This window comes from Zingiber officinale, chromosome 3B (assembly GCF_018446385.1).
Source record: "Zingiber officinale cultivar Zhangliang chromosome 3B, Zo_v1.1, whole genome shotgun sequence".
Classification (NCBI taxonomy): domain Eukaryota; kingdom Viridiplantae; phylum Streptophyta; class Magnoliopsida; order Zingiberales; family Zingiberaceae; genus Zingiber; species Zingiber officinale.
This window is the reverse complement of record NC_055991.1, coordinates 92,360,563-92,432,651: the sequence shown is the minus strand read 5'-3', so window position 1 is coordinate 92,432,651 and position 72,089 is coordinate 92,360,563. Positions and strand designations below refer to the sequence as shown.

General features: G+C 38.7%; 3 protein-coding genes across 8 annotated transcripts; all 3 read left to right on the top strand.

Annotated features, from left to right (window-relative positions):
- The first annotated feature begins 36,315 nt into the window (after positions 1 to 36,315).
- On the top strand, positions 36,316 to 38,977 carry LOC122055031. The gene is made up of 4 exons (XM_042616430.1): positions 36,316 to 36,408; positions 36,485 to 37,036; positions 37,124 to 38,350; positions 38,465 to 38,977. Exons 1-4 carry the CDS (start codon positions 36,316 to 36,318, stop codon positions 38,828 to 38,830), a joined length of 2,238 nt encoding a protein of 745 aa, XP_042472364.1. The 3' UTR covers positions 38,831 to 38,977.
- A 5,625-nt stretch (positions 38,978 to 44,602) lies between these two features.
- LOC121967095 (F-box/kelch-repeat protein At1g57790-like) lies at positions 44,603 to 46,080 on the top strand. The gene is made up of 2 exons (XM_042517117.1): positions 44,603 to 45,586; positions 45,704 to 46,080. The coding sequence occupies exons 1-2, from the start codon at positions 44,706 to 44,708 to the stop codon at positions 45,846 to 45,848; spliced, it is 1,026 nt and encodes a 341-aa protein (XP_042373051.1). The 5' UTR covers positions 44,603 to 44,705; the 3' UTR covers positions 45,849 to 46,080.
- Positions 46,081 to 58,942: 12,862 nt separating this feature from the next.
- On the top strand, positions 58,943 to 69,484 carry LOC121967094 (helicase sen1-like). 6 transcript variants are annotated; one of them, XR_006107647.1, is made up of 13 exons: positions 58,945 to 59,341; positions 59,420 to 59,971; positions 60,059 to 61,282; positions 61,396 to 61,723; positions 62,043 to 62,298; positions 62,369 to 62,582; positions 62,734 to 62,852; positions 63,963 to 64,085; positions 64,655 to 64,768; positions 65,120 to 65,146; positions 65,225 to 65,349; positions 65,470 to 65,530; positions 68,275 to 69,484. XR_006107647.1 is itself a non-coding variant. In XM_042517115.1 (12 exons), the coding sequence occupies exons 1-11, from the start codon at positions 59,249 to 59,251 to the stop codon at positions 65,346 to 65,348; spliced, it is 3,132 nt and encodes a 1,043-aa protein (XP_042373049.1). In that variant the 5' UTR covers positions 58,943 to 59,248; the 3' UTR covers position 65,349; positions 65,470 to 65,698. The 6 variants fall into 6 exon arrangements, 4 of the variants coding, with proteins under 4 accessions (XP_042373049.1, XP_042373046.1, XP_042373050.1 ...); XR_006107646.1 differs by lacking the exon at positions 68,275 to 69,484 and adding an exon at positions 67,649 to 68,251; XM_042517115.1 differs by lacking the exon at positions 68,275 to 69,484 and having other exon boundaries at positions 58,943 to 59,341; positions 62,411 to 62,582; positions 65,470 to 65,698.
- Positions 69,485 to 72,089: the final 2,605 nt, after the last annotated feature.

Here is a 72,089-nt window from a genome sequence, read left to right as displayed (position 1 = left end):
TCTATATAAGAGCCCTCATACTTCGACGAAGGTACGCGATCACGCATTCTCGCATCTTCGGAGCCACTTCATAATTTCCTCTTGCCTGACTTGAGCGTCGGAGGGTCGTCGCCGGGAACCCCTTCCCGGCCCGACTTCCTTGTAGGTTTGCCGGAGATCCCTACGACAGGTCGGAGATCCATGTCATTAGTTCGGAGAGCGCCACGTACCCAGCGTCCGTTGATTCAGCGTTCGGACAGGATCAAATTGGCGCCGTCTGTGGGAACGCACCTGCATCCGAGCGGAAGCAATGGACGAAGCTGGACGACCGCATACGGTGATGCTCTCCACGGAAGAGCTCGACGCTCTGATCGAGGCAAGAGCAACTAAGCTTGTGGAACAACAAAACAGAAGGCACAAGCCGAGAGGATCGAGCAACAAGCGACGTCCGCATCGGGAGGCCGAGCAGAAGCACCCCCGGCCACGGTTCCATTTCATCGGGCCCTATTTCGAACGCCTCTTGAAGCCGCAACAGTTAATCGTGATCGAAGATCTTCATCCGACGAGGCGCCTATGCGAGACAACAGAAAAGACAAGGCCCCCCGAACGGACGCCCCCCCCGAGCGGATCAACCGACAATTTTCAGAGGTCATCCTGCGGGACCCTTTACCAAAGCACTATGTGCCCCCGACGATTGGTGAATACAATGGAACCACCGATCCGGACGACCATCTTGGTAAGTTCGACAACACAGCTACCCTGCATCAATACACAGATGGAGTAAAGTGCCGGGTGTTCCTTACCACCCTCTCGGGGTCGGCGCAACGGTGGTTTCGGAGGCTTTCGGACGGGTCCATTACAAGTTTCAAGGAGTTCCGCACGGCCTTCCTCCACCATTTCGCAAGCAGTCGGCGCTACCAGAAGACCAGTGTTAGCCTATTTGCCATCAAGCAAGAGCCCAGGGAGCCGCTCAGAGCATACATCCAACGATTCAACCGAGTGACCATGGATATTCCAACGGCCACCTCAGAAACGAAGATGAATGCGTTCACGCAAGGCCTCGTGGACGGTGATTTCTTCCGGTCACTCATTCGGAAGCCGCCCAGAGACTACGATCATGTGTTACACCGGGCCAACGAGTACATTAATGTGGAGGAAGCACAGGCGGCCCGAAGAAAAGAAGTTCCAACTGAGCGGCTAGCCCCTGCCGAGCGGAAGCCTGTCAATCGCCAGGAGCCGCCTAGAGGACCGAGGGCCGAAGTAGTCCGCCCTCACCACGCGAGGTCCCAAGCAGTCCAAGAGGTAACTGCCGAGCGGCCCAAACCAAAGAAGAAGGTATGGACCCCCATGTTTTGCTTGTTCCACTGGACCGACACGCATAACACTCGAGATTGCCGAAGTCTTCCCCTGATCGCCCATCCCTCTCCTCGGAATAGCCGTCGTCGATCGCCATCATCCGACAGGCGACAGCAACACCATGAAGCCGATCGGCGTATATCCGACAGGTGACAGCGACAGTCTCCCGAGCGGCATCATCCTCAGAGGCACGAGGACTATCCCCGGGTGTCTAGGGAGCGGCCTAGGTCATCCGCTCGGGAAGAAGAAAATAGAAGCAACACGTCCCGCGGCGAAATCAACATCATCGTTGGCGGGCCGACCGGAGGTGACTCCAATAGAGCACGGAAGGCAAGTGTCAGGCAGCTCCAGATCCATACGGTCGGCTGCAGTCAAGAGCGGGCGAGTGGGCCCGGAATCAGCTTTGGGCCCAGGGACTTGGAAGGAGTTGAAGTGCCACATGACGACGCTCTCCTCATCAAAGCGGTAATAGCTAACTATACTATTCACCACGTTTTCATCGATACAGGAAGCTCGGTTAATATTATATTCAAAAAGGCCTTCGATCAACTACAAATTGATCGAGCCGAGCTGCTGCCCATGACAATCCCCCTCTACGGGTTTACGGGTAATGAAGTTCTGCCGGTCGGACATGTCCGACTGGCTATTTCGCTGGGAGAGGAGCCGCTCAGAAGGACGCGGACTGCCAACCTCGTCGTGGTCGACTCTCCCTCTGCATACAATGTCATCTTGGGGCGACCGGCGCTCAGCGAGTTCCGAGCGGCCGTCTCCACCTTCCACCAGAAAATCAAGTTCCCGGTGGAAGATAAAGTGGGAGAAGTACGAGGAGACCAGCTGGCGGCTCGGCGATGCTACGTCGAGATGGTCCGAGCCGAAGCTAATGCCGCTCGGAAGACACCATGGATCGAGGTGAACGCCATTACTGAAAAACCACCCTCTTTGGTTTATGAAGAAAAAGAGGAAGTGCAAATTCACCCGACCCGATCGGAGGCCACCACATTTATTGCGGCCGATCTGGAGGCAAACCAGAAAGAGGAGGTGATTAAATGTCTCCAGAAAAACTGTGATGTCTTCGTTTGGTCGACGCACGAGCTGCCAGGAATCTCGCCAAGTATCGTGTAGCACGAGCTCCACGTCCGACCGAACGCTCGGCCGGTGAAGCAAAGGAAGAGGGACTTCAGCGCCGAACAAAATGCCATCATCCGAGCGGAGGTCGAGAAGCTCCTGGAGGCCGGCCACATACGCGAGGTCCAGTTCCCGAGATGGCTGGCGAACGTGGTACTAGTCTCCAAGCCGGGCAACAAGTGGAGGGTTTGCATCGATTTCCGGGATCTCAACAAAGCATGCCCAAAGGATTTTTATCCTCTACCCCGGATCGATCAACTGGTGGACTCTACAGCCAGCTGCGAGCTAATATGCATGCTTGACGCCTATTAGGGCTACCATCAAGTGCCGCTCGCCCGAGAAGATCAAGAGAAGGTCAGCTTCATTACAGCCGACGGCACTTACTGCTACAATGTGATGCCGTTCGGACTGAAGAACGCGGGAGCAACTTACCAGCGCTTGATGAACAAAGTATTCAAAGAGCAGATCGGACGCAATCTAGAAGTGTACGTGGATGATATTCTCATCAAGTCCGTCCGAGCGGCTGATCTTTTTAAAGACATGGAGGAGACCTTCCGAATGCTGAGGAAGTATGGAGTTAAGCTGAACCCTCAGAAGTGTTTGTTCGGAGCAAAAGGCGGGCGTTTCTTGGGCTATATAGTGACCGAGCGGGGCATCGAGGAAAATCCCAGCAAGGTGAAAGCATTGCAAGATATGTCACCCCCAAGAAATCTAAGGGAAGTATAGCGCCTGACCGGTCGGATAACTGCGTTGTCAAGATTCATCTCGAAGACCGTTGATCGAAGTCTCCCTTTTTTCAAGTTTCTACGCAAAGCTACTTAATTCCATTGGGACGAGGAGTGCGATCGGGCGTTCGAAGAACTGAAGACATACCTAAACTCTCTGCCCGTGCTAGCCAAGCCAGCTGTGGGTGAGCCGCTCTGTATTTACTTATCTTCAACCGAGCAGGCAGTAGGCTCGGCATTAGTGAGGACGAGCGGAGAAGAACAACCCGTGTACTTCTTGAGCCATATTTTAAAAGACGTTGAATCTCGCTACACTGGGCTCGAGAAGCTGGCTTTCGCTTTGGTCCTCGCCGCTCGGAGACTTCGCCCTTATTTCCTAGCACATACCATCATAGTCCGGACGAATAGCCCATTGGGAAGAGTGCTGCTGAACCCAGAAGCGTCTGACCGACTCATCAAATGGACAACGGAGTTGAGTGAATTTGACATCCAGTTTCAACCCCGTTCAGCAATAAAGGCGCAGTCCTTGGCAGATTTTGTTACTGAAGTGCACAATCTCGAGCCCGAAGCTATGTGGAAAATATTTGTGGATGGATCGTCCACTCGGCTCGGGAGTGGGATTGGTGTATTATTACTCTCTCCCCAAGAAGAAAGGATGCACCTATCCGTCTGATTGGTTTACAAGGCCACAAATAATGAAGTGGAGTATGAGGCTCTCATAGCCGATTTGCAGGCAGCTCGGCATGTAGGCACCGGTCGGGTGACACTCCATTCAGACTCCCAGTTGGCCGCTCAGCAGCTCTCGGGCACTTTTGAGATTAACAATGCTCGGCTCAAGCTTTACGCTGAGGCCTTTGAAAAGCTCAAGGCCCACTTCAGAGAGGTCATTATCCAGAAGATACCCCGAGCGAAAAACTAGGCAGCAGACGAGTTAGCCAAGCTTGCAAGTTCAATATCACCGGTCGTCATGCAGTAGCCAATTGAACAAGTATTTTTGGTGGCGCACGTCGACCGGATGCAGGGCATCGCGTTGCCGAGCGATTGGAGGACAACCATCATGGAGTTTCTGAGATCAGGGGCAACACCGTCGGATCGGGAGGAAGAACAGCTATTGAGGAGGAGAGCCGGCCGGTTCACACTCGTTGGAGACCAACTCTACAAGAAGGCTTTCTCCCGCCCACTGTTGAAATGTGTGAGCTCGGAAGACGCGGCGTACATCCTCTAAGAAGTGCACCAAGGATCGTGCGGGGGACATCCGGGCAGGCGATCGCTAGCTAGGAACATCTTGCTGGCTGGGTACTTCTGGCCAACACTGCAAAAAGACGCCGCTCGGACCGTCGCGACGTGCCTCTCCTGCCAGAAGTACCACAACTTCTCCCACCGACCGACAGAGGAGATGAAAGCGTCTACGATATCCTGTCCATTCGATCAGTGGGGAATGGATATCGTGGGTCCATTCCCTATGGCGACCGGTCAGTGGAAGTTTCTACTGGTGGCGGTCGACTACTTCTCCAAATGGGTGGAGGCCGAGCCACTGGCCAAAATCACCGAGCAGATGGTCAAAAAGTTTATCTGGCAGCATATAATCTGTCGGTTCGGCATTCCGCGCCGACTCATATCTGATAACGGACGGCAGTTCGTCGGGAAGCAGCTCGAAGAATGGTGCAAAAGTTATGACATTGAACAACACTTCACTTCCGTGGCGTATCCCCAGAGTAACGGCCAAGCGGAAGTAACCAACAGAGAAATACTCAGAATTCTTCGAGCTCGACTTGACCACATAGGAGGAAGTTGGGTGGACGAGCTGCCAGGCGTCCTATGGGCCATCCGCATGACCCCAAAGGAGGGAACGGGCGTCACGCCGTTCCATTTAGTGTACGACGGCGAAGCGGTTATCCCGGTTGAAGTCGGCGTCGAGTCCGTCTGGATCTAGAATTATGATGATGATAACGCCGAGCAGAGGAACATGGAGTTGGACTTGATCGATGAAGAGCGAGCCAAAGCGTCCGTCCGGCTGATGGCGTACCGGCAGAGGATGAAGCAGAATTACAACCGGCGCGTGATCCCCAGAGAGTTCCAGGTCGGCGACCTAGTGTGGAAGAAAGTGAAGTCGGTCGGGGATGTTGGCAAGCTGGAGGCTCCTTAGGTGGGTCCCTTCAAAGTCATCGAAAAGCTCCGCTCGGGTGCTTATTATTTGGAAGATGAAGACGGACGGCGGCTGGATCGACCATGGAACGTAAATCATCTCCAACCGTACCGAGCTGGGTGAGAGGTGCGCTGATGTAATTCATTTTGTGTATCTCTTGGTCGCCTGTGTTCTTTTAATGCAGGAAGCAAAATGATAAGAAACGCATTTGGTAATCTTCGCCGAACAGCAGTGTAGAAATTAGCCTTAAAGGCCGTCGAGCTCCGACGTTAAATATCGAGAGTCGGACCGGCGACTATAAACCCCCCGGATGGAAGATCGTCGAGCTCCGACGTTAAATATCGAGAGTCGAACCGGCGACTATAAACCCCCCGGACGGAAGACCGTCGAGCTCTGACGTTAAATATCGACAGTCGGACCGGCGACTATAAACCCCCTGGACGGAAGACCGTCGAGCTCCGACGTTAAATATCGAGAGTTGGACCGGCGACTATAAACCCTCCGGCCGGAAGATCGTCGAGCTCCGACGTTAAATATCGAGAGTCGGACCGGCGACTATAAACCCCCCGGATTGAAGACCGTCGAGCTCCGACGTTAAATATCGAGAGTCGCGTCGGCGACTATAAACCCTCCGGCCGGAAGACCGTCGAGCTCCGACGTTAAATATCGAGAGTCACACCGGCGACTATAAACCCTCCGGCCGGAAGACCGTCAAGCTCCGACGTTAAATATCGAGAGTCGCGCCGGTGACTATAAACCCTTCGGCCGGAAGACCGTCGAGCTCCGACGTTAAATATCGAGAGTCGGACCGTAGACTATAAACCCTCCGCCGGAAGACCGTCGAGCTCCGACGTTAAATATCGAGAGTCGCGCCGGTGACTATAAACCCTTCGGCCGGAAGACCGTCGAGCTCCGACGTTATATATCGAGAGTCGCACTAGCAACCAAGTGAGATAACGGCACGGCCAAATATCGTCGGTCGACGATATAAGCCGACGGTCGACGACATGAGAGGTCGACAAATATCAAGAGGTCGGGCGACTATAAACCCTCCGGCCGGAAGACCGTCGAGCTCCGACGTTAAATATCGAGAGTCGGACCGACGACTATAAACCCTTCGGCCGGAAGACCGTCGAGCTCCGACGTTAAATATCGAGAGTCGAACCGGCGACTATAAACTCTCCGGCCAGAAGACCGTCGAGCTCCGACGTTAAATATCGAGAGTCGGACCGGCGACTATAAACCCTCCAGCCGGAAGACCGTCGAGCTCCGACGTTAAATATCGAGAGTCGGACCGGCGACTATAAACCCTCCGGCCGGAAGACCGTCGAGCTCCGACGTTAAATATAGAGAGTCGCACCGGTGACAATAAACCCTCCGGCCGAAAGACCGTCGAGCTCCGACATTAAATATCGAGAGTCGCGCCGGCGACTATAAACCCTTCGGCCGGAAGACCGTCGAGCTCCGACGTTAAATATCAAGAGTCGCACCGGCGACTATAAACGCTCCGGCTGGAGGAAGACAATAAAGAGGTCGACTCTTAAGTCGTTTGGCCGATCGTCCAATTAACCAAAAGTACTTCATGAACATCTGGAGAAAAGCCTGTTTGCGAAACAGGATATATTACGCCGAGCGGACTAGTTACGCAAAATACTTCGTAAAAACCCCTTTCGAGCACAAGAAAGGTGGGATGAGAGGCGAATAACGAGGATAAGCAAAGGAACATGAACTGTAGTTGGCGAGCCGAGCAGACAACACTCATATTAATTGGCAATAGAAAAAGAAAAAGCAAATAAAAGGATAACATTTAAGAAATTAAGGCCGAGCGGCAGAATTACAAAAATAGATAAGTGTTTGTCCGAGCGTCCGAGTTACATAAAAACTTCCTATTCAAGGAAATCATAAATGTCCTGGGGGATGCTGCCGAGAAGCGCCGCTTGGTCTTGGGCCGGGATGAGGACGGAGTCGGCAAGATGACCCTTGGACTTCAAATAAGTTGTGGTGGCAGTCATAGCGAGCTCGAAGGCAGTGTACATCCGTTCGCAGACTTTCTCTGAGAACACTTCTGAACGGATGTAATTCAGCCTCAGGGCTGCGATTCTGCCAGGCTCAGCTTCTTGATACTCCTTGAAGGCCGCTTGGGAGGCTGCGAGGGACTCTTGCAAAGTTTTCAGCTCCTCCTTATGCTTATTTACCTCCGCCGAGCGGGCCACCTTCTCGCCGGCCAGCTGGTCCATCAGCTCTTTAACCTTTAGCTCCAGACCCCGAGCCTCGACATTCTTCTTCTCCAGATCGGAGATTGCCATTTTTTTCTGCTCGGTGGCAAGGTTTTTCTTCTGCTCTAGCGTCTTCACCTGCCTTTCAAGTTCTCCCAGAGCGTAGGCCTGATCGACCGTCTTCTTCTGTTCGAGCTCCAACAGATTTTGGGTCTTTTTGAGCTCTTTCTGAAGCTCGGCATATGATGGGCCTTAGGAAGGAGCGCCGCCTGAACTCTGTAACCTCTTGAGCTCCTCGTCTACCATTGCCAGACGATTGGAGACAGCAATCTCCTCCACCCATCTCTGATAAAAGCAAGAGTGTTAGTAGCCGATCGGAAAGAATGCGTAAAGGCCTTGAGAAAATTGGCTTACCCCAGTAGCCTGCTGCATGTGGCTGTTGGCCAGACTGCGGAGTGGAATCATAGCGACGCGTGCCCGAGCGTCAGCCCACATTTAGGCTAAAGGCCCCTTTAGGGTGATCGTGTGCTCGGGCACGGTCGGCCGATCGGACTCGGGCAACAATTCTTCAATGGGGAGGTGAAGCGAGACCCGGATGGTGCGATGCCGATCGGGAGTCGTCCGAGCGGAGGCCGGGGAAGGATCGGAGGCCGGCGCAGACATCTGGGACAAAATTGCTGAACGTTGAACTCGGCGGGCAGCGGGCGGAAGGACGCTGACTGGAACGGCCTCGAGGGGGTCCGCGGACGCGTCCAATTGTAACGGGGTCCGATCGGACGAGAGGGCCTCCACCGCTGGGGCTTTGCCGCGTGAATCAGCGGTGGTCGGCTCGGAAGGCTGGACCGCGGAAGTCGCCAATCGAAGGGGTGTATCCACTCGGCGCCTCTTTTGTCGAAGAGGGCGCTCGTGTTGGTTGCTACTCGGAAAACCTATAGGTTCCACTGTACAAAAATTTTGTACAAAGGTCTGAACCTTTTCCTAGCTACCATGTGTTCTTTTAAATTAAATTTTGGATCGCCTGCGGAACTTAACACGTTTGATCCAAAACTTAATCTATTTGTTCTTTTAGGTTTTGACTTGGATCTCCTGTGGAACTTAACACGTTCGACCCAAGTCTCCTTAAGTTATTAATTCCATTAAATATTAATTTCCATAAAAGGTTCCCAGTACTGACGTGGCGAGGCACATGGCCTTCTTGGATATGGGAGCAACCACCACCGACTAGACAAAACCTTTAATAGAAAGATAATATTTAATTTCCTAAAATAACTTTAGGTTAACCAAAAAGAACAATCAAATCACAAGGAAAAGAAAGAAACAAAAGAACACAACTTCGAAAAAACATATTCGAAATTCTAGAACGTAAGCCTCTTGTATTTGGTATTATTTCCATAAATAACTAGCATGATGCGGAAATAGAAATTACTAGTTATACCTTGTAGAAAAACCTCTTGATCTTCTACCGTATTCCTCTTCTAACCTCGGACGTTGTGTGGGCAATGATCTTCCAAGATGAGAAACCACCAACCACCTTCTTCTTCTCCAAGCAAGGTTCGGCCACAAAGGAAGAACTTTACCAAAGAAGAAAATCAAAATACTAACCAAGCTCCAAGAGATGCTAGCTTTCTCTCCTTCTTCTTCTTCTTCTCCAAGTAGTATCCGGCCACCACAAGAACTCCAAGAGAGATGAAGTATTCGGCCACCACAAGAGGAAGAGAGGGAGAGGGTAATGGCCGGCCACAACACCAAGGAAAAAGGGAGAGAAAAACAATAGAGGTTGTGTCTTGTGAAGGCACCCTCACCCCTTCTTTTATATTCCTTGGCCTAAGCAAATTAGGAAATAAATTTTCCTTAATTTCCTTGACATGATTTAATTGAGAGAAATAAAATAAAATTTCCCCAATTAATTTGTGATGGCCGGCCACATCATTGGAAGGCAAATAGGACAAGTTTCAATCAACAATTAAAACTTCCTAATTTGTTTCCGGAAATTTTAAAAAATAAAATTTCTCTTTAAAATCTCTTCATGGTTAATAAAAGGAAATATCTATAATTTTAATTTTATTAACATGTGAATAATTTTAAAAAGAAAATAAAACATCTCTTCCAATCTACAAATAAGGAAAGAGATCTAATCTCTTTCTTTAATCTTTTGTAAATCTTTTACAAGAGAAATATTTTAATTTTAATTCTCTTTAAAATATATCTTCCACATAATAATAAAAATTAAAATTAAATTTCTTTTTAATTTAATTTTGGTCGGCCCTACTAGCTTGGGTTCAAGCTAGGGCCGGCCACCTTAAACCCAAGCTTAGGCCGGCCCTAGCTTGGTTCCCAAGCTAGCTTGGCCGGCCCCCTTTAGGTGGGTATAGAAGGTGGGTATATGTGGGTATAGTACTCTATAAATAAGAGGCTACGATAGGGACCGAGAGGAGGAATTGGTTTTGGTCTCCCGATAAAATTAAGCATCCCATGTTCGCCCCGAACACACAACTTAACTTTATCAATGATAATTCATTCCACTAGAGAACTATCATTGAACTACCGCACCAATCCCAAATTACATTTTTGGGCTCCTTCTTATTATGAGTGTGTTAGTCTCCCTGTGTTTAAGATATCGAATGTCCACTAATTAAGTGAGTTACTGACAACTCATTTAATTAATATCTAAGTCCAAGAGTAGTACCACTCAACCTTATTATCATGTCGGACTAAGTCCACCTGCAGGGTTTAACATGACAATCTTTATGAGCTCCTCTTGAGGACATTATCAACCTAGCATCACTAGGACACAGTTTCCTTCTATAATCAACAACACACACTATGAGTGATACCATTTCCCAACTTATCGGGTTTATTGATTCATCGAACTAAATCTCACCCATTGATAAATTAAAGAAATAAATATCAAACATATGTGCTTGTTATTATATTAGGATTAAGAGCACACTTCCATAATAACCGAGGTCTTTGTTCCTTTATAAAGTCAGTAAAAGAAACGACCTCAAATGGTCCTACTCAATACACTCTGAGTGTACTAGTGTAATTATATAGTCAAGATAAACTAATACCTAATTACACTACGACCTTCTAATGGTTTGTTCCTTTCCATTTTAGTCGTGAGCTACTGTTTATAATTTATAAGGTACTGATAACATCATCTTCTGTATGTGACACCACATACTATGTTATCTACAATATAAATTAAATGAACAACTACAAATAAATGTAGACAATTTGACCAAATGTGATTCTTTATTCATAATGAATGTTTACAAAGCTTAGGCTTTCAGTATACACTCCAACAATCTCCCACTTATACTAATGACTAAGCTGCCATATCTTCTACCATACATCTGATTCCCATTCCCTCCACATGCCGATCGAAAGCTTTCGCCGGAAGGGCCTTAGTGAAAGGATATGCCAGGTTATCCGCTGATGCAATCTTGGCGATGACAACTTCTCCTCGCTTCACGATATCTCGTATCAGTTGGTACTTGCGCTCTATATGTTTACTTGCCTTATGGGCTCGTGGTTCCTTCGAGTTTGCAACTGCACCGCTATTATCACAATAAATTGTGATGATTTTGGGCAAACCAGGAATCACATCTAAGTCCATTAGAAAATTCCTGAGCCATACTGCTTCTTTAGCTGCCTCAGAGGCTGCTACATACTCAGCTTCCATGGTTGAGTCCGAAACGCTCCTTAACACTCCTCCATGAAATGGCTCCACCTCCTAAAGTAAACACATGGCTGATGTAGACTTCTTATCCCTATCGATTGGAAATCTGAATCCGTGTAACCCAGGGGAGCGGATCGTCTTGGTAAACTAGCATATAATCTCTAGTCCTTCTCGTGTACTTTAATATATGCTTTACCATGATCCAATGTCCTTGTCGAGTTACTCGATATCTGCGACCATTCCACCAAGCAGATATCGGTCTCGTATAACATTGCATACATTAGGCTTCCTACACGAAGCATAAGGAACTGCTTTCATGTCCTCTATCTCTTTTGACGTCTTTGGAGACATCTCTTTAGATAGAGCTACTCCATGTCTAAAAGGCAAGAAACCTTTCTTGGAATCCTGCATGCTAAAACGAGCAAGGATTGTATCTATATATGAAGCTTGGGAATGACACAACATTCTTTTCTTACGATCCTTATAACTTTGATCCCAAGAATGTGTGCACAATCTCCTAAGTCCTTCATATCAAATTGTTTGGACAACCATACCCTTACGTCGACAATACCTTGACATTGTTGCCAATTAACAAAATATCATCTACGTATAGTACAAGAAATACCACCACGTTTCCGTTACACTTCTTATATACACAAGACTCATCCGGACTTTGAATAAATCCATATGACTGGATTACTTCTTTAAACCGGATGTTCCAAGACTTTGAAGCTTGCTTCAATCCATAAATGGACCGATTGAGCTTGCACACTAGATGCTCTTTGCCTTTTTCAATGAACCCTTCAGTTGCTTCATATGGATGTTCTCTTCAAGACTTCCATTAAGGAAAGCTGTCTTGATATCCATTTGCCAAATCTCATAATCCATATGAGCGCAATGGATAAGAGTATCTGATAGACTTAAGCATGACTACTGGTGAAAAGGTTTCCTCATAATCGATTCCCTCTTTACGAGTGTACCCTTTCGCAACAAGCCTAGCTTTGAAGGTTTCTACCTTCCGTCATCCCTCTTTTCCTTTTGTAGATCCACTTGCATCCAACGGCTTTTACACCATCGGTGGTTCTACAAGCTCCGGACCTTATTAGAGTACATAGACTCTATTTGAATTCATTGCCTTTTGCCAAGATCTGCATCTATATCTTGGAGTGCTTCATCATATGTTCGGGGATCAGGTTCATGTTTACCGAGATCAAGTCGAAGACTCTCCCAAAACATGAATCTCTCGGTGCCTTACAACCCTCCCACTCCGTGGCACTGTCCGTGGTTGTGTATCATGTGTGACACGTGTTGCGGTCTCTTGTGGTACTTCATCTTGTCTTGTTGGTACTAAAGTAGACGTGTCCTCTCTAAGTTCTTCTAAAACAACTTTACTCTTGGGCTTGTGATCCATTATATAGTCTTCTTCTAAAAGCGGGCATTGGTGCTAACAATGACCTTCGATCTTAGGACTATAAAATAAACCACCTTTTGTTCCTTTGGGATATCCTACAAACACGCGAACTTCTGTACGAGACTCAACATCTGGTTTCAGACATGTCTTGGACTACCCCAAATCCGAATATGTCTTAGACTGGGTTTTCGCCCATTCCACAATTCTATGGGAGTAGAAGAAACTGATTTAGAAGGTACTAAGTTCAGAACGTATACTGCTGTTTCCAGAGCATATCCCCAAAATGAATTTGGTAATTCTGAATAACTCATCATCGATCTAACCATTTCCATAAGAGTCCTATTCCTTCGTTCTGCTACACCATTCTGTTGGGGTGTTCCCGGTGCAGACAATTGGGATTGAATCTCAGCCTTTGATAAGTAATTCCTAAACTCTCCTAAGAGGTATTCGCCACCACGATTAGATCGTAGTGTCTTGATGCTTTTACCTAATCGTTTCTCCACATCAGCCTTGTATTCTTTGAACTTATCAAAGCACTCGGACTTGCGGCGCATTAGGTAAATGTATCCGTATCTTGAATAATCGTCTATGAAAGAGACAAAATATTCAAAACCTCCTCTTGCTTGGACAGACATAGGACCACACAAATCAGAGTGAACCAATTCTAACACTTCTTTGGCTCTATACCCCTTGGCCTTGAACAGCCTCTTGGTCATTTTTCCTTCTAAGCAGGATTCACAAGTTGGAAAATTTTCCAACTCTAATGAACTCAAAAGTCCATCGGCTATAAGCCTCTGAATCCTACTTAAGTTAATATGGCCAAGCCTTAGATGCCAAAGATATGCTTGGTTCATTTCCGAAGGTTCTTTTCTCTTATTAGAATTAGAAGATGAGTTATAAATTTTCATGTTTTGCTTTGTGGAAGAAATTGGATTTAAAGTATAAAAATTGCCAACTAATGCACCAGAACAGATAATCACTTTATTTCTTTTAATAACTACATCGTTACTGAAAGAAACTGAATATCCATCTAAAAACAGTTTAGAAACTGAAATTAAATTCTTTCTAAAACTAGGTACATAAAGACAATTTCTTAAAACCAAATTTCTATTTCTACTAAAAGATAAGTAGACGTCTCCCACTGCAACAGCTGCCACCTTAGTAGCATTGCCCATGTAGACGGTAATCTCCCCTTCAGATAGTCATCGGGTTTCCTGGAACCCCTGCAAGGAATTGCAGACATGATCAGTGGCTCCCGTATCTACACACCAGGTGCTGGTAGATAACACCGCTAAACATGTTTCAACAACTAGAGCATAAGATATACCTTTGTTTTGGTTCCTACGAGGACAGTCCGCCTTCCAATATCCTGCCTGCTTGCAAATGAAGCACTTGCCCTTCGGCTTCTTCACTCCAGCTTTAAATCCCGTACTCTGAGATTTATTCACTTTCTTTGCTGAGCCAGCTTGTTTCTTCTTCTTCTTTCCTCTCGGTTTAGAAGTAGAACCATTTTCAGCAAAGTAAATTTGAGAATTGTGACGAAATAATCCTTCTGCTGCTTGAAGTTCTGTCAGTAGTTCCCCTAATGAATAAATCCTTTTATTCATATTATAGTTCAGTGACCGCTCAAAACTTCTAGGTAGCGTCTGGAGGATCATATCGATCTGGGTTTCCCCATCAATTTCTCCTCCAAGGATCTGTATCTCGTTCAGATAAGCCATCATCTTTAGGATATGTTCCCTTACAGGAGTACCCTCTTGCATGGTGGCTGTCATTATCTTTCTCATAGCTTCTTGTCTAGAAGCCCTATCCTGATGACCAAAGAGCTCCTTGAGATTGTTCATAATATCATAAGCTGTTGGTAAATCTTGATGCTGATGTTGCAATACATTTGACATTGAAGCCAAAATGTAACACCGCGCCATCTCATCTGCCTTTACCCATCTCTTATGATATTCAATCTCCTCTTGGGTAGATTCACCAGTGGGTGCATCAGGACAAGGTTCAGTCAGTACAAATTTATAGCTTTCAGCAATGTCCAGGTTCCTTTTCCAATCTATGTAATTAGGTCCAGTAAGTCTATTTTGTTGAAGTATGATGGACAGTGGGTTGAAAGACATCCTAAGAATCACAAATAACTTTTGGTCAGAACTCTAAATTTAGAATAATATTGATTCCTTAAACAATACTATTTTAAATTAACAAACACCTTAAAACACCGTGAATTTTGTATGCCACGTTAGTGTGGACGTATACAAATTCAACATTTGTAAAAGGAGGGTTTTAACCCATTAATTTTATTATCTTGTCAACCTAACTTTTTGACAAATAAAATTAATAGTTGGTATTATTTGGTCACACAAATAATAGCAGTGACTCCGTTGGGGAGGATACTATTAGATATGTCTAAGTGTACACCATTACTTGACACTAAGTCCATTAATAAGATTATGCCCCTTCCGTTGGGGAAGATCACACGCTCTTAATTAACTTCCTATAGTCATCCAAAAATGGAAGTCTGTTTTAGTGATCCGCAAACAAGCTCATCCGTTATGGAGGAAGGCACTCAGAGCCAACGCGCAAGCTTGTTTGCATCACTTACAAACCAGTAATGGAGACCATGGGATTTACTTAAAAATCCCTCTCCCACTTAGTTATTTATAAATGAGGAATTTTAACTATGCTAGCCTACTAAACTTGTAAACTAACATGCACACACAGCAATATAAAAGCAATAAATAGAAAATCTAATTTTCAACTATTATGGCTTTTATCTTTAATTATCCTCCGTGTGTTGTCATCCGAAGCTGCTGCCATATTTGGCCACCGCCACATCCATCTTGCTCCGAGTTCCACTGCGCCTCTGGTCCTTAGAAGGTTCCACGCTTTGCAAGATTCGATCCATGACATAAATAGAATTTTACAATTTTGATCCTATATTCCATAAAAGGAATGTACATGTATCTAGATCAAAATAAAATCCTAATAAAACTAAATACAGCTCCTGCTGTATTTTAATACAATCATGCACACACATATAAATTGCCCTTGACATGTCCAAGGGTCCAATCACACACATAATTAACTAAAAGTCATAATAGTTGGATCCTGCATCCATAGAGTTAGCACATCCTACTATTAACTCGCCTAAATTATGTATGACATGTGCATAATTAAACTAAATACCAAATACACAGAGGCAAAACCCTAGCTCGATACCAATTGTTGGTTGCTACTCGGAAAACCTATAGGTTCCACTGTACAAAAATTTTGTACAAAGGTCGAACCTTTTCCTAGCTACCATGTGTTCTTTTAAATTAAATTTTGGATCGCTGAACTTAACACGTTTGATCCAAAACTTAATCTATTTGTTCTTTTAGGTTTTGACTTGGATCTCTGCGGAACTTAACACGTTCGACCCAAGTCTCCTTAAGTTATTAATTCCATTAAATATTAATTTCCATAAAAGGTTCCCGATCTGGCGTGGCGAGGCACATGGCCTTCTTGGATATGGGAGCAACCACCACCGACTAGACAAAACCTTTAATAGAAAGATAATATTTAATTTCCTAAAATAACTTTAGGTTAACCAAAAGAACAATCAAATCACAAGGAAAAGAAAGAAACAAAAGAACACAACTTCGAAAAACATATTCGAAATTCTAGAGCGTAAGCCTCTTGTATTTGGTATTATTTCCATAAATAACTAGCATGATGCGGAAATAGAAATTACTAGTTATACCTTGTAGAAAAACCTCTTGATCTTCTACCGTATTCCTCTTCTAACCTCGGACGTTGTGTGGGCAACGATCTTCCAAGATGAGAAACCACCAACCACCTTCTTCTTCTCCAAGCAAGGTTCGGCCACAAAGGAAGAACTTTACCAAAGAAGAAAATCAAAATACTAACCAAGCTCCAAGAGATGCTAGCTTTCTCTCCTTCTTCTTCTTCTTCTCCAAGTAGTATCCGGCCACCACAAGAACTCCAAGAGAGATGAAGTATTCGGCCACCACAAGAGGAAGAGAGGGAGAGGGTAATGGCCGGCCACAACACCAAGGAAAAAGGGAGAGAAAAACAATAGAGGTTGTGTCTTGTGAAGGCACCCTCACCCCTTCTTTTATATTCCTTGGCCTAGGTAAATTAGGAAATAAATTTTCCTTAATTTCCTTGACATGATTTAATTGAGAGAAATAAAATAAAATTTCCCCAATTAATTTGTGATGGCCGGCCACATCATTGGAAGGCAAATAGGACAAGTTTCAATCAACAATTAAAACTTCCTAATTTGTTTCCGGAAATTTTAAAAAATAAAATTTCTCTTTAAAATCTCTTCATGGTTAATAAAAGGAAATATCTATAATTTTAATTTTATTAACATGTGAATAATTTTAAAAAGAAAATAAAACATCTCTTCCAATCTACAAATAAGGAAAGAGATCTAATCTCTTTCTTTAATCTTTTGTAAATCTTTTACAAGAGAGATATTTTAATTTTAATTCTCTTTAAAATATATCTTCCACATAATAATAAAAATTAAAATTAAATTTATTTTTAATTTAATTTTGGCCGGCCCCCTCTAGCTTGGGTTCAAGCTAGGGCCGGCCACCCTAAACCATGCTTAGGCCGGCCCTAGCTTGGTTCCCAAGCTAGCTTGGCCGACCCCCTTTAGGTGTGTATAGAAGGTGGGTATAGGTGGGTATAGTACTATATAAATAAGAGGCTACGATAGGGACCGAGAGGAGGAATTGGTTTTGGTCTCCCGATAAAATTAAGCATCCCATGTTCGTCCCGAACACACAACTTAATTTTATCAATAATAATTCATTCCACTAGAGAACTATTATTGAACTACCGCACCAATCCCAAATTACATTTTTGGGCTCCTTCTTATTATGAGTGTGTTAGTCTCCCTGTGTTTAAGATATCGAATGTCCACTAATTAAGTGAGTTACTGACAACTCATTTAATTAATATCTAAGTCCAAGCGTAGTACCACTCAACCTTATTATCATGTCGGACTAAGTCCACTGCAGGGTTTAACATGACAATCTTTATGAGCTCCTCTTGAGGACATTATCAACCTAGTATCTCTAGGACACAGTTTCCTTCTATAATCAACAACACACACTATAAGTGATACCATTTCCCAACTTATCGGGTTTATTGATTCATCGAACTAAATCTCACCCATTGATAAATTAAAGAAATAAATATCAAACATATGTGCTTGTTATTATATTAGGATTAAGAGCACACACTTCCATAATAACTGAGGTCTTTGTTCCTTTATAAAGTCAGTATAAAAGAAACGACCTCAAATGGTCCTACTCAATACACTCTGAGTGTACTAGTGTAATTATATAGTCAAGATAAACTAATACCTAATTACACTACGACCTTCTAATGGTTTGTTCCTTTCCATTTTAGTCGTGAGCTACTGTTTATAATTTATAAGGTACTGATAACATCATCTTCTGTATGTGACACCACATACTATGTTATCTACAATATAAATTAAATGAACAACTACAAATAAATGTAGACAATTTGACCAAATGTGATTCTTTATTCATAATGAATGTTTACAAAGCTTAGGCTTTCAGTATACACTCCAACAGCTCGTCCTCCTGAGCCGAGCCCTCCTCCCGGACGGAAGTCTCTCGACTAGCGGTTGTGCCAGCCGCTTGTTCCGGGAGGGAAGCCTGAGCGGTCGATTCCCCCGCGTTCGTGTCGCTCTCCCCTTCATTAGAGTCGACCGGCTGAATGCCAAGCGTCTCCATCTCTTTGGCCGTCGCGGCCTCGAGCGCCGCCGCCTTCCTCTTCAAAATTCCAACCATCACCGACTCCATGACAATGTTCGCTGCAAAGGAAAAAGGAGAAAATAAGTTAGCAATCAAGGCAAATGTACAAGCAAGATTCTTACCGAAGCTGCTCGGGAGGGGGATCTTGATCGGACTTAGGCCGAATATGTACATCACCCCTTCTGGCAGGAACTTATTGATGTCAAACCTCAGACCGGCTAGCATGTTGGCGGCGTGAAGATAGTCCGGTCGGGTCTTGAATCTTCTTAGTTCAGGGGAGGATGGTGGTCCGATCTGCCACCGCGTTCGGAAGGGGGCCCGCTCGGACATCCGAAGGTAGAAGTAGAATTCTTTCCAATGCTTATTGGAAGAGGGCAGTTTATTGAAGAAAACTAAACTGGGCCGAGCCTGGAACATATATGTGCCCAGCTCGGACTGTTTAGGGTAATAAAAAAAGTAGAAAATCTCCGGTCGGAGGGGGATATTGTGGATTTTAAACAGGACGACAACGCCGCATAAAAGGCGGAAAGTGTTGGGGACTAGGCTTCCGAGCGGAATGCCGAAAAAGTTGCAAACTTCAACGATGAAGGGATGAATGGGAAATCGCAAACCGGCTGTGAACTGGTCGCGGAAAACACAAAAAGCTCCGCGCAGCGGTTTGTGTGGCCGAGCGGAGGGAGAGGGTAAGATAATTTCGAAGTCGGATGGGATATCAAAATTTTCCATCAGAATATCGGCGTCGCGCCGATCGAAGCGTGACTCCATGGTAGTATACCATGGGCCGAGGGCTTGGTCCTGAGGCTGAGAGGAACTAGCCATTGTCCGAGCGGACGAAACCAAAAAAGGCGAAGAGAAGCAAAGGACAGAAGAAAGAAGGTGGCAAACGAAATAGCGCCCCGAGGACCAAAACTCGGGAAAAGAAAGGCAAAGAAAACACCAGAACCAAAGATAGAACAGAAAAAGAGCCTTACAGAGAAGGAGGATCGACGAAGAACGAGGGATCGCCGGAAAAAGAGAACCAAAGCTGCAAGAGCAATGAAACACCGAAGGAAGCTTCTGGGCATGCGAGAGCAGAAATGCGGCGAAGGCAGAGAAGGCGAAGGATTTATAGGGTTGAACCTGAGCGGCCTCCACAGTCGGATTCAGGTAACGAGAACCGGAGCACGCATCGCGCCGTCCATTTCAAACTAAGTCGGTCCCATCGAAGGTAACTCCGCCGCCGTACGCTGACGGCATCAGGGGTGCCACGTGGCATTCCATCACGGGAGAGCATTTAGTAAGCGCCTTATCGAGACACAGAGCGCGTGCTTGGCCTTAATTTCGAAGATTGGCACAAATGCCGAAGAGATCCGAGGAATGTTGCTGTTGACTGAACGTCGTAGCTACCCACGTGAGGGTTGAGCGGAAGATAGTTTCACGGAGACGCCGCTCGGTGCAACTAACAGTCCAGTCAGTCGGACTAATCGCCTCCTTCGACTAGACTTGAAGGGGAGGCATGTGATCCGGCGGTAAGACCAGGGGACCCCCTTTGAGGGAAGTCAACGCCACGTGGAGGTCAAAGGTCAAATGGCCGATCGGAAAAGGGGGACCGATCGGCCGAACGGGGTCTAAGTTGAAGGCAACCCGACGGGGGAGTCGGGTCTCCGACTCTCATGGTGAATAGAGTCGTCTGGCCGAGCGGGTAGCTCGCTCGGCCGAGGCTTAAGCATTGATACTATAAAGCAACCGTTTGAGCCAAGCACCCGGTCGGACCGATACCTACGTCCGATCAGATCGATACTTGCCGAGCGAATGGATACTCAGCACGGGGAAAAAGAAGACAAAGGTAGAGGGAACATTGGGGAACATCTTTTTCTGATAACAGGCATGTTTGACGACTAGGCCATACGCAGAATTGTACAGTGGAACGTTCTGCTGTCCCATCGGAGAGGTGATCAGACTGTAGCAGTATGGTGTCAGGCATGTTCCTCTGACAAGTCCATACTACAGTATGGGAAACGACACGTGTATACCTCGGTAAGTGTGCATAAGCCTCCCCACAGCTCTATATAAGAGCCCTCATACTTCGACGAAGGTACACGATCACGCATTCTCGCATCTTTGGAGCCACTTCATAATTTCCTCTTGCCTGACTTGAGCGTTGGAGGGTCGTCGCCGGGAACCCCTTCCCGGCCCGACTTCCTTGCAGGTTCGCCGGAGATCCCTACGACCGGCCAGAGATCCACGTCATCAGTTCGGAGAGCGCCACGTGCCCAGCGTCCGTTGATTCAGCGTTCGGACAGGATCAGTACCCTATTAAATATGGTACGGTCTATGATGAGTCACACAGATCTTCCTATATCTCTTTGGGGTTATGCTCTGGACACATCAACCTTCATACTCAACCATGTTCCATCCAAGGCTGTGATAAAGACACCATATAGGATATGGACTGGGAGAGATGCCCAGGTGTCTTTTATGAGGATTTGGGGTTATGAGGCTTACGTTCGGCATCAAGTCTCAGACAAACTGGGATCCAAATCTGATAAGTGCTATTTTATAGGATATCCCAAGAAAATGAAGGGATATTACTTCTACATTCCCAGTCAGTACAAAGTAGTTGTGGCTAAGACTGAGGTATTTCTAGAAAGAGACTTTGTTTCTAGAAAAATTAGTGGGAGTATGTTCAATCTTGAAGAAGTTCAAGATATGGACCATAGCACTGAAGCCTTGATGGAAGTTAAACTGGAACCACAAAGTGTTGTGGATAATGAGATTGTTCCACAAGGAGTTGAGGAACAACAACCAGTTCAAGTAGACATACCTCTTCGCAGGTCTGATAGGGTACGTCGTCAGCCTGAGAGATACTCATTTCTCTTGTCTGACCATGATGACGCTATGCTCATTGAGAATGAGCCTACCTCCTATCAGGAAGCTGTGATGAGACCAGATTCTGAGAAATGGCTAGAGGCCATGAGATCCGAAATGGAATCCATGTACACCAACCAAGTATGGACTTTGGTTGATCCACCTGAAGGGATAAAATCCATTGAGTGTAAGTGGGTCTTTAAGAGAAAGACTGACATGGATGGACTGATATATAAGGGTCGTCTGGTAGCTAAAGGTTTCAAACAAATTCATGGTATTGACTATGATGAAACCTTCTCTCCAGTAGCGATGTTTAAGTCCATTCGGATCATGCTTGCTATTGCAGCATACCACGATTATGAGGTCTGGCAGATGGATGTCAAAACCATGTTTCTGAATGGAAACCTGCTCGAGGATGTGTACATGGCACAACCTGAGGGTTTTGTAGATCCACAGCATATTGGCAGAGTATGCAAGCTGCATAAGTCCATTTATGGACTAAAGCAAGCTTCTCAGAGCTGGAATCTTCGATTCGATGATGCGATCAAACAGTTTGGTTTCATCAAGAATGAAGATGAACCTTGTGTCTACAAAATGGTTGTAGGGAACACAGTTGTCTTCCTTGTATTGTATGTGGATGACATACTACTCATTGGGAATGACATCCCTTTGCTGTAATCTGTAAAGACTTGGCTAGGAAATTATTTCTCAATGAAGGACTTAGGTGAAGCAGCCCGTATTCTAGGCATACAGATCTATAGAGATAGATCTAAGAGATTGCTTGGCCTAAGTCAGAGTACATATGTTGACAAGGTATTACTACGGTTTGCCATGCAGAATTCCAAGAAAGGATTTCTGTCGATGTCACATGGTGTGAGTCTTTTGAAGACTCAAAGTCCCTCTTCTAGAGAGGAGAGAGACTGCATGAATAAGATCCCTTATGCTTCAGCCATAGGATCTATCATGTATATCATGCTATGTACTCGTCCTGATGTTTCGTATGCTTTAAGCATGACGAACAGATACTAGTCAGATCCAGGTGAGTGTCACTGGATAGCGGTCAAGAATATTCTTAAGTCCTTAAGAAGGACTAAAGAATATTTCTTGATATATGGAGGCGATGATGAGTTAGGTGTCAAGGGTTACAGTGATGTCAGCTTCCAAACTGACCAGGATGATTATAGATCACAGTCTGGGTTCGTGTTTTGCTTGAATGGTGGTATTGTGAGTTGGAAGAGTTCACAGAGGCTAACGTCGCTGATCCCTTGACCAAGGCTTTGGCACAGAGAAAGCATGATGGTCACACTAGGTCATTAGGCCTTAGAGCCTACACTGAATGGCACAAGTGCTAGTGGGAGATTGTTAGTTAGAACCCTAGAGCCAATCATATGATGATTATTGTATGGACTCGATGTATCATATTCCTATATATTTATAAAGACATTTCTTTATGGTTATTATACTTACTTGTATTGGTGCCAAATAAACTAAGTATAATAATGTCCTTGAGTAGAAGGTTCTTATCTATATCAATCGATTGGTTGAATCGATAGTGAGATGATATAGAGAACTCTACTCTTAATCATTCATAGTCAATTATTAATATTCAGGGACAATGTTAATGCGACGAGACTAGCATGTAGGTCAACTCGATGACTTGATCTCACAAGTCATGGATATAGAGATATCAAGTTGACACATGGGTATGCATTGGAGAATGTATACTGAATGACCCGCCATGAGAAATTATCATGGATAGTTATATGAGTGTCATATACTTTCTCATGTGGCTATTAGTATGACTATTAGTCCTTGGACCTGAAGTTACCATGGTTCCCTACATAAGGAGTTGCATACTTTGGCTTCGTCAAACGTCACCCATAACTGGGTGGACTATAAAGGTGATTACTGGATATGTAACAAATTATGCGGAGGGATGTGAGTGATGTAGATGGGATTTATCCCTCCTATATAACGGGAGTGACATCGTTATTCTTGATAGAGTGAGACCACTAAGTGCATGGCCATGCCCAAATGAGTCAATATGAGATATTGAGCTCATTTAATTATAGTGAGTCTACTTGGAGTTCAAGATTTAGATTGATCAGAGGATGACACTATCTATGCCTCAAATTGATCAATCTAGATGTCAAGGATAGAAGGACATTGTTATATATTGTGAAGAGTCACAATTAGTAGTCACAAGGTGATGTTGGATCTCAACATTTTTGTAACTTGGGTATTAATGATGTGTTGCTAGATACCGCTCATTACTTATGCTTCTAAATGGGTTTGGAAGCATTGCCAATGTTACAAGAACCTATAGGGTCACACACAAAGGGTAATTAGATGGAGATTAGTCACATTTGATGAACCAAGAGGATTAGGTCCATGTGATGAACCAAATTGGATTAAGAGTAATCCAAAGTAAACTAATTGAGTTGGACTTGTTGGAGTGTATACTGAAAGCCTAAGCTTTTGAAACATTTGTTTTGAATAAAGAATCACATTTGGTCAAATTATCTACATTTGTTTGTAGTTGTTCAATTAATTTATATTGTAGATAACATAGCATGTGGTGTCACATGCAGAAGATAATGTTATCAGTACCTTATAAATTATAAACAGTAGCTCACGACCAAAATGAAAAGGAACAAATCATTAGAAGGTCGTAGTGTAATTAGGTATCAGTTTATCTTGACTGTATAATTACACTAGTACACTTAGAGTGTATTGAGTAGGACCATTTGAGGTCGTTTCTTTTATACTGACTTTATAAAGGAACAAAGACCTCAGTTATTATGGAAGTGTGTGCTCTTAATCCTAATATAATAACAAGCACATATATTTTATATTTATTTCTTTAATTTATCAATGGGTGAGATTTAGTTCGATGAATCAATAAGCCCGATAAATTAGGAAATTGTATCACTTATAGTGTGTGTTGTTGATTATAGAAGGAAACTGTGTCCTAGAGATACTAGGTTGATAATGTCCTCAAGAGGAGCTCATAAGGATTGTCATGTTCAACCCTGCAGGTGGACTTAGTCCGACATGATGATAAGGTTGAGTGGTACTACTCTTGGACTAAGATATTAATTAAATGAGTTGTCAGTAACTCACTTAATTAGTGGACATTCGATATCTTAAACACAGGGAGACTAACACACCCATAATAAGGAGCCCAAAAATGTAATTTGGGATTGGTGCGGTAGTTCAATAATAGTTCTCTAGTGGAATGAATTATTATTGATAAAATTAAGTTGTGTGTTCGGGGCGAACACGGGATGCTTAATTTTATCGGGAGACCAAAATCAATTCCTCCTCTCGGTCCCTATCGTAGCCTCTTATTTATAGAGTATTATACCCACATATACCCACCTTCTATACCCACCTAAAGGGGGCCGGCCAAGCTAGCTTGGGAACCAAGCTAGGGCCGGCCTAAGCATGGGTTTAGGGTGGCCGGCCCTAGCTTGAACCCAAGCTAGTAGGGCCGGCCATAATTAAATTAAAAAGGATTTTAATTTTTATTATGTGGAAGATATAATTTATTAAAGAGAATTAAAATTAAAATATCTCTCTTGTAAAAGATCTACAAAAGATTAAAGAAAGAGATTAGATCTCTTTCCTTATTTGTAGATTGGTGAGATATTTTATTTTCTCTTTAAGAATTATTCACATGTTGTAAAATTAAAATTATGGAAATTTCTTTTTATCAACCATGAAGAGATTTTTGAAGAGAAATTTTAATTTTAAAATTTCCGGAAACAAATTAGGAAGTTTTAATTTGTTGATTAAAACTTGTCTAATTTATTTCTTTTTGATGTGGCCGGCCAATATAGTTTAATTGGGGAAATTTTATTTTATTTTTCTCAATTAAATCATGTCAAGGAAATTAAGGAAATTTTATTGTAATTAAATTTCCTAATTTGCCTAGGCCAAGGAATATAAAAGAAGGGGTGAGGGTGCCTTCATGGGATAACCTCTATTATTTTCTCTCCCTCTTTTCCTTGGTGTTGTGGCCGGCCATCATCTTCTCCCTCTATTCCTCTTGTGGTGGCCGAATACTTCATCCCTCTTGGAGTTCTTGTGGTGGCCGGGTACTACTTGGAGAAGAAGAAGAAGGAGAGAAAGCTAGCATCTCTTGGAGCTTGGTTGGTGTTTAATTCTTCATCCTTGGTTAAGCTTCTTTTGTGGCCGAACCTAGCTAGGAGGAGAAGAAGGTGGTTGGTGATTTCTCATCTCGGAAGATCGTTGCCCACACAATGTCCGAGGTTAGAAGAGGAATACGGTAGAAGATCAAGAGGTCTTTCTAAAAGGTATAACTAGTAATTTTTCTTTCCGCATCATACTAGTTATTTTTGGAAATAATACCAAATACAAGAGGCTTACGATTCTAGTATTTTGAATATGTTTTTCGATGTTGTGTTCTTTTGTTTTATTTTTCCTTGTGATTTGATTGTTCTTTTCGGTTAACCTAAAGTTATTTTAGGAAATTAAATATTAGCTTTCCATAAGAGCTTTTGTCTAGTCGGTGGTGGTTGCTCCCATATCCAAGAAGGTCATGTGCCTCGCCACGTCAGTACTGGGAACCAATTATGGAAATTAAAATTTAATGGAATTAATAACTTAAGGTGACTTGGGTCAAACGTGTTAAGTTCCGCAGGAGATCCAAGTCAAAACCTAAAAGAACAAATAGATTAAGTTTTGGATCAAATGTGTTAAGTTTCGCAGGCGATCCAAAATTTAATTTAAAAGAACACATGGTAGCTAGGAAAAGGTTCAGACCTTTGTACAAAATTTTTATATAGTGGAACCTCTAGGTTTTCCGAGTAGCAATCAACAGGACTCAATTTGGTTCATGTGTTAAATGAGTCTAATTTGGACTTATACTCATTAAGCTAATTTAATTCAATGAATAGAGATTCATTAAATTAAAATTGACTTGAACCAATGGTTAGATTTGATCAGCCATGAGAGAGAAGTGGTCAAGTTTGACTTGACTTGAGAGGAAGATGAAAGGTCAAGTTTGACTTGACCATTGCCACCTCATTTGTGAGTTGGCATTAAGTGGACTAATGATGATGTGCCACATCATCAAGGCTAGCACATGTGCGTGCCACCTCATGAGGGAGATCAAGAGTCTTGACTCTTGATATCCCATGGAGGTTTAAAAGCTTTTTGAAGTGGTCGACCATTTAACTCGAGTGTGAGTTTCATTTTGGTTTGGTAACCTCCTTCTTCTTCCTCCTCTCATCTTCTTCTCCCTCTCCTCCACCTTGGCCGAACCTTCAAAGGTGCTAGCACACCTTTTGTTTGATTTTTCTCCACCTAATCGTTCGTGTGGATACGTATAGAGGAGTGTCCACTTGAACACTCCCAAGATCCGACAAACTTGGACGAGCGGGATAAGTGAAGGGCTTCGCATCAAGGGTAATCTCTCTACCATGTAGATCTAGAGTAGATCTAGGTTTAGAAAACATGTACATGAAATTTTTGTTTTTATAAGTTCGCATGGATCCGGTGGCATGGGATTTCGAGGTTTCTGCAACGCAAAAAGTGATTTTTGCGGCTAAAAAATTCCAACAATCCTCGCTGTGCCATTTATTGCCAGTTCATTCTTCACCTATATATCAACATCCGCTTTCTATTAGGTCTCCGATAGAAAGAAAGCTGTCGACACAAGCTTAGGTGGCTCCGTTCATGGTTTTTCCGGTAGCAACTTCTCCTAGGACTAGCCACTTTGTTCTAGCAGCAAGTTGTCTCCGGTTGTGGATCACCGACTGAGGCTTTAGAATTGGGTAAGTTGTACTATGGATTTATTACATTAAGTATGGGATTAGATTTAGCAATCAACCTAGATGTTGATATTGGGTGGTTGATTTAAGTTTGTTGTGATTGATTATGCTTATAGTAAATCCTAATTTAAATGAATTAATTATATGCATGTTGTTACAGGACTTTGAGTTACGATGTGGGATCTATCTGATACGATCTCTATTTTTGATGTGGGTACCTTGACTTATCTTTTTGATATTGTCATTCTGATATGCCTAGTGAGTTATAACTAGTCGTAATAGTTATGCTGATATATGCTTGGTATGTCACTACTTAATACCTGTAGTATACCTATTTTGTTATTTGTTGTGTATTTATGTGTATGTCCTTTTTGATTTGTGTCATATTTACTTATGTAGTGACATACAACGCATTACCGGATACATGTCTAGCTACTAGTTTATACTTGGCATGTGTACCTTGTTTATTACTTGGCATGTGTACCTAGGGTTTACTACTTGGCATATGTACCTAGGTTTACTATCTAATATGTGTACCTAGATCATTGATTTGGGCTTGATTTCCTTTTTGGTACACATTATGAGGAGGCTAGTATTTGTCAGGATTTACATACTTAGTGTCATGCACCATTTTGCATGATTGCATGCTGAGCTATTGTCGACTCCATTATTGTTGAGCACATCACTAGTTATATGGATCTGTACACACAACCACTCATGCGTTAGTGGTATATCAGACAAGGCGTGTGCAATTTGCTTTGTCAGGGCTCTACTGGTCCTCTCATGGGTAGTGTGATTGCAGCGTGGTAGCAGGACAAGGATCCCTCCTCTTGACTATGACACAGGGAGATGAGAGCACAACGCTCATCCACTTATGATTTGGGGTAAGACGATAGGTGTACTCCAACAGTATCCTGTCCACTCGGTCACTCAGGAGTAGTGATGGCAGAGTGCACAGTTGTCATAGTCCTACCCACTCGGTCTCACCATTGTGTGTGAGATGACTGACTAGCGTCAGGGATGAACATGTTATTTGCATCATATGCATTGATTGCATTTATTGCTTGTGATTTCTACATATTGGATGCTGTATTTTTGTGATTGCATATTATTGACATACATACAGGGACATGAGGTATTTAGTCTGTCGACCCTTATGTCGATAGGAGGCCTTGGTGAGTACAGTTTTTTTTATTATTCAATTTTGTCTTTCCTGTTATTGATCAGGAGACTGTACTCCATGATTATTACTGTTAGATATATTTTATTATGTATGTCAGCTTGATACCCGCTGAGTTGTTGAACTGACTCCGTTGCTTTATTTCTATTTCAGGTTGAAGCTTCTAGGAGGTTTCAGTCGCTAGTCCCCCACCTCGTGTAGATATTATTTTCTACTTTCAGACTTTGTTTCCTTGTTTTGTGATCTACATACTTGTGATGTGTAGATCTTGTAGTCGTGGATTTTATATCGAGTTTTGGTCTACTACCCTTGTTTTCCGCTACGATGGTTTTTCGTTGTGGGTTGTGTTTTTCCTCGAGTAGTGGAGTAAGTTGTATAATAAACTGCATGTTGTGATTTGTTATGTAGTCAGCCAGAGGCTGATTTATTATAACTGCGTGGATTGTTTGTTTATATTATTGTATATGTTCCGACCGTGTTGGTCGAGGATTGAGAGGGGCCCTGAGGGCTATGTAGTTAAGTTTCATATTGTACCCGTACATGGGAGATGCTACCGAAATTTATATCTGTACTACACAGGACCAACTATTCATACCTTATATGGTAAATAAACTGGTAGATGTTTCATTGAATAAAAAAAAACTAGGTGGAAAAATACTCTCCAGCTTATAAAGTATTAGAGGAATGTCTGTTTCTAGCCGAAGCATATCGACCGTCATAATACACCTTGCTGTTAAATCTCTGAAAACCAGACTCAACTATGTAAGTGCTTGCCAAACATTATTGGGAAGTAAATCATGAAAAGTTATTAGAATAAGTCTTCGCATGAACAAGTGGTAGTAAAGAATTTTCATTCCAAACATCTTTAACTTGTTTATATCAACGCATCGGGGCATATTCGAAGTGTTGGATCGAGACGTACATGAGAGGGGGGGGGGGGGGGGGGAATCACGTGATTTTCAAAAACTCAGTTTCTCGATTTTAAAATCAAAGTATATGCAGCGGAAGAAGAAATAGACGAACAAAAACAAAGAGCACAGAGAGAACATAAGCGGTTTACTTGGTTCGGAGCCTTCGATGACTCCTACTCCAAGACCCAAGTCTCATGGATCTATCGATGGGTGATACATTAAAAGCCTCTTTCGATACCTCTGAAAGAGGGAATCGAGTACAAGAATAGGGACAATACAACAACCTACACTTCCCTTTTAAAGCAGTAGAATTAAGAATGCTACACTAATAAAAAGATTACCAACAAATTGGAGAGCTTGGTGTGTTGTTGTCGGTCTGTCGGAGATGATTCGGACGTCCCGAAAGCGTAGCTCGAAGGCAGACAGACTTTCTAGAGTAGCAGCAAAAAGCAGGAGTAATCGGAAACCCAAACAGATGCGTAGTAGCTCGTAAATGTGTTCTATATTGAAGCTTCCTCAAACTTGTCTTATATAGGGCTTGGAAGGCACCATAGGCGTTGAAGGCACTTCCCACCTGAGAAACTTAATCCCGAAAAGCCCGACACTTATCTACGACTAAGTCCAAATTTCATCCTGTGGAAGGCGCCTTCCATAGCCTTGTAAGGCGCCTTCTATTAACAGTACGAAGGCGTCTTCCATCAAGCTTGAAGGCACCTTTGGATACTATTCATCCGAAGGTAAATTTCCCCATTTGTCCTATAAAACAATGTTAGTCCAATAAACAAAATAATAACCTGTAAGACAAATGTTAACACAATAATAATGAGCAGTATGAATTAGTTCTTGTCCTCCCAGGATCAGGAACTAGTCAAGGTCTCAGATTAGAGATCCGAAATGAACCTAACTTGGGATGACTCCTACTATCCCTCAACAGGGACACACCCTTACAAGGTCACTCTCCTCTAGTGACTTACCTTAAGTTACCAACTTACTAGTTTTCTGGTCCGCAGACCCAACTGGACTTCCTACCAGATATTCGGTCAGCCTGTCGACCTATCTAGACTTTGCACTAGCTATCTGGTCGGCCCGTTGACCTAGCTGAACTTTGCACCAGCTATCCGGTCAGCCCGTCAACCTAGTTGAACTTCACACCAGCTATCCGGTCGGCCCATCGACCTAGCTAGACTTCTTACCAGATATCCAGTCAGTCCGTCGACCTATTTGGTTAATTGCTGCACACTTGGTAAAGTGATTAGATCACAACAATACCTAGCTTAACTCACTTGTCATTCATCAAAACTTGAGTTAGATTGTTAGTGCAAACTGTACCAACACAAAGTATATTCATCTGGGAATTTGATTTCTTTCAACCAACTATATAATGCTTGATTTACCATCTTTGTCCAATATATAATAAACTTTTGAAAATTTATTGGTTGTTTCATTCTGATGCAACTCTAGTCTGTTGACTAGTTCATTTAATTTCTCACATGATTTTGCAGTGTCCTTAGTTCTTCTAGACACATTCATCACAGTGTTGAAGATATTATCAAAGAAATTTTTCTCAACATGCATCACATCTATATTATGTCGAATAAGTAGATACTTCCAATAAGGCAGCTCCCAGAAAATGCTCCTTTTCTTCCAACCATACTTGCACATCCTAACAAGATATTTATTTATCTCATCAGAATTAGGCTGAGATACTGGAAGAAATCTATAACTACCTATTTGTTTAATGATTTCTTTACCTGAAGCATAGACTATTGTGGGAGGTTTTCTAACTACAACATTCTTTAGAAAATTTTTCTTATTTCACCTAAAAGGGTGATCAACTAGTAAAAATTTACAGTGATTATCAAATCAAGATACCTTCCCACTACAAGGTAATGAAAATGCATCGGACTTTGTCATGTAATGTGGGCATGCTAATTTATCAGTTGTACTCTATCTTGATAACATTGAGTATGTTAGAAAATCACTCATCATCCATAATAAGGCAGCATGCAATGTAAAATTAGTTTTACTTGCAATATCATAAGTCACCGACCCTACGTTCTATAATTCATTCAGCTCGGCAATCAGAGGTTACAAGGAAACATTTATCTTATCTTTAGGATTGGTTGGACCAGGAATAAGTACGGTAAGGAACATAAATTCATCTTTCATACACATCCATGGCGATAAATTGTACGATGTTAATATGACTGGTCAAGATGAATATTGCTGTCCTGATTGACCAAATGGTTGAAATTCATCTGCAGAAAGTCCCAATCTCACATTACGTGGTTCTATTATAAAGGAGGAAAATACATTATCAAGATGTTTCCATGCAGGGGAATCACAAAGATGACATATTATACCTCCTTTGTGCTCGTGCTCATGCTCATGATGTCACATCATGTGGCAAGCTGTAATGGCAGATGTATACAAGTGTTGAAGTCTAGCAGTTAACGAAAAATAATACATAACTTTCCAAGCAACATTTTTCTTCTTCTTCCCTAGTATATAAGTATGATGCTTAAAACAAGGGTGAGTACAAATTTTGCATTCATTCAGATCGCTATCTTTATTCCAAAATATCATACAGTTATTTATACAACAATCAATATTCTCTATAGGTAAACCTAAACCTCTAATCAATTTCTTTGTTTCATAGAATCTATCAGTCATTATATTATCAGCAGGGAGCAACTCTGACATTAATTGACAGATATCATCGTAACATTTTTCAGAAAAATGATTTTCTGCTTTCATATTCAATAACCTTACGATAGTTGATAGTTGAGAATGACCAAAAGGAATGTCTTCCGACACTTCTCTTTCACTAGCCTTTAATATTTCATATAATTGTTAATATTCAGGTGTTGGTATTTCATCTATATTGGAATAATTAACTACATTCATCACATCGTGAACCATTAATTGCATTGCAATATTAATATTAGTTGATGCTTCAGGAGCGATAATAGTTGTCCTAGATGGCGAACCACCAGAAGGCCTAATTGGTTCATATAAATAAGGCTCTCCGTGATAGTACCAATTGTAGTAATTTGGCACAAAATTATTTCTACATATATGTATTTTTACAGTGTCCTCATCACAGAAAGCTCTATTTTGATATTTTTTATGACTGTACGGACACCGTAACTCGGTACCATTCATTCATTCTGGATGACTTTTAGCAAAATTCATAAACTGTTCAACTACAACAACAACCAAGCCTTATCCCACTAGGTGGGGTCAGCTATATGAATCTTTTTACGACATTGAGCTCTATTTCTTACTATATCATCATCTATACTTAAATAAATTTTATCTTATTTTATTGTTACTAACCAAGTCTTTTTTTGATCTTCCTCTTCCTCGTTTGATATGAGTGTTTGTCATAGTTTTACATCGCCTAACTGGAGTATTTATTGGTCATCTAAGTATATGTTTGTACCATCTTAAACGTGTCTCTTAGAGTTTTCCCACAAACTATTCAACTTCAGCAATAAAATCATTTCTGATAAATCAATTTTCTAATCGATTATACATCCAAGCTTTGTTCATATACATTGTTACCTAATGGAAATATAATTTGAAACATTATTAAACAACTAGATATTAGTCACAAATATGCAATGAAACAATTAAGGACCTCTATGGCTGAGCAAGCGCCTATGACCGGCTGCGAGCAAGCCCCTATGGTCGACCGGGAGCAGGCCGACCACAAGCAAGCCTAAGTGAGTCACTTGGTAGTTACATATGTAAATTGCTAATTCACCACAAATATAGTGTGGTTTCTGCACAAGAACCAAAACATCTGAGTTCACAAAAACAAGCCTAAGTGAGTCATGTTGGGACCTTAACGTCCGCTAGAGGGGGGGGAGGGGAGGGGGTGAATAGTGTCTCACCCAAATCAATCGCTTCCTAAAATGTTAGTGCACAGCGGAAATACAGAAACAAATCTAACAAATAGAATGTTAAACCTAGAGGTAATAACCAAGACAATCAAACCTCTAACATGTTTATGTAACGTGGTTCGGAGATCACTTACTCCTACTCCACGATTGTCTGTAAGGTGGACGATCCCGATCCGTCGGTGGGTGACTCTCCGGAAAACCTCTGGCTAGCTCAAGCTCCTTGTCGGTGGAGAAACCTCGCCACAAACACTTGAATACAAGCACACCAATCACACGAGGGCTTGGGAGACTCTAATAGGCTTTAACCAAGTCTATTTCGTCAACCTTAACCAAGCTTCCAATGCTTGGTTATATAGGCCACAAGTTGGAAAACTCTGCCTACCAGTCGACTGCCCTATGTGGAAATTCGATCGATACAACCTAACGGCTAGATACCAGTCGACTGATACTTCCATCAGTCAACTGCTCCACACTAACCGAATGAATAGAAGCATTCTATTCGCTCCCAGTCGATTGCTCGGTCTACCACACCAGTCAATTGATGAAAACATTAGTCGACTACTACAGTAACGCTACAGTACTGCTACAGTAAATCTGCAGTAGAACCCTAATCCTAGGATCTAACCCCCGAGTATATTCACTCGACACTCGTCCTCGCCCGACCAACCTAGACCTAGCCTTCTAGCCTCCTCCATCAGTCTTGCGTCCCTCGGATACCTCCCCATCCTTCACGTCTTACCTTTCGGAGCTTCCATCGGTCTTGTCATTATTGTCGGGTCTTCCTTTGCCAAGAGGTTGCGCCTCCGGGACTTCATTTATTGTCAAGTCACATTTGGACTTACGTTGCCAAGACTGCATGCTTGGACTTACATCGCCAAGACTCATCCTTGACTTTCCTCCTTTGCCAAGATCACACTTGGACTTTCCTTGTTGTACCTATATCCTGCACACTCATAATGCATATCAAATACAACAATAAACCTAACTTAAACCTTTGCCCAAATATCAAAACTTATGGTACCCAGATTGCTCCAACAAGTCACTTGGTAGACTTTACTTGTCATGGTAATTATTCTACTTTATGATATTAAGAAAAATGAAAGAAAAAAAATCCTTATCAACATCACATTATGCAATGAAATAATTAAGGACTTGAGCAAGCGCCTACGGCTGGTCGCAGGGGCCTGCTCACGGTCGGTCGTAGGGGTCTGCTCATGGCCGACCGCAGGGGCTTGCTCACGGTCGGCCATAAGAAAGGCCCCTGTGAGCGGCCGACCGACCACGAGTGTGCGCGTGAACTTTTACAGGCAAAGGAAGACATGAGGGAGGAGGAGAGCAGCATACTCTGATACAAAGGGAGGGAGGAAGAGGTGGGTTGCCGATCGCCGAGGACGGGAGAGGAGAGGGTTGCTGATCGTCGAATTGTTGGTCGCCGAGAAGAGAGGTTCGCCGGGAGAGTTCGCGTGTCGAGAGGATCGCAGGGAGAGGAGAGGGATTCCCGTGCCCTAACTTCTAATCGAGTTTTCCGATGGAATTTATAATCCGTCGGTAATTACCGATTGAATATATAATTCAGTCGATATTTTCTGACGGAATATGAATTTCGTCGGAAAACCCTGAAACTCTAAACTCGTAAACCAGTAATCGCATTAAGATTTTTCAATTGAATTAAATTCAGTCGAAAATCACTGACTGAATGTTAATTTCAATCGGTAATTACCGACTGAATTAATTTTCAATTTGTACTTACTGACGGAAATTAACATTCAGTCAGTGATTGCCAACAAAATTCTCATTCCGTCGGCAAACCCCGAAAACCTAAACCCATAAGGCCACTAACCGCATTAAGCTTTTCCGACTGAATTTAATTCAATAGAAAATCACCAACTGAATGTTAGTTTTAGTCGATACTTACCGACAGAAATTAGTATTCAATCGGTAATTACCGACCGAAATTCACTTTCCATCAAAAATTCAGCCGGTAAAGTATTGACGGAATTCACTTTCCATCAAAAATTACATATTAAATTAAATTTAGTTAAGGATTTCATCGTTATTCGGTGTTATTTTTAATGAAATATTTAGTCACTAAAGTTGACCAATGAAAATGGTGACTTGGGACCTCATGATAAATTTTGTGAGATCGGGTTTACCTATGTTTGTTTAAAAAATATTATAAAATGATTAAATTTTGTTTGTAATCAGATTCAAATTCAAATTTAATTGGATAAGTTGCAATTGAATCAAATTGGACAAGTTAGGACTAATAATTTAGGTTTGGTCGGTTCACATGATTTAGAGTTTCGATACTAAATTGATTCAATTATATTTCAGGTTCATATGAATTAGGCTTTCAAGATGTTCATAGTCATGAAAAGAGATAAATTATAAAATTAATTTATAGCCGAACATTCAATAACTAAGAGGGAAGGAGTTTTTTTTTTCCCAAAATATTTATATATCCTAGCTTAGGTTTTAACTTCAACTTTGACATTTGCCTCTACTTTTTTTTATACCACGATTGGGAGAAGATTGAGGATCCGGGTGGGGTTAGGTAAAGTTGGTTGTATCTTGTCTTGTTGGTAACAGTGTCTTCCTTCTCCCTATGCCAACTCGAATACTAACTCTGGCAATAAGGGTACAACAACCATTGAATTAAGAGGTTTTTTTTTATTCTAGGTATTCAAATTTTACTAACTTAGGAGTAGAGAATATGAGATCTATGACATTCCAACTTTAAATTTTGTTAGGCCAATTTGGTAGTATTAAACTGAGTTAATCAAAATACCCTCGAATCTATCTCTTCTTCTTCTATTCACAAAAGAGAGAGGAGTATTTTTGGGTCAGTCCGATCTGATATCATGTCGACTCAAGAACGACTAATGTTAAATACGAACCGGCCCGACATTATCCCAAAGCACTGCCCATTATCCCAGTCCGACCAGAGCCTGGATTGCCATCTGGCTATATTTAATTATATTCATTGTAAATAAAATTTAGCGTAGGTTCTTTCCATTCTTTCGGTCACTCAACTGTGGGAATGATCAAGGTTTGCTCAGTGGAGTTCGAAGTCCGAAGCGACTCTGCTTCTCCTCCCTCCCTGCATGTGGAAATGGAATCGTCATTTATTCAAATTCATGGTAAAAAGGAACTCCATCTCCTAACTCTGACATTTCTGCTTGCACCCAAACTCGATCGACCTCCAGAGCTGAAGAGCTGCGAGGCAAGCAATGTCCGACTCAGAAGGCCATGGCAGCCTAGCAGACCAAATCTTCTCATGGTCCCTGGAAGATGTGCTCAACCCAGATTTCTTCAGGGACAAGGTAAAAATAGAGTCTTTATCTCTACTCGCAGTCGTTGACAATCAAGTTTTTCAAGCCCCTTCGGCTTCATGTTTAGGTGGAGAGAATTCCCATGACCTTCGATACTGTCAAGAACTATTTGAGCTCCTTTACCTATCCACTCTTGGAAGAACTACGCGAAGAAATGAGCTCTAACCTCCAAACCCTGTCTCGTGCTCCTTTTGTCAAAATAGAGCGTCTCGAGTGCAGAAATCGCGCAGAACATATATACTTCATGGTTGTTGACCCGCCGGCTGATGAAACCAGAAGTGCAAGTGACTATAAGCCGTGCAAAGGTGACATTCTTATCTTATCAAAGAGTAGGCCAATAGATGGGTATATTCCAAAGACGGACCGGGATTCATATTGCCTTCTTGAGGTAGTTAAGGACGAATTTCAATTGCTGAAACCTCAATGTTCTATAGTTAGAGCTTCAGAGGACATCGAGGCTTCGATAGATATCACTAATTGCGAAGGAACAAAAAACCTTTTTGTGATTTGTGTGTTGACCACCATAACATACTCTCGGATCTGGAATGCGTTGAATTTTAAGCTTGCACAGAGTAGGAATATTGGTCTTTTTCACAAGGTGTTAGATTTTGACCCAGAGGTATGCAAACAGTAGTTCTATCTTGAAATCTACATTTCTTTAAATTTTTGTTAGTATTTAATTTGTCCTGAATTGTTTTTATTGCAGGATGACATGGGTAGCGTTTCATTTGCCTCCAAGCCTGATGTTGCTGGTATCCAAAACATTGATATTGGATTGAGTATAAGCAAGTTGTCATTGAATGAGTCTCAGACCAATGCCATACTGAGTTGCTTACCGTCTAATGAATGTCGCATTGATCATCCATCCATAAGCCTTATTTGGGGGCCTCCTGGTACTGGAAAGACCAAAACAATCAGTGGTTTAGTGTGGTTATTAGATCAACTGAGATGTAGAACACTTATTTGCGCGACTACCAATAATGCTGTGACACAAGTAGCATCGCGCTTCTTGAAGCTACTGAAAGAATCCTCTGGGACCAGATCATGCCGTTTAGGAGATGTGGTTTTGTTTGGCAATGAAAAAAGGTTAAAATTTGGTGATGATCTACTAGATGTGTTTCTCAAATACAGAGCAGATAGGCTAAAAGGGTGCTTTGGATTACAAACTGGCTGGAAAGATTGCCTTAGATCATTACTAAATTTCTTTGAACGTGCTGCATTTTTGTACAAAAATTATTTGGATGAAAAGAAAATTGAGGATGAGAAGGCCAAGAATTTAAATGATATAAAGGATAGCAAAGGCGATCGAAGAATTACAAATGCTGAGAATCCACCAAGTAAGAGTGAGGTGACTTTTCTATCATTTGTTAGGCAAAAATTTGCATCTCTTTTAAAGAAATCTGGAGAGTGTTTCAATACCTTGTGTGTTCATATGCCAGCAGCTGCTTTGTCGAATTCTTGCTGTGAGCACATAAAGGATCTTCTTCGCTCGCTTGAATGCTTTAACACTTTTCTCTCAAAGAACAATGCAGGCAATAATCTTGAGAAAATATTTGGATCCAGTCTGTCTTTTTCTCAAAATAACAATTTATTTGGTAGCAACACCAATACCTTTATCATGCTACTTAAGATGAAAAGACATTGTTGTGATGAAATAAAATTACTCGAGCGGTCGTTACATCTACCATCACTCTCTGACAAGCTTAGCATCATGGATTTCTGCTTGGAAACGGCCAACATCATTTTCTGTACAGCATCAACGTCTGCCAAGATGCACAAATTGGATTTAAAGAAACCATTTAAGATTGTTATTATTGATGAAGCTGCACAGATAAAAGAATGTGAATCATTAGTACCCATGCAGATCCCTTCTATAAGCCATGTTGTTCTTGTTGGTGATGAATGTCAATTGCCTGCTCTTGTCAAAAGCAAGGTGCAAATTAGTTTGTCTTCTGTAATCTTAATAATATTCACTCTCTATTGAAAATATCTGTAATTTAGTGTATTTCTGTACTAAATTCTGCCTATACTCAAACTTGTATATCAGGTCTCAGAAAATGCAATGTTTGGTAGGAGTCTATTTGAAAGATTGAGTAAATTAGGATTCAAGAAACACCTTCTGAATGTGCAGTATCGCATGCATCCATCTATCAGCTTGTTTCCTCTTGAAAAATTCTATAACTCCAAAGTAATCAATGGGCCAAATGTCATTAAGGAGGACTACACAAGAAGATTTCTTCATGGAAAGATGTTTGGATCCTACTCCTTCATTAATATTGTAGATGGAACCGAGAGTTTTGACAACTTTAGTCACAGTAAGAAAAACGACATGGAAGTTGTTGTTATCTTGCAAATTCTTAGAAACCTTCGTACAGGTATGTGTTGTGGTTTCACATCACTGACTATCAATTAGCTAGCTTTATATACTTCATAGTGTTTACAGTAGCTTAATAATCTCGAAATACAACAAACTGTTCAACTTTGCTTTTAGCTTGAAATTATTATTACTTTTTACATTCCTTTTCTCCCTAGTCTTCTGTTGATTAATCCTCCCTTTTATTATTCATTGAGATTAATTCATATTTATCTGTTTAAGCGACCTTATTTTCTCAGTCAAGCACTTGGCTCCTCTTGCAACATTATGACCTACTGCCTTAGTGACAATTTTTTTTTCTTTTATTGCTACCTTTAAACTTTTGTAGCAACCATGAAAAGTAAGAACAGAATTAGTGTCGGAGTTATCTGTCCTTACTCTGCACAAGTTGCTTCTGTTGGGGATAAGGTAAGGAAAATGCTTCCGTTGAGCTCAAATGTGTCTGTTAAAGTTAGCACAGTCGATGGGTTTCAAGGTAGTGAGGAAGATGTTATCATACTTAGCACAGTGAGATCGAATGCTGATGGTTCAATTGGGTTCGTTTCTAATCCTAATCGCACAAATGTTGCACTGACCAGAGCAAGGTATGATCCTACATTTCATTTTTCCATTCATTTTTTTCCCAATTAGTTTTGTATGACTTTTGACTTTCAGATATTGCCTATGGATATTGGGTAATGAGCCTACATTAAGTAGTAGTCGATCAATATGGGCAAATATAGTACAAGATGCGAAGGTTCGTTGCTGCATTTTTAATGCTATTGAGGATGAGAGAATTTCTAAAGCAATCGATAGGGCATGTTGTTCCCAAAGTGATACAGATTCCCTTAACTTCAATCGCCTAAACATTAGTGAAAGTCCAAAGAAGGTACATTATTGTCTGGTCCTAAATTGTAGTTACCAACTACAAATCTGATATATACTTTGTCATATGAAATTATGACAATCAATTTTGTGATAATGTAAATGGTTCAAATTCATTTTGTTATGATATTTGTACCTATTTAACGTTGTTTCAGGGTAAACATATGATTTCGAACTCTTCTCATTATGGAAATGCATCAAAATATTCTGAAGCTTCTAAAGGCAAAATGCCTCTCTCAAGGCACCTGAATTTAAATAGTTCATGCAAAAAAGTGTATGCTTCTATGTCATACATTATTTTTATTTTCAGTAACTTTGTTACCTTTTCAATTCTTTAAACTAATTCTTGCATCCTTAGTGTATTAATGACTTGTGATTTAGAAGAGATTACATTGAATGTTATCATAATATCACAAACAACCACTTCTCTCAAGAAGTAATGAAAAAAATGAGAAGAAAACAAACATTACACAATTAGCGTTTGAAAAATAAGAAGAAAATAACTTCTTGTACATTTCTTTTACCATTTATACAAATTCAATCATTTTATTGTGTCCTTCGACTTCGTCTACTGATTATGGTGCAAGGAGATGAATCAATATGAAAAGAGAAGGCAAGAGAAAGTGTGTAGCACCAATTATAACTTTAGTTAGTGATCCAGAGGAGGAATGTTAAAGTTAGAAACTGAGATATCGTAATATTGTACTTGTTTCAACTCCAATTGGATCAGTCGAAGGCCAATTAACAATTGTTTAACAAGATATATAAACGAATGTATGAAATAATCAATAATACAAGATGTCTTCAATTTGGATATTGGAAAATTACATGGATAATTTCTTCAAGATTTTATAATTTGTAGATACTTCCAGTTGATATCAGATACTAATTTTGGTAGTTGTAAGGTATCATCATGAGTTAAGATGTTTGTTGCGTTTTACAACTTAGGTGGTAAATAATTTTAGGATTAGAACTCATTTGAATCAATCATCGGATACTTTCAAATGTGTCTAGTGTTGTTATTAAAATCATATTAGTTTTTCCATATGTCTAAACTCGAGCCAAGAATGATAGTTTATGCCTTGCTTAGCAATAATACAGACAAAAAAACTTCAAAAAATCCAAAAAGTATCAACAATATGGTTGCGTTGCTTCCAACATAGGCCTTGCCAAATTTTGTTTCAAATTTAGGTGATTTATTTACTTAATTCATGGCAACAGTGTCTTATTTCTAGAAGTTTCTCTGATACTTCAAGTCCATTGTGAATTTGTCATGCATTTAAAACAAAGGGTCAATCCATAGATCTACTAAACCAATCTATTGGCGCAAATTGCATCTTGCGACTGGAGAATGCAAAGATGATGCTCTAAGAATCCAAGCTTTTGGAGTAAAATTGATGCGAGTTGTTTTTTGTTGCTATAGAAGTTATATGCACCGACATTTAATTAAAATTTTAATGTTAGTTAGCCTTACCCATCGCCATCTTAGTAGGACTTGAAATTTTGTACTTTGCATATCAATTAGACAAGTTTCCTAAGCACCGTTGTTTTACTCACATCATTCTCTTCCAATTGACATTTATTGGCATGGACACAAGAATTATATTTGCATAATAAATTTCATGTGTTATTAAGAACATTGTTTTTTTTCATGAAATTGTATTATTTTTATTATTATAAGAATTTATTTTAGCAACATAATTTATGGTCTAAAAAATACTTCAATAGATATAATGTCATAGAGAGTTGGAGATAAAAGATTATTTTTAAGAATTCGTCATGAGTTATATATTTCATTTTAAGATTGCTATACAAACACTAGAGAAATAAATTTAATTCTTTTAAGGTATCTCTTTTGTATTGCAGCGAATATAAGAAGTCGATCCAGAGATTTGCAGAAATTATCTGTGAGCCTACGGATCAGGAATCTGAAGATGATAGTGCTAAAATTGATACTGGAGAATCGAAAATGATGTGAGTCTTTATTGCAATTTACTTCCGGTGCCATATCTCTTAATTGGCATGTTTCTTTTCATGCTGCAGTGAATACAAAGAGTCAATCCAAAGATCTGCCGAAGCGATGCAAATCTACCAGCCTACAGATCAGGAATCTGGAGATGACATTGTTAAAATTGATATTGATGAACTGAAAATGATGTGAGTGTCTATTGCAGCTTACTTCATGCACTGTATCTCTTCATTAGCAAGTCATTTTTTTTCATGCTGCAGCGAATGCAAAAGGTCGATCCAGGAATCGGCAGATGGCATTGGTAAAATTGATTCTGAAGAACTGAAAATGATGTGCGACTATTGCAACTTACTTCATCTACTGTATCTATTCATTGGCATGCCATTTTTTTTTCATGCTGCAGCGAATACAAAGAGTCGATCCAGAAATCTGAGGAAGCTGTGCAGATCTATCAGCCTACAAATCAAGAATCTGAAGATGACATTGTTAAAATTGGTACTGAAGAACTGAAAAAGATGTGAGTCTCTATTGCAACTTTATTTCATTGATTGTATATACTTTCAGTAATCCCTACAGTTAGTTTGGGTCTTTGTTTCTTAAACGATCGAGCTCCTTCATTTGCGGAAACTTTAGTTTTCTAAAGTTGTATCTTGGATTGTGAGTTGCACCCTTGTTTTTGTCATCGGAAATCCATTTTGGCATAATGCAATGAATTAAGAGAATGCTGTTGATCATATCCTGTCGATACACATTTACAAGTTAGAAGCATTAACAATCACATTACAATCTTCATCTAGTAATAAAATTTTCAAAGATATGGATTGGGTTTGAATTTGTTCCTTGTGAATATTGATATTGTAAATTGTTTCTAATTCTTCTTTTTTTGCTTCAGGCTGCATGAATTGAATGATGATGATGATGGGTATGAGATACAACTTTCAAAATTTTATTTTTATCAACTGAAATTCTACAAATTTAATAGTCTATTCAGCTTCAGTTTTTGTTGCATTCCCCTTATTAGAAACCCTCCCGATTCGAAGATTTCCCAACTGCTCGACTTCTTGCGGGAACAAATCAGTCATAAGGTCATCATGCTGAATTAGTATTCTACCTAGTTTCTATGTTTTATTATGGGTGATGTAATTGTGGCTTAACATAAAATTCTTGTCAAATCTATTGCAGGGGTGATCAAATGATGCATCATCTCAGTTTTGATCCACAGGAGAGGATATGCAGTACATCTTACTTGATCTCCATGCTCGAGCTACTGCACTTTTGATATAATGCCGGATCATTCCACTTTCTTATATGAACTTTTGGTGTTTGTTTTGAGCAAATGAATTTCGAGTTTTGTCGTAAGACTAAATGTGATTCATTTTGGTCTGGTTATATTCTACACAGCATTTCCATTCGGTAACAAGAGAGATTATAGTAAAGTATTGACAGTTATAAATATACATTAGAATCGCATTCATATTAAATAAAATATAGAGTAAAGTAGAGAAAAATCTCTAATGACAACTTGAATTTTACATGCAATTCTCACTCATAAAAAATTTTGTTTTCACTCTCTGTATGTAGAGTTTTATTTGCTTCAACTCCTTCATGCAAATATCTCTGCATGTAGAGTTTTATTTGCTTCAACTCCCTCATGCAAATATTGTGACCTAATTGCCCTTCAGATTTTTTAGGTACAAAAGGTCCAAAAATGAGTATAATTTAAAGAAAATCTAGTATATTTTCTATCCAATTGAGTATCATTTAAAGAAAATTTAGTATATTCGAGTATATTTTTAATTAAAATTGTCCTTCATATATTTTAGGTATAAATAATCTAAAAATGAGTATAATTACTATTAAATTCAGCATTTTAAATTAGAATCGAGTATATTTTCTATTAAATTGAGTACGACTTTTTTCTTATTTAATATAATTCCTCCTAAATTCCGTATTATTTGAAAAAAATCTAATATATTTTTCATTTAATTGAGTATCATTTAAAAAAATTCTAGTATATTTTACATATAATTGAGTATCATTTAAAGAAAATCTAGTATATTTTTCATTTAATTGAGGTGGAAGAAGAATCGTACTCAATTTGATAGAAAACATACTAGATTCTAGTTTAATGTACTGAATTTAAGAGAATTTATACCCATTTTTAGATTTTTTATATTTAAAATATCAGAGGCAATTAGGTAAGCATATTCGATTAGGGAGTGAAAAGAAAGATTTTTTTCCATTGGGGAGTGCATACAAAGTTGTGTTTGCCAATAGGGACTGCATGCAAATTTTTCCTTAAATATATCATATGAATAATATTTATATAATTTAAAATAATTAACATGTTAATTAAATTTGAGGAAAATATCTATATATTTTACTACAACATTCTATTAATCTTTGAAAAAAGATTAGTATGCTCGGAGGGTTAAAGGATGACACAGTGGAGCAAGCTTAAAAACAAGGTTAAGGACTTAAGGACATCAAGGTTAAAAACTGAAGGCATCAAAGATATGAGAAATTATAAGTGATGTGTAATTTTGGATATATATATTTTTCCTTTTGGGCAATATTATTTAAATAAGATCCATCTTAATTTTCATCCTAAAATGCCATTAAGATGGCAAGTCATGGTCTTGTCGTGACCCCACTGACTATCACAATGCAATCTTGCAAAAAAAAAAACATTAACCAATTTATTAATATTTCATATTGTAAATGCATATTTAACTATTACGCAAAAAATTTAAATTATATTTAAGGTAAAATAAAATTAAAATGATAAAAGATCTCGCTATATATTTTTCCAACTAAAAAGGAAATGAATTTGACACAAATCAAACAAGTAATCCTAATTTTCTAAACAAAAAATAAACATATAGAATTAGAAACACTTCATATCAAATATAAATTTAAAAAGGACTTTTTTTAATTCTATTTTAAAAATAATTTACATAAATAGAAGCGCACCTTGTTTGCTGTAACAAGGGCGCATCTTATCTTTGCCCTAGCCAATTCGCCTGTTGCCTTTTCTGTAGCCGCCTGCGGCCGGCGCCTTATCACCATCGTCTCTTCTAGATGTCTACTTACTGGTCGGAGATTCCTACGGATCTCTTATACTCAATCCTGTCCAAGCTCTCGATCCCCGACCTCTTTCGGTGCGCCGCCGTATGCTCGCGTTGGTTCGCCGTGGTCGATAAGGTCCGCCGCGGCCCCGGTGATCAGCGCCCGCAGATCCCATGGCTTGTGCCTGAGAATCGAAGCCTCATAAACGGAGAAGATAATGATCAAAACACTTACAACTTCTTCAGCTTATCGGAGGGCCGCGAGTATGAGATCCCAAGCCACGCTCCTCTAGTCTGCGGGAACATCGTCGGATCTTCTCATGGTTGGCTCATAGCCACCAACGATGTTCGTATTCAGCTCCAAAACCCTATCACCGGCGTTCAGATAGACCTTCCCTCGATTCCTACCTTGGACGACCGGAATTTAATGGCCATGAAAGCGGTGTTGTCCTCAGATCCCTTTAGAAGCGGACATTTCAGCGTCGTCTTCGTATTCTTCTGCTCTTCTATGCGGAAAGACTTCTTGTTCTTCGTTAGCGCAGGAGATGAGAAGTGGACGATGATCCCTACAACTCTATATTACTTCGACGACATAGCCTTCCACAATGGCAAGCTCTATGCGGTGTCACAATCCAAAGAAGATAACGCGGTGATCGTGGCGGCGTACGATCTCACCGAGCCGGATTCGACTCAGAGGGGGATGCTGGTGATGCCTCTGTCTGACATTTGGGATTTTACTTCCAACTTGTACTTTTTTTCCGTGCCTTCAGGTGATCTACTGATCGGAGGGGCAACTGCCATGAATAAAGTATCAGAACATCATATTAAGAAATTGGAAGTTTGGAAGGTGGATATAGAGAAAGGAGCCTTCATTGCAATGAATAATTTGGGGAAGTTTGCTCTATTCTTAGGCGCAGCTTCTTCTCTTTGCCTCGATACTTGTTCATTGCCTGATTTGAAGTCGAACTCCATTTATATCTCGAATGACTTAGGTGATAACTTGGTTTACAGCATGGAGGACGAAAGCTTCACCTCCTTGAGTTTGCCTTCAATGTCATTTCCAGGGCAGCGGCGGCCAGTGCTAGTTTGGTTTACTCCGTCGTCTCGTGCGTGTAGATCAAACTTAGATTTCAATTTCTCACGGAATGCCAGTTGATTAGAGGATAGCAGACTTTATTATAATAGGACAAGATCAAGTTAACTTGGAATTGATTTCAATTATTGGAGGGTTATATAAACATGAACATTTTGAAATTGTGATATTGGATGTAAGGAAGTTTATTTCGAGATCGTTTCTCTTTCAGTTGTTGAAAGAAGCTTGTTTAATTTCCATATCTAATGCCTCGTTGAGTTTGATGTCAATCCCATAATATAAATCTCATAATTCATGCCTTTTGTTACTGCAATTAACTATTGAGAAAAAAAAAATTCTGAATACTCACTAACTCTCTTTTGTCACCGTTAGATGAACACCATGATCGTAAGGAATTAATTCAAGAGCTGCTTGACATTGTTCTTGTCGAGGAAGGATGTAGAACTCATTGAGAAAAAATGGAAAGACATGGGATCAAGACGTCTAAAATCTATATATGATATATGCCATGTCATATATACATACCATGAATGTAGATTGTTTGAATCCGTGCGAGCTAGAGGTGTGTGAATAGCTTTTATCGCGTCAATATGGTTGCCTAGCAGAAACTTAAAATTGTAGCACGACGATTAGTTATACTTGGTTTATTACCTCCCAACGTAGCTACATCTAAGATATAGTCCTAATGAACGATCACCACTTTCCTTCTTCTCGGATACCTTCGGAGGCGGAGAAACTTTTTACAATTTATTTCTTCTAAATAATACAAAGATACAAATACAAATGAAGAAAAACACTTTTACAATGAAAATTTTGTTTTGTTTGTTTCTGTCGCTTTGGATTGTCTCTTGATGGGAAAAAAAATACAGCAATACTTTACTTCCAATCTCTCAAGAATTGATCTTTCGATCTTCCACGAAGCTCTTTTTTATAGGGTTGTTGTTGGGGCTGATTTCCGACCCATCAATCGATTGATCCACTATAAATTCAAACGGTACTTTCACATATCAGCTCAACGACTCTATCTTGTTGGAACATCAAGGTGGTTTTAATGTGATCAACTAAGTTAGGTTAGGTCTTGTTGTGTTTAACCCTCTGTCTAAATGTGCATGAACTTAGGAGCACAGGAAGTTGAGCAAAAGACGCAACTAGCGAGAAGGACGACACGAGAGAGAGTCGACGGGCTCGGTGCGTCTCAGGGACGAGATGTTGCGGAAGAGTACACTGGCGGATGAGAAGGGAATGTGCGATGTTTCCGAGGGACGAGAAGCTGGAGCGGAAGATTGCTCGCGGAGCAAAAGATGCAACTAGCGAGAAGGTTGGCATAGGAGAGAGCCGACGGGCTCAGTGCGTCCGAGGGATGAAGTTGCGGAAGAGTACGGTGACGGACAAGAAGGAAGCATGCGACGATTCTGATGTATGAGAAGCCGGAGCGAAATCTTGCTCAAGGAAAAGGCCGGAAGTTGGGTTCGGGTGAGCCCTATTCCGGACAGCCGAAATCACCCAAGCAAGCGGAGCCAGAGCGGAAGACTCGGACTGAGACGAGCAGAACCGGAGTAGAGGGTCCAGACTAAAAAAGTCAACCAGGTTGACTTTGTGGGTCCGGGCGCTCGAAACTCAAATATTATCCTATTCGATGTGGATTTTGATCGACGTGTTGAGGATAGAATTTTATCTCACTCCAGGTGCCTGGAACCCTTCCAAGCGCCCCGACCAAGGCTATAAATACAACCTTGGTCCAGAAGCTAAAGAAGAATAAGCATTCTTGCATCAACACTTGTACACACCTTAGTTTTCATTTAGCTTCTCATTTTCTGTGCTTACACTGCTGTAAAGAGGTTTCTTTGCTTGAAGGAAAAAATTAGTGCTACTCTATTCCTTAGATTAACAACCTCCCTGGTTGTAACCAAGTAAATCCTCTAAGCCTCTGTCTTTTTATCTATTCAATTATTTTATGCAAGTGTTCTTTTAAGTCCGAGAAGGGTTCGTTTGTTTTGATTTTGTGCAAGGCTATTCAACTCCCTTTTAACCGGCCAACAGGTCCTAACAAGCGGTATCAGAGCCAGAACGCTTCAGAAGGACTAATCGCCGACTGAAGCAACAAGATGGTCAGAGCTAACATCTATTTACCAATGTTCGAGGCGGGGTTCACGTTTTGGAAGCGACAAATGGAGGTATTTCTTAAAACATATTTTAATATTTTATTAATAATGAAATATGATTATAAAGCGCCAAAGGACACAAACGGAGAAGAAATTGAAAAACACCTCTGGATCAAAAAGCAGCGTGACGATTTCATGTCAAATGGTAAGACTGAATATTATCTCATAAGTGTACTATCGGTGGAGGATCTCGACAGAATCAGCAACTACCAAAGTGCAAAAGAACTTTGGAAAAAGTTCTTGAAGCTCCATGAAGAACCGATTGAAGCCGAATCCAACTCCTCGATGGACATCGAGTCGTTGTCAGAAGAATCCGAGACAGCTTTTATAGCCGAGTACCTATCAAAAGACAAAAACAAAGCAAGCTCGCCCGATATGAGCATCGAGAGTATCGATGATGGGGGAGTGACATCGGAAGAAAGTAGTAGTTCAGGGGGAGCTACGAATGACGGGATCGACAAGGTAAGTCAGGTATGATCTCTTCCTCCCGAAAAGTTATTCAAGTGTGTTAAACTATTGTCAAAGAATTGTTGCATGCTAGAAAAAGAAAATAAAGAATTGAAATTAATTTTAGATAAGTCTTGTCTGTTAGAAGATTTTAAAAGATTAGAATTAGAAAATGATAAATTAAAGTTAGAAAATGATAATTTGAAAGTACAAGTAGATATTTTGAAAAATCATGAATGCTCAGATAATCAACATATTAGAAAATTCTATGGGATAAATTGGTATCTTAGATACCATAAGAGAAAAATAAGAAGAATTTCAAAGAAATATATTGCCAAGAAATTCTTGATTAATCCTATAGGAAGGAATCTATTTTGGATTCCAAAATCATGCACAACTTAATTTTTCTTTAACAAAATTTTAAACTTAGGGCTTTCAGAGAGAAAATTAAATATTTAATTTATCTAAAATGCTTTGTCTAGAAAGTGGTTATTGTTCCAATAACCAAGAAAGCCTAGTGCTTTGTCACAGCTTGGAAAACTGATTATTGAAAAGAATATTTAGTTGACTAACTATTAAGCATTGAATTATGAATGACTTAAATGTTTGTCAAAATTCTATTAGAATTTTATTTTGCAACACTTAGAGTTTCTAAAATTATTGCAAAATTTTTTATAATTTTCAGAACTGGATAAGTTTCTTCAAAATTATTTGAAAATCAGACATACCCTTAGAATTTTTGGAACCCCAATTTTTATGTGATCAAAGGGGGAGAAGGGAGAATTAAGTCTAGGGGGAGACAACTTAAAATTTTTGTTACTTTTTGTACTTTATTGTAAAATTTATTGTTTTAACTTTATAGTTGTTTACCCTACCTTAATTTGGGTTACTCACATCAAAAAAGGGGAGATTGTTGGAACCCCAAGGTGGTTTTGATGTGATCAACTAAGTTAGGTTAGATCCTGCTGTGTTTAACCCTATGTCTAAGTGTGCAGGAACTTAGGAGCACAGGAAATCGAGCAAAAAATACAACTAACGAGAAGGACGACATGGGAGAGAGCCGCTGGGCTCGGTGTGTCTGAGGGACAAGGTGTTGCGGAAGGGTACACCAACGGACGAGAAGGGAACGTGCGATGTTTCTGAGGGACGAGAAGCTGGAGCAGAAGATTACTCGGAGAGCAAAAGACGCAGCTAGCGAGAAGGTCGACACAGGAGATAGGCGACGGGCTCAGTGATGATTCTGAGGTACGAGAAGCCGGAGTGGAAGTTTGCTCGAGGAGAAGCCCGGAAGTTGGTTTCGGGAGAGCCCTATTTCGGATGGCCGAAATCACCCAAGCAAGCGGAGCCAGAGCGGAAGACCCGGACCAAGATGAGCATAACCAGAACAGAGGGCCTAAACTGAAAAAGTCAACCAGGTTGACTTTATGGGTCCGAGCGCCCGAATCCATTCCGAGCGCTCGAAACCCTTCTGGGCGCCCGGAACTGAAATATTATCTCATATTCGACGTGGACTTTAACTGACACGTTGGGGATAGAATTCTATCCCACTCCAGGCGCCTGGAACCCTTTCAGGCACTCCGACCAAGACTATAAATACAGCCTTGGTCCAGAAGCTAAAGAAGAACAAGCATTCTTACATCAACATTTGTACACACCTTAGTTTTCATTTAGCTTCTCATTTTCTGTGCTTACACTGCTATAAAGAGGTTTCTTCGTCTGAAGGAGAAAATTAGTGCTACTCTATTCCTTGGATTAACAACCTCCCCGATTGTAACTAAGTAAATCCTTTGAGCCTTTGTCTTTTTGTTTATTCAATTATTTTATGCAAGTGTTCTTTTAAGTCCGAGAAGGGTTTGTTTATTTTGGTTTTGTGCAAGGCTATTCAACCCCCTTCTAGCCGGCAATGAGTCTTAACACATTCACCTTAGCATCAGTCGACTACTCATTACCCTCAGTTGATTGGTATCTAATCAATTAAATGTCACAGTCGAGTTTTGAACATTCTATTTGTTTGAATAGTTATGCCAGTTGACTGATTCAATTCATTAGTCAACTGATTAACTATGGCTGACTACCAAAGTTTGAGCCTGAGTGGGTCATGACTGATTACAGTGTCCCGAGCTCGAGCAGGTCGTGGCTGATTGCCTGTGCTCGAGTGGGTTGCGATCATGGCCAACTGCCAAGATAAAGCCCGAGTAGGTTCGGTAAATGTCAAGCACCTTACGTGTGCCCACATCTGAATATCCCGAGATACTTTGAGTCTCGAGCCTAAGTGGGTTCCCAAGTTCTAACTCGATGAACGTCTTTCTTGAGCAACTCGAATTCGAGTGGGTTGCTCAACACAAAGGATTAGTACTTTGCATCCCTCACGACCAACCGAGCACTCTGAGTACCCGGAACACTTGAACCCATTTTTGGTAGCCCAAAACTCTTGACCCCGAATTAGGTTTTAGGATTTTACTAGTCCTATTTCAATGAAAAGGTCGGATTCTTATCTTATCTGGTATCCGATTAGATTTTCTATTACCAAATGTCCGATCAACTATGATTCACTTGGATTTTGCTTCTCATGTCAAGTGTTTAGTCATTCATGAACACTTGAACTTCTTCACCTTTAAGTATTTAGTTAACATTGATCTACTTAACTCTTCGCTCAATGAACTAACATATTGATCAATTGTTAAGTATCCAGTCAACTTTAACATACTTCCTCCTGACCAATTAATATGTTGATAAAATATCAAAATCTATCAACTTGAGCTTGGTCAACCTAATCAACTTTGACTCGAGGTCAATTGTACTAACATAGATTTAATACTCTAATAGTTATACATATACATTATAACAGACATATTAAACATATAATCATATGAATTTTATTTTAATTTTTTATATAATTTAAAATAATTAACATGCTAAATTTGAGAAAAATTTCTATATATTTTACTACTAGTCTACTACAATCTATTAATCTTTGAAAAATAATTAGTATGCTTGGAGGATTGGGTGTATCCGAGGGACTAAGGGTCTAACATAGCTGGACTTAAATAGGTTAAAAACTGAAGGCATGATAGCTGTGAGAAGTTATGAGTGATGTGTAACTTTGATTAGTTTTTTTTTTCTTTTAGGCAACATTGTTTGAGAATGGCGTGTGTAGCTAGATTTGGATAGACTACCTAGTGAGTTGCTTGAAGCTTATTGAAACAACATTCATCTTATTTTTCATTTCAAAATGCCATTAGATTAGGGGTGCAAATGAATTAAATTGAGTCAAATAATACGAAAATATTAATATTTGAGTTTGAATTTGAAAAATCTATATGATATTCAAAGCTCGATTTGAAGTTCGAAAATACAAGTAATTTTAGCTCAAGTTCAAGTTGAAATAAGATTTGAGTACAAGTTTCATTGAATGGTTCGAACCATGATGCGAACATATTCGAACAATAATTTAAAATGATTTAAATTCGAATTCGATTCATATTATTTGAATCTGTATTTGAATATATTTAAGTTAAATTTATATAAAAATAATTTGATTTCAATTCAAGTTCGGCTCGCGAGCAGCTCGTGAACAATCGAATAAAATATTATAGGTTCGAATTCGACTTAAAAAATTATTGAACATATTCGAATTTAACTCAAATTCAATAATTTAAAATACGAATTAAATATTTTTCGAATCAATTTGAAAATCTCACGAACAAGTCGGATTCGTTTGCACTCCTAGATGATATTTTGATGGTGTTATTTTGATGTTTTGCTAAAAAAAAAAAAAAAAGTTATTGGCTTAGCAAGAAATTAAACTATTCAAGAAGGCATCGTCCGCCGGCTCACTTTTTACTCATTAGTCTTGCTTTAAACTTTGACGAGTAATGAAAAAAACTACAAAAGGCCACCCAAACCCCATCATGTTTTGGATATCTAGGTTCATCCTAAACCAATCACGGTTTAGAATTGACAATTTAACATTTTAAAATAATTGATTTAATTATTATTTGATAGATCGATCTCTAATCTTAACCATCACAATTATAATTTATAATTCAGAATCATCAATTTATAGTTCGTGTCACAGTTAGAAATTATTATTATTTTATAAAATATTTAAAAGATTTTATAAAAGTATCTTTAATCACCATAAGTAATTACCATTTAAAAAAATAAAAACTCTCCTCCATCATCAAAACCAAAACCAAAGTCAGACACGGTTAAAATTAGTTTTACTTATTCGCTCTAGATTTTAAAACACATGAGTATAAATAAATTATTACATATTTTAAGAGAAATTATATTTTAGTCTCTGCTTTCCACTATTATTCTAAATAATGATATAGCAAAAAAAAACCTATTCATTAATTATTAAATAATTAATTAACATATAAAAATGTCATTTTGTTATATCTTGGTTAATTAAGATACTCAATAATCAATGCTCAAATTTTGGTAAAAAATCGAACCCATCGGCTCGACGATTTTTTATGGGTTGAAATTGTACCGGCCAAGCCTCTTTTCAGATTGATTACAATTTCGACCTGAGAATCGAATTAACGGGCGCACAACTTATTGACCTGGTTACATGTCCGGGTCAAGTTGGATTCAGACCCTGACCACAGTCGAGTCTAGTTTATCCACTCCATCCCACATCAGCTACTTAAAAAATATTCAGTAACTAATCAAATCATTATCTCACTAGTTAATTCACTTTTAACCAAAAAAAAAAAAAATCAAGCAATGAAATAGTCATGGAGTTAGACATAAACAAAGATAAATTACTGTTTGTAAGGTTTTATGAAATATTATAAAATAAAAAAAATGAACGGCATAGCTATCGAAATTATCAAGGGTAATTTCAAAATAATTAAATTACGTATCCATTTTCTATTTTACCCATAATCAATTGTCTGAAAAAAAATCAATCGAATCGATTTATGTTTGAAAATCAATTGACTGATTATTTTTATCAGTTGAATCAAATCAATTTCTATCTGTGTTGAAATTTTGAGCAAATCAATTGATCGATCTTAAAAATCAGTCAACTAATTTATTTTTTTATCAAAATTAATTTTGGACAAAATTAGTTGATGGACTAAACGACCTCAAATTGACATGAAATTAGTTCATGTTGGAACACTTCAGAGCTAGGGGTGAATAGCTCTTCTCACTCACTTGCTCGATTAGTTGATGTTGTTGCAACGGATAAACTTGAAGCGACAAACTCCTCAATGCTAACACTAAGATTTACTTGGTATTCACCTCAAGAATAGGTGACTAATCTAAGGATCTACACCAAGCACACTCTCCACTATAAAAGACTCCTTCTTGGAAACACTTTAGAGATGGTGGAACCTTGTACAACACTCTCAACAAGAATACAACACACAAGAAGTAAATATAAGATTTCAAGTGAAAAACTTCTTCTTACTTAGTCTCTTGTAACTTGGAAATGCAACAACACTTCAACCATAACCCTAAGCTCCTAAGAACCTGCGATGAGTGTCGTGTGAAGAAGATGAGAAGTGATGTTTTTGTTTGAACTCGTCATCGCCTTTATATCTGTGCTTTTAGGGCTCCCAATCGATTGAGCATGCTCCCAATGGATTGCCATGTCAAATTCGTGTGATCCTAGCTATCCAAACCTCACTACCTATGCAACAATCATATCCTAATTGACTGACCAATCGATTGGGAATGCTTTGATCGATCGACCGATCGATTTAGAGCTTCTCTATGCTCTTGTAGAAAAAAACTCCAGAATTGATTGACCAATCGATTCCATCTGCCTCGTGTCCTTACGAGAAACACTTCCCCAATCGATTGACTATTCGATTGGAGTGTCCTAATCAATCGACTCATCGATTAGGAAATCATTTGTGCTCACGCCATAACTGTCCAATTGATCAACTGATCGATTGTCCACCCTATTTTGCCAAGCAAAATCTAGGGTTTCACTTCCAACATCCAGTAAACCATGACCTGTTGGAACTCCTCATTGCTAGCATTTGGTCAACCTTGACCTGCTGGAACTTTGTCATCATGTGTTCGGTCAATCATTTGACCCACTTGGACTTTTCTCTCTTTGTCGAGCGTCTAGTCAACCTTGACCCACTTGGACTTATCATCTCATGCCAACTGTCTAGTCCTCCATGACCCACTTGAACTTCTAAACACCAGATATTCGATCAACCTTGATCCATTTGGATTTCTACTGCTTGACTTCACTCACCAGGACTTCCTCACTACCTAACTTCACTCACTAGAGCTTTTACCCGACTTCACTCACTAGGATTTTCTTCTGTCTAGCTTCACTTACTAGGATTTCCTTCTACCCGACTTCACTCACTAGGACTTTCCATCACCTGGTTTCACTCACCATGATTTCTCATCACCTACCTTCACTCACTAGGATTTTCCTACCTGGCTTCACTCATCAAGATTTTCACGCAAAGTGTCCAGTCAACACTAACCAACTTGGATTTCTTCCTTTGTCAACCTTTCCGTTGGACTTGCTTTTGCCTAATCTCAGTTAGGACTTCCTAGTCAAGTATCCGGTCAACCTTGACAAACTTGACTTCTTCCTCTTATATATATATTGTCAAACACTGAAACCTAAACATTATGACTCAAGCTTGAGTCATTTCAAGCTTAGTCAAACTGGTCAACCTTGACCCCGGGAAAATTGCACCAACAGTTCCTATGTGTTCGTCTAATTCTCTTGATTATATTTATACCCTCAAATATCAATTTGACTTAATATATTGAATGAAGTAATTTTTTGAACACGAATTATATTTTTCAAATATATTCATATTTAAAAAATTTACTGCTTTCAATATACTGGGTCAAATTAACATTTAAGAGTATGAATATAATCATGAGAATTAGATAAATACTTAGAAGATGTTTACATATCAATCTGAGGTTGTTTGGTCCATTAGTTGATTTGGGATATCCTCGAATTGACATGAAACCTGCTCCTATGTGTTCGTTTAATTCTCTTGATTATATTTATTCCCTCAAATATCAATTTGACCAATATATTAAGAGTAGTAATTTTTTAAATATGAATTAATTTTTTTTTTAAACGCATTCGTATTCAAAAAATCATGGCTCTTAATATATTGGGTCAAATTGATATTTTAGGGTACGGATATAATCAAGAGAATTAGATGAATATATAGGAGTTGGTTTTATGTCAAACCAAGGTCGTTTGATTCATCAGCCGATTTTGGGAAACATCGGTTGATGGACCAAACATCCTCGGATTGACATAAAAATTATTTCTATGTGTTATTCTCATTCTCCTGATTATATCCATGCCATCAAATATCAATTTGATCTAATATATTGTGAGCAGTATGTTTTTGAACACGAATTATATTTTTTGAATATATTTATGTTCAAAAAATCATTGCTATAATATATTTTGTCAAATTGATATTTGAGGGCATGGATATAATTAGGAGAATTAGATGAATACATATGAACTAGTTTCATGTCAATCTGAGGTATTTTCATTGATAGGACGAGGACGTGTTTTCAGAATAAAAATGGAGGATAAATCTCTTGGAATGTAAAGTAATTCTCCGAACCAGGAAAGTATAAAAATGAAATATAAAGAAATGAAAATATGATATATATATAATGAGACAAGTTATGAGTCAAATTATAATAAAAACCTTTTATGAAATGTGCTCGCCACTTGCTAAAAGTAGGGGGACGATGATGGTGACTTTTGGTCTGTTTGATGATACGATTATACTTGTAACATATGAACCGATCCAGAGGTAAATGGATAGTGAGGAGAGCATGCGTAGTGCCGCTGATGGATGGATGGAGCTAGGTGGCACCTGACGTGGTACAGCCAGTGGATGGATGGATAATGGAGACACTAATATAGGCGATGCTGATGGCACAGACGACTGGGTGACATGCAAGCTAAGACTAATGGATAATAGAGATAGTGAGACTGATGAATACTAGTTGGATACTAATGGCAAAGACCCATCGATGCTTGATCTCCCATGTTTTATGCGGAAGATATGTTATCAATTGGAGTACGCTTGACGAGAGTGTAGGGATCATTGAGAGTGTCGTTAGTATGCATGAGACTGATGGTACACATTGGAGCATTTGTACGTTATACCTCAGATTTCTTCATAGATCTGACATTTCCTTAGACATGACATATGTAGGGATCATTGATTTTTTGTATACTCGTGCATTTCTTTAATATTATATATATAGAGAGAGTTTTGATCTCCTGCGCGACGCGCATAGTGCGTGACTGTGCGCGTCGTGCAGGAGATCAATTAATAGTTTTTTTATTTTTTTAATATTTTAAATAAAAAAAAATTAACATTTCCTTATATAAATTTTTAATACATTAATATATCCCCTCAACATATTACAATACTCAATAAATACTTAAATTAATTTTATTTTATTTTTTTTTAAAACCAAACACTATAACCTAATTGAGAAGCCTGAACCCTAGAGGTAATTTTTTTTTAAAAAATAGCTTTGATACTATAACCCAAAGCCTGAACCCTAGAGGTAAAATCTAAAAAAAAAATAGCTTTGATACTATAACCCAAAGCCTGAACCATAGAGGTAAAATCTAAAAAAAAAATAGCTTTGATATTATAACCCAAAGCCTGAACCCTAGAGGTAAAATCTAAAAAAAAAAGAAGCTTTGATATTATAACCCAAAGCTTGAACCATAGAGGTAAAATCTAAAAAAAAAAAAGCTTTGATACTATAACCTAATTGAGAAGCCTGAACCCTAGAGGTAATTTTTTTTAAAAAAATAGCTTTGATACTATAACCCAAAGCCTGAACCCTAGAGGTAAAATCTAAAAAAAAATAGCTTTGATATTATAACCCAAAGCCTGAACCCTAGAGGTAAAATCTAAAAAAAAAAAGCTTTGATACTATAACCCAAAGCCTGAACCCTAAATAACTTTGATACTATAACCTAAAGCCTGAACCCTAGAGGTAAAATCTAAAAAAAAATAATTTTGATACTATAACCCAAAGCCTGAACCCTAGAAATAAAATCTTAAAAAAAATTAATTATTTTTTTAATTCAAAATTAAAAAAAAATAACAAAACACAGACATCTTAATTAAAAAAAAACAATATTTCTTTATATAAGTAGCTAATACGTTACGATATCCCCTTAACATATTACAATACTCCGTAAATACTTAAATTTATTTCATTTTTAATTTTTTTTTAACTAAATACGATAATCTAATTGGAAAATCTAAACCCTAGAGGTAAAATCTTTAAAAAAAATTAATTGAAAAATTATATCCCAATTAGGATGCCTGAACCCTACAAAATATTTTTATTTATTTTTTTAATCAAAATTAATATATTTTATTTATTTTTTTAATCAAAATAAAAAAAATCATGATATACTGCGCGACGCGTACAGTGCGCTATGCGCGTCACTGTACGCGTCGCGCTGTATATCAAAATCGTGTATATATATATATATATATGAATTATATTTTAAATTTTTATATGATTGAAAATAATTAGCATATTAAATTTGAGAAAAATATCTAAATATTTTACTAATCCTTGGAAAAAGATTAATATGCCGATTGCAGCAAGTTTGAAAGACTTGGTTCATCGAGCGACTAGCAATGTAATTAATATAAGATGGACTTAAGGACAACAAGGTTAAAAGCTAAAGCAATGTAATTAATATAAGATGGACTTAAGGACAACAAGGTTAAATGCTAAAGACATGAAATCTGAGAGATTATGAGTGATGTGTAATTTTTATTTTTATTTTTATTTTTTCTTTTGGACAGCAGTATTCTTTTGAGAATAATTTTTTCTTTTGGCAGCATTATTTTTTAGAATAATTTTTTGAGAATAATTATTTTTTAGAATACTTTTTTTAGAGAATATTATTTTGAGAATAACTTTTTCTTTTTGGCTGCATTATTTTTTGAGAATATTTTTCTTTTTTGAGATTTTTTTTTTGACTTTTGGGCAGCATTATTTTTTTTCTTTTGGGTAACATTATTCTTCTGGGCGGCATCAATGAGTTGACGCTTAGCGCGATTTTGAGACTTTACTTAGGCTCACAATGAGTTAAGTTGAATGGAAGAGAGATCACTAAATAGATCTAGTTGATTCAAACTTTTAATCTATATGGGCATTTATGTTTGTAATCTAAACTTATTTTTGTGTTCTTGTAGGGTTTTGTTTGTTCCCTACTGAGATCGGTACCGAGACGAAGAGGATGAGTGAAACGTGCATGAGTCATTCTTAGTTTAGTCTTCCTATATTCTTTGGATCGACGACTTCGTACTCCTCTTCTTGTCCAATACCTATTACATGCAATAAAATAAGTCTTAAACACTAATGAGAGTTGTTAGTATCACAAACAATAATGACTAAAACAAGATGTTTTTTTATCAATCTAATAATAGTTTTCTAAATTAATTTTTGATAAATCTAAGTTTAATATTCGAGATTCCATTTAATTGAATTAGACCGGCACTAGCACAACTAAAGGTTGCATGGACTGTAGTGACGATGCTTTTTGCTATCTTCTAACGTTTGTAGCAACATCGGAAGCTAAGCAAAGCATCTGCCTTTTTCACAACCATGGAAGCGAAGCTTGAGCGTTTGAGTGTTGGTTGTGAAGGCTTAATTGAGTTCGAATCCCGATGCGCCTCTAGTTCTCCTGCATGAGGAATTCTGTGAATTCATGGTGACACTACCTGGCTCTCGCCACGAAAAGAACCCGATCCATCTCCTACTCTGTCGCCTCTGCTTGCACCCCAACTCGATCGATACCTCCAGAGCTGAGGAGCTGCAAGGCAAGCAATGCCCGACTCAAAAGGCCATGGCAGGCTAGTGGACCAAATCTTCTCATGGTCCATGAAGGATGTGCTCAACCCTGATTTCTTCCAGCACAAGGTAATTAAAAATAGAATCTTTCTCTACTCGGACTCTTCAAAAATCAAGTTTTTCAAGCCCCTTCGGCTTCGTGTTTAGGTGGAGAGGATTCCCATGACCTTCGATACTGTCGAGAACTACTTGAGCTCTTTTACCTATCCACTCTTGGAAGAACTACGCGAAGAAATGTGCTCTAATCTCCAAACCCTGTCTCGTGTTCCTTTTGTCAAAATAAAGCGTCTCGAGTGCAGAAATCGCGCAGAACATATATACTTCATGGTTGTTGAACCGTCGGCTGATGAAACCAGAAGTGCAAGTGACTATAAGCCGTGCAAAGGTGACATTCTTATCTTATCGAACAGTAGGCCAAAAGATGGGTGTATTCCGATGATGGACCACGAATCATATTGCCTTCTCGAGGTAGTTAAGGATGAATTTCAATTGATGGAACCTCAATGTTCTATAGTTAGAGCATCAGGGTACATCGAGGCTTCAATAGATAGCACTAATTGCAAAGGAAAAAAAAGCCTTTTTGTGGTTTGTCTGTTGACCACCATAACATACTCTCGAATCTGGGATGCGTTGAATTTTAAGCTTGCACAGAGTAGGAATATTGGTCTTATTCACAAGGTGTTAGATTTTGATCCAGAGGTATGCAAAGCAGTAGTTTTATCTTGAAATATTCATCTTCTCTTTGTTAGTATTTAATTAATTTGCTTTGAGTTGGTTTTGTTGCAGGATGAAATGGGTAGTGTTGCATTTGCCTCCAAGCCTGATGTTGGTGGTGTCCAAGACATTGACATTGGATTGAGTTTAAGCAAATTATCACTGAATGAGTCTCAGACCAATGCCATACTGAGTTGCTTACCGTCTGACAAATGTCGCAATGATCATCAATCCATAAGCCTTATTTGGGGGCCTCCTGGTACTGGAAAGACCAAAACAATCAGTGGTTTAGTGTGGTTATTAGATCAACTGAGATGTAGGACACTTATTTGCGCGACTACAAATAATGCTGTAACACAAGTTGCATCGCGCTTCTTGAAGCTACTGAAGGAATCCTCTGGGACCAGATCATACCGCTTGGGTGATGTGGTTTTGTTTGGCAATGAAGAAAGGTTGAGATTTGGTGATGATCTGCAAGATGTGTTTCTCAAATACCGAGCAGATAGGCTAAAAGGGTGCTTTGGATTACAAACTGGCTGGAAAGATTGCCTTAGATCATTACTAAATTTCTTTGAACATGCAACATTGTTGTACACAAATTATTTGGATGAAAAGAAAATTGAGGATGAGAAGGTCAAGAATTTAAATGATATAAAGGATAGCAAAGGGGTTCAAAGAATTACAAATGCTGAGAATCCATCGAGTAAGAGTGAGGTGACTTTTCTATCATTCGTTAGGCAAAAATTTGCATCTCTTTTACAGAAATCCAGAGAGTGTTTCAATAGCTTGTGTGTTCATATGCCAGCAGCTGCTTTGTCGAATTCTTGCTGTGAGCACATAAAGGATCTTCTTCGTTCGCTTGAATGCTTTAACACTTTTCTCTCAAAGAAAGATGGAGGCAATAATCTTGAGAAAGTATTTGGATCCAGTCTGTCTTTATCTCAAAATAACAATTTATTTGGTAGCAACACCAATACCTTTATCATGCTACTTAAGATGAAAAGACAATGTTGTGACGAAATAAAATTACTCGAGCGGTCGTTACATCTACCTTCACTCTTTGGCAAGCCCATCATGAATTTCTGCTTGGAAACAGCCAACCTCGTTTTCTGTACAGCATCAACGTCTGCCAAGATACACAAATTGGATTTAAAGAAACCATTTAAGATTGTTATTATTGATGAAGCAGCACAGATAAAAGAATGTGAATCATTAGTACCCTTGCAGATCTCTTCTATAAGCCATGCTGTTCTTGTTGGTGATGAATGTCAATTGCCTGCTCTTGTCAAAAGCAAGGTGTGAAATAGTTGTCTTCTGTAATCTTAATAATATTCACTCTCTATCGAAAATATCTGTAATTTAGTGTATTTCTGTACTAAATTCTGGCTATGCTCTAACTTATATATCAGGTCTCAGAAAATGCAATGTTTGGTAGGAGTCTATTTGAAAGGTTGAGTAAATTAGGATTCAAGAAACACCTTCTGAATGTGCAGTATCGCATGCATCCATCTATCAGCTTGTTTCCTCTTGAAAGATTCTATAACTCCAAAGTAATCAATGGACCAAATGTCATTAAGAAGGGCTACACAAGAAGATTTCTTTCTGGAAAGATGTTTGGATCCTACTCTTTCATAAATATTGTAGATGGAACCGAGAGTTCTGACAGCCTTAGTCACAGTAAGAAAAACAACATAGAAGTTGTTGTTATCTTGCAAATTCTTAGAAACCTTCGTACAGGTATGTGTTGTGGTTTCACATTACTGACTATCAATTAGCTAGCTTTATATACTTCATAGTGTTTACAGTAGCTTAATAATCTCGAAATACAACAAACTGTTCAACTTTGCTTTTAGCTTGAAATTATTATTACTTTTTACATTCCTTTTCTCCCTAGTTTTCTGTTGATTAATCCTCCCTTTTATTATTCATTGAGATTAATTCATATTTATCTGTTTAAGCAACCTTATTTTCTCAGTCAAGCACTTGGCTCCTCTTGCAACATTATGACCTACTGCCTTAGTGACAATACTTTTTTGCTACCTTTGAACTTTTGCAGCAATCATGAAAAGTGAGAAAATAATTAGTGTTGGCATTATCTGTCCTTACTCTGCACAAGTTGTTGCTGTTGAGGAGCAGGTAAGGAAAAAGCTTTCATCGAGCTCAAACCTGCTTGTTAAAGTTAGCACGGTCGATGGGTTTCAAGGTAGTGAGGAAGATGTTATCATACTTAGCACAGTGAGATCGAATGCTAATGGTTCAATTGGGTTCGTTTCTAATCTTAATCGCACAAATGTTGCACTGACTAGAGCAAGGTATGCTCCTACGTTTCATTTTTTCAGTCATTTTTTTCCCAATGAGTTTCGTAAGAATTTTGACTTTCAGATATTGCCTTTGGATATTGGGTAATGAACCTACATTAAGAAGTAGTCGATCAATATTGGCAAATATAGTACAAGATGCAAAGGCTCGTGGCTGCTTTTTTAATGCTATTGAGGATAAGAGCATTGCTAAAGCAATCAATAGAGCACATTGTTCCCCAAGCGATACAGAGTCCCTTAACTTCCACCGCCTAAACATTAGTGAAAGTCCAAAGAAGGTACATTATTGTCTGGTCCTAAATTGTAGTTACCAACTATAAATCCGATATATACTTTGTCATATCAAATTATGGCAGTCAATTTTGCGATAATGTAATGGTTCAATTTGCATTTTGTTCTGATATTTGTATTTATTTCATGTTGTTTCAGGGTAAACATATGATTCCAAACTCTAGTCATTATGGTAATGCATCGAAATATTCTGAAGCTTCTAAAGGAAAAATGCCTCTCTCAAGGAACCTGAATTCAAATAGTTCATGCATCAAAGAGTATGCTTCTATTTCATATATCACATTTATTTCCTGTAACTTTTTACCTTTTCAATTCTTTAAACTAATTCTCTCATCCTCAATGTACTAGCGACTTTTTGATTTAGAAGAGACTTCATTATATGTTATCTAATATCATGAGAAACTTTGTTAATATTACAAACAACCACTTCTCTCGAGAAGATTTCAAAAAAAAAAAAAATGAGAAGAAAACAAACATCACACAATTAGCATATGAAAAGTAAGAAGAAAACAACAATTTCTTGTGCATTTCTTTTACAATTTATACAAAAATTTTCTTCTTTTTTTGTTGCTAAGGCTTGTTTTCTAAAGTGCCAATTGTGTTTAGTTGTCTTCCTAATGTTAATACTTTCATTCCCATATAAATAACATTAATATGATTTAGTGTCAATTAGTAACAGTTGACAATTGGGTTAAAATGTATTCTTTTGGCCATCAATCGATACCAATACTTTGTTGGCACCGGTAAGTTCCAATGTAATAGCACTTTGCTTGTCTTGATCAGAAAAATATCAGTCATAATTTTGTGACTCATCCTTCAACGTTGTCTACTGATTAAGGTGCAAGGAGATGAAACTCTATGAAAAGAGAGGGAAGGAGCACTGATCATTGCTTTAGTAGTGATCCAAAGGATGGATGCTAGAATTATAGAAACTGAGACTTACACATACATATCTTAATATTGTACTTGTTTCAACTCCAATTGGATTGGTCAAAGGCCAATTAACAATTGTTAAACAAGATATATTAATGTATGTATAGAAAAATCAATAATACTAGACGTCTTCAATTTGGATATTGGAAAATTACATGGATGGTATCTTCAAGATTCTACAAGAGTCAATGCTTCCATTTGATATAGGGCAGAAATTTTTTAGTAGTAATAAGGTGTCATCATAAGGTTTTTTAGGATTAGAACTCTTTTGAATTGAACATCGGACACTTTGAAATGTGCCTAGTGTTGGTATTAAAATCGTACTATTTTGGGCATATGCCTAAACTGAAGCGAAGAATGATAGTTTATGCATTACTAAATTTTCTCTCTCTTTTTAGAAGTTGCTCTGATCCTTTGTGAATTTTCTCCTATAGGGAATACAAGGAGTCAATTCATAATAAATCTACTAAAGCTATCTATCAGCCCAAAATCCATCTTGTGACTGAAGAATGCAAAGACGATATTCTAAGAATTCATAATTCTGGAGTAAAATTGATGTGAGTTGTTTTTTGTCAGTTAGTCTTACCCATCTTCGTCTTAGAGGAATGAAAATCTTGTACTTAGCATATCAATTGAGTTTTCTAAGCATTGTTGATTTACTCGCATTGTTCTCTTGCAATTGACATTTGTTGACATGGACAAAGGAATTGTCTCTGAAATCATTCCAATATTGTTGACTATTTCTATTATTATAAGTAATTTAGTTTAGAAACGTAATTTATGGTCTAGAAAACAATAAAAATGAAGAATGTACTACTACAAAGATAAATGACATAGAGTTGGAGATAAAAAATGATTTTTTTATAGAATTTGTTATCAATTATATATTTCATTTTAATATTGGAGAAATAAACTTAATTCCTTTTAAGGTATCTCTTTCGTATTGCAGCAAATATGAGTTGTTCCAGAGATCTGCTAAAGCTATCTGTGAACCTACTAATCAGGAATCTGGAGATGATATTGCTAAAATTTATACTGAAGAACTGAAAATGATGTGAATATTTATTGCAACTTACTTCATGTATTGTATCTCTTCATTGGCATGTTGTTTCTTTTCATGCAACAGTGAATACAAAGAGCCAATCCAGAGATATGAAGAAGTTGTGCAGATCTATCAGCCTACAAATCATGAATTCAGAGATGACATTGTTAAAATTGATACTGAAGAACCGAAAATGATGTGAGTCTCCATTTCAACTTTTTTCATTGAGTGTATATACTTTCAGTAGTCCCAACGCTTAGTTTTTCCTACTAGGATCATGTTTATCCATATGTAGAATGTTTAGTTTTCAAAAGTTGTATTCTAAATTGTGAGTTGCACCCTTGTTCTTGTCATCGGAAAGACAATTTTGGCATAACACAGTGAATTAAGAGAATGCTGATTATAGTCATTTACATGTTAGAAGCATTTACAATCACATTACAATCTTTGTTTAGTAATAAGATTTATGAAGACATGGATTCACTTTGAATTTGTTCCTTGTGATCATTGAGATTGTAAAGTGTTTCTGATTCTTCTTTTTTGCATCAGGCCAGATGAATCTAATGATGTTGATAGGTATGAGATACAACTTTCATATATATATATTTTTTTATCAATTGCAATTCTACATATTTTCTGTCTTTTCGGCTTCAGTTTTTGCTGCATTCCCCTTATTAGGAACCCTGCTGATTTGAATACTTTCCAACCACTCACCTTCTTGCGGGAACAAGTTTCGCAACTACTCACCTTCTTGTGGGAACAAATAAGTCGGTCATAAGGTCTGAATTTTCTTAAAATCATATTATGTTGTAATAGTATTCTACCTAGTTTCTACAATCTTTTGTTATGGTTGATATAACTATGGCTTAACATAAAATCCTTGTCAAATCTATTTGTAGGGATGATCAAAGGTTGAAATAGTATTCTACTGCTCGGTCTTGATGCTCAGGAGGATATGCAGTACGTCTTCTTGATAGCAGTGTATAATAATTAATGGTTATTAGCTTCTTATTTTATTTTTCTTAATTGCCACGTGTATTAGGTGATATATTGTATCTTTAGTATATAAAGTATGCTGTGTACAGAGAAAGACTTTACCAAAAGAATACATTTCCAGTACTTCGTCTCCTTCGCCTCCACTTACAGAAAACTCTTCATGGTATCAGAGCCACCGTTGCCGCCGACAACCATGATTTTTTCTCCGAGATCATCAACCACTCAGATAAATCCTAAAATGTTCATCAAACTCCTGCTTCTACTCTATTGATTCCCATCATTCAGTCTAATCTCAATCCCCTTCGAACACTTCTTTCCATGAATCAATCCCTTTGTGCTGAGTTAGACGAAAATAACTATTTGATTTAGTAAAGTCATCTTTTGAATATAGTGACCGCTAATGGCTTAGAGGAGTTTATAGATGGTACTTGCCCTTGCCCTTGCCCTCCCAAATTCTTGGATCTCAATTCTGGTTGTTAGTATACCACCTCTTGACAACGTTACAATCATCTGATAATGAGCTAGACTAATTCATCTTTGACTGAAGGACTCCTAACTCAAATCATTGGTTATTCAACAACATGTTATATTTGTTTACCTCTCAATCAAATTTACTCTGCCTAATTGTTTGCTTATGTGGCAGAACTAAAAAGTATGTTGCAAAATCTAAATAAAAAAAAAAAAAAAAAAACTCTGTTAGTAATGGAATACATTCAGAAATTAAAAAGTATTTCCAACCTACTTGATTTTATTGGAGAACTTAATTCTTACAATGATCATTTGTTGTATCTTTTGCTCGGCCTTGGGAAGGATCACAATGCTTTCGTGACTTCTATACAAATCATGGCGACAGTCCTTCCATTGAAGAAGTGCATAGCTTATTGTTGAGCAACGAATACAAATTATAAAGACAAGAATCTATGCATCAATTGAGCTTCCTGCAAACCAATATAGCTCGTTTGTCCATGGCTAAAAACAACCCTAAGCTGAGACGGTATCAATTTTATACACCATCAACCTTTCCAAACACTTCTCAGTCAAGACAATATCAAAATGGTCTTCTAGCAAGCCTCCAACTATCTAATTTTACAACCAATGGAAACCTTCACAAAATAAGATCACTCAGACTTCAAAACCATATTGCCAAATTTGTCTCAAACTTGGACACACTGCAAATATTTGTTATCATAAAGCAAATTTTCATTATCAACGAGTGCTTCCTCAACCAAGGGTATTGTTACCATTGATATATCTTCATCTGCCACTACCTTGGTTGTGTCTGATTTCATTGCTACTGCTGATCCTAATTGGTATATGGATTTAGGAGCAACTCACTACTTTACAACTGATTTGAATATACTAGATTCTGCCACTTCTTTTATTGGTGTTGAGTGTGTGACGGTTGGTGATGGAAAGAATATTTTAATTTCGCATATTGGCTATTCAATTTTACATGTTTATTCTAAATCTATCAAGTTATCCAATAATTTTCATATGCTTGCCATATCAAAAAATCTTATTAGTGTTTCTCGTTTGTGTTTAATAATAAAGCTTATGTTGAATTTGACATTTTTCTTGGTTAAGGATCAAGTCACACACAAATTCATTCTTCGACAAATCCTTGATCATGGTCTTTACTAAGTCTGCCCTCCCTCACTATTTTCTTCATCATCTTCAAGTCTTTTTCAAGTTCATGTTGTTGTTTCATCAGATTCGAATCTCTAACACAAGTATCTTGGTCATTCGTCTTTTGAAATTGTTAATCGAGTTTTAAAGTCTTGTAATGTGTTTGTGAACAAGTATATTTCTCTTGATTTTTGTAATTCCTATCAATTGGTTAAGAGTCATAAACTCCCATTTGCTTTATCGAACTCTCTAACATTGAATAAATTTGATCTTGTTCATACTGATTTGTAAGGTTCTTCACCTATTTCATCTATTACTAGTCGTAAATATTTTATGTTGATTATTGATGACTTTACAAGATTTTCTTGGTTGTATTTGTTGTAAGTATCCCGGGCGAGTTTTGATATGATCAATCGAGTTAAGTTAGGTCTTATTGTATTTGATCCTTGTGTGTAGGAACTTAGAAACACAAGAAGTCGAGCGGATTCAGCCACTCGGACTAAGTTCAGGTTCTCAGACTCTAGGTGCTCGGACCAGGTCCGAGCGCTCAGACCAGCCTGGTATTGAGCAGGCGCCCCTCATCGAGACGTTGCTGCAAATAAATATTGGAGTCCACGTCAGCAATAGTCTAGGTGCCTAGACTAATTCAAGTGTCCGGGTGAGGATAAAATTTTATTCTGAAGTCGTTGAAGAGCCATTGCGAAGCCGATAAGATGCACCACTGGGGGCGCTGGACCTACTCCAGGTGCTCGGAGATGCCACGTTAGCCAATGGATGTATTTGATTAGCAGACTATAAATAGAGTTCTAGTCCTATTCATTTTACACAACACTTTCGAATCTTTAATTTCTGTTTTCATTTTTTGAGTTGTGAATCGTTGTACGGGGCTTTTTCGTCTCTGAGAATTTGCTCGAAGGAGTTTTGATAGTGCACTTTACTTGTCTTAAATTAGCAACCTCTCCGGTTGCAAAAAAGTAAATTCGGTAGCCTCATTTCATTTAATGTAATTTATTTCTATTTTACTAACAAGTGTTACTTAATTAAAGTTGAAAGTTTTGAGAAGGGTATATTTATAATTTCAGGTTAATTCACCCTCTCTTGCCGACCGCACTGGGACCAATAATTGGTATCAGAGCCTAGACGCCTTAGAAGAATTAACCGCCTAAAGCAACAAGAAGATGGCTAGAGCAAGTATTCATCTACTGAAGTTCGAGGGAGACTTTGCTATATGGAAGAAAAAGATAGAGGTATTTTTTAAAATGAATTTTGAGATTTTACTAACTATAAAATATGGCTTTGTAGCACCTACAGATCAGCATGGAGCTGAATAGGAAAAACACTACTGGACTAATAAGGAGCAAGCAGACTTTGTGGCTATTGGTAAAACAGAGTTTCATCTACTCAATGTTTTGCTATCTTAAGAAGTCAATTGGATCAAAGCCTACGAGTCAATCAAAGAACTCTAGGAGAAGTTCCTGGAGTTACACGAAGGAACCTCAGAGGTGAAGCTAGCAAGAAGAGATCTACTCCGGAATCAACTTAGCAACATCCGACTTAAAGAAGGGGAAACAATTGCTCAACTACACGTGAGACTCAAAGAATTGATCACTGGAATCATCAACCTCGGAGAGACGGTAACAAATCGGGACTCTCTTTGATATGCCCTCAATGTCTTCCTAAGAATCCCAAACTGGACATCCATAGTAAATTCATTCTACATTTCTAAGGATCTTGAGGTAAGTACCTTAGAAAGTCTATTTTCAACTTTAGAATTACATGAAACTCGATGTGCAGGTTTAAGAAATAAAAAACGAACTTAGAACCTAGCTTTCAAAGCTAAGAAGATCGAGCAAGAATCATACTGCTCACTCGACCCGGATTAAGAAGCATATATGGTAAGAAAGTTCAAAATATTTTTTAGATCTAATAAGTTTAATGAGTTGCATGCCAAGAAAAATCCAAGAGACAAAAGAAAGATTAAATTCTACAACTATAATGAAGAAAGACACATCAAGGAGAACTTCCTAAAACTGAAGGAGAAGGACCAAAACAAAAGATAAACGCAAACAAAACACAAGAAACCCTTAAGGAGACATGAGGCGAATCGTCGTCACTCGAATTAGTGATAGAAGTCTATATCGGACTTGCACTTATGCCAAGTCATCAAGAAGACAAAGATGAATCAAGCTCATCTAAAATGAGCAATGAAAGCATCGATGAAGGAGGAGCTACTTCAAAAGAGTGCAACAATGAAGGGGGAGACACAAGCTTAAGCACATACATGATAAGTAAGGTATGCCATTTACCTTTTGATCAGTTATTGTTAAGTATTAAATAAATGTCTAAGTCTTTATGCAAACTCAAATCTAAGAATACTAAATTGAAAAAATATAATTTAGAATTAAAAATTATTTTAACTAAATCATGTTCATTAGAAGAGTTTGATAGAATTAGAAATGAAAATGCTAAAGTAAAAAAAACAAAACAAATAGAAGTCCTAAAAAATTCTACATGCTCAAATCATGTTACTGCACTAAATAATTTTTAAAATTATAAAAGACTAAATTGATATTTTAGATTTTGTAAGGGATAAATTAGAAAAGTGATAAGAAAGTATATTCCAAAAAAATATCTTATTAATCCAATAGGTAGAAATTTATTTTGGGTTCCTAAATTATGCATATTTTAAATAAATTTTTGTATTTTAATTTTCCTTAATTCTTAAAATTACATGCTTAAATTGTCTTATATTTAAATTTATTAAATTACATAATTGTTTCATATACCTTCTATTTGAAATTAATTAGATTTTATTTTTTTTTGTGAAAAATAAGTTTTTTGTTTATCAGTAGGAAAATTTTCAACCTTTAAATATTTTTTTTTATAAATTTCTTAACAAAATAGTGTTTTTAAAAATAAAATTATTTCATGAATTATTTTTTGTAAAACTTTATTTTTCTTTGATCAAATATTATGTTCTCTATTAGAAAAAAATATTCGATAATTTTTTTATAGTTATCTAATTTATTCTAAATTATTTACCAAAAATAATATTCTTATAATTAAAAATTATCTATACATTATTTTTTAAAACTATAATTTTTATTTCGATAAATATTAAATTTTATATATTCATAAAACTTATCATGAGTTTTATATATCAGATTTTGTTTTTAAGCATTTTAACTTTAAAAATTATTATTTTGATTAAATAATTGATTAAATAATTCACATTGGTCAAATAAATATATATTTATCATCAAAATTTTTATACTGATCTTTCTATTTTTATTTGACTATTATAAATATTTTTAGTATTTTTTAAACTTTAAAATAATTTTTATATTATTTTTAGACAAATTTGGTTTTTAATTTTTAGAAATTTGAATATTAAAAAAATTATGCATGAAATTTTTTTCTCAAATTGGTCATTGATTCAGTAATTCTTAGAAATATTTATATACATTTTTTTAATATATGCCCCTATTTTTTATGTAATTAAAGAAGGAGAAAATTGAGTTCAGGGTGAGGTGTAGGTTTTAAATTTTACAAAATTGTCTTTACTTGTTGTAATTGTAAAATTTTTGTAGTAAATTGAAAAATTAATATTTAATTATACTAGTTTGCTTTTATTATCTTAACTCAACTTAGAGTTGATGCACATTAAAAATGAAGAGATTGTAAGTGCTCCGCGTGAGTTTTTATGTGATCAATCGAGTTAAGTCATGTCTTGTTATATTTAATCCTTGTGTCTAAGTGTGTAGGAACTTAGGAACACAAGAAGTCGAGTAGAAGTTGCAGCTAGCAAAAAGGATGACACGGGAACTAAGTTGATGGGCTCAGTGTATCCGGGAGATGAGGTGCTGCAGAAGAGTACATCGACTGACGAGAAAGACATGCCCAACACTTCCAATGGACGAGAAGGCAGACCAAAATACTGCTCGAGGGGAAAAGGTCGGAGTTGGGTTCAGGTGAACTCAACACTAGATGACTAAAAAATCACCCAAGTAACCGAAGTAGAGGCCGAACAAGTCAACTATATGTTTACTTGTCCAAGCGCCTGAACTCATTCCAAGCGCTAGGACTCTAGGCGCTTGGACCAGCCTAGTACCGAAAAGGCACCCCTCATTGAGACATTGCTGTGAATAAACGTTGGAGTCCACATCAGCAACAGTCCAAATTCCTGGACTAGTTCAGGTACCCAGATGAGGATAAAATTTTATCTTGAAGACGTTGAAGAGTCGTTGCAAAGCCGATAAAATGCACCATTAGGGGTGCCCAGAGATGCCACATCAGCCAATGGATGTATTTAACTAGCAGGCTATAAATAGAGCTCTGATTCTCTTCATTTTACATAATACTTGTATTCGAATTTCTAATTTCTGTTTTTATTTTTGAGCTATTAATCATTACGGAGCTTCTCTGCCTCTGAGAATATGCTTGAAGAAGGAGTTTTGATAGTGGGGTTCACTTGTCTTGGATTAGTAGCTTCCCCGGTTACAAACTAAGTAAATTCGATAGCCTTGTTTCATTTAATGCAATTTATTTCTATTTCACTAACATGTATTTCTTAGTTAAAGTCGAAAGTTTTAAGAAGGGTATATTTATAATTTTAGATAAATTCACCCCCCTCTTGTCGGTCTCACCGAAACCAACATTTGTTGCATTCTAAAGATGAGGAACATACCACTTTTGTTATATTTTGCAATATGATGCATAATCAATTTAAAATCTCTATTAAAAATGTTCATTCTGATTGAGGTGGAGAATTTTGATCTCTCACAAATTTTTTTGCTTCCAAAGGTATGCATCATTAATCATCATCTACTTTTACTCTAGAACAAAATGGTAGAGAGAGCATAAAAAGAGCTAGGTTATCGAAATGAGTTTCTGTTGG

Bases quoted from the DNA above. Each gene is read 5' to 3' on its own strand.
- LOC122055031 (XM_042616430.1), top strand. From the start codon at position 36,316: ATGTCCGACTCAGAAGGCCATGGCAGCCTAGCAGACCAAATCTTCTCA. The intron at 37,037-37,123 runs GTATGCAAACAG...TTTTTATTGCAG, and splicing joins TGTTAGATTTTGACCCAGAG to GATGACATGGGTAGCGTTTC. The intron at 38,351-38,464 runs GTGCAAATTAGT...CTTGTATATCAG, and splicing joins CTGCTCTTGTCAAAAGCAAG to GTCTCAGAAAATGCAATGTT.
- LOC121967095 (XM_042517117.1), top strand. From the start codon at position 44,706: ATGTCTACTTACTGGTCGGAGATTCCTACGGATCTCTTATACTCAATC. The intron at 45,587-45,703 runs GTTTGCTCTATT...CTTGGTTTACAG, and splicing joins GCAATGAATAATTTGGGGAA to CATGGAGGACGAAAGCTTCA.
- LOC121967094 (XM_042517112.1), top strand. From the start codon at position 59,249: ATGCCCGACTCAAAAGGCCATGGCAGGCTAGTGGACCAAATCTTCTCA. The intron at 61,283-61,395 runs GTGTGAAATAGT...CTTATATATCAG, and splicing joins CTGCTCTTGTCAAAAGCAAG to GTCTCAGAAAATGCAATGTT. The intron at 62,853-63,962 runs GTATGCTTCTAT...TTTCTCCTATAG, and splicing joins AATAGTTCATGCATCAAAGA to GGAATACAAGGAGTCAATTC.